Here is a 60,864-nt window from a genome sequence, read left to right as displayed (position 1 = left end):
ATTAAAATGAGATAGGAGAATATTTATTGACATAATAAAACGTTTTTATTAAATGAGAAAGTTACAAAGAGGAACATACAACATAATCACAGTATTTGTTTTGAAAAAAGATTATTCTATACATACGGAAAAGAAGCTGTATGAAAACACACCAAAATGTAAATCCAGATTATTCTGAGAGTAGAGGGAATTTTTTTTTTATTTTTATTTTTTAGAGAGATTGAGAACTTGGGATCAGGGGCAGGCACAAAGGAAGAGGGAGAGAGAGAATCTTAAGCAGGTTGCACACCCAGGGCTCGATCTCACAACCCTGAGATCATGACCTGAGCCAAAATCAAGAGTCAAATGCCTTAACTGACTGAGCCACTCAAGCACCCCAAGAGTAGAGGGGGTTTTTATCTTCTTTGTGGTCTTCTGTATTTTGCAAAATTTTTACAATGAACACTTAAACTTTAGCAAGATTTATACTTTCTTTTAATCAGAAGAAAGTCTAACAAATGTTATTTTAAACTTCTATATTAATGTTGATTGGATTATTGTTAATAATAAAAGTGGCCAGATTAGATTGGATTATATCACAGCTGGAAACAGGGCAGGGACCTTTGGAAAGCTTTAGAAAGCCAGCTAAAACAGACTGCATATAGGGTATGAAGGAGTGGAAAAGCCAAAGGAGAATACTGGCAAAACAGTGGAGGCGCTGATACAAGTGAAGATTTGCTGTGTTGGCTTGGGAAAGGATGGGGGAAGAGGTAAGTGAGAGGGGTGTGTGTCGCGTGTGTGTAAGACAGTCAGTGTACACTTAGAGGTGGCGAGAACAGTTGTCTAGCTGCAGAAGGTACAGATGTGGAGACACTGGTTTGGGATTCTTCATCAGGAAGGTGAGGCTGGAGTCTGGAGGGAATGAAAGTCCCCTCCTTGTTCTTCCTCTATGAGTTTATGATCTCTATCTATCTATCTATCTATCTATCTATCTATCTTTCTGTCTTTTTGGGACCATCATTGAGCCAGAGTTTACATTGATATAACTATGGAATATTTTTACAGTTGAGCTGTATTACTTTCACTTTTTGGACAACCTTTTTCTCCTAGAGTCAAAAATTGCCTTTTTAAAAAATTCACTTAATTATGCATATATTGTTAATTCTTCCCCCAAATTCTCTATCTGGACTATACAATACCTCTTGATCTGGTCACCTGAATCTGGTGATCTTTCAGCGTCTTTTTTTTTTTTTTTTTCCTTGGAGACATCCTTCCTTGGGCCCATCCTCCTCTCTCCAAATTGCGATCTTGGCCTCTTGGCCTCACTGTCCAACTATTGTCCTAGGATTTCCCCTAACCACATTCTGGGGATTCCCATCTCTACTCTCCAGTGCCAAATCCCCTGATCTTCCATTTGTGGTTTATTCTCTCATTTTAGAAGAGCACATTCTCCAGTAACCTCCCCAGAAGGGGTTTATGGGAGGTAAATTTTTGAATTTGCTTATGTAAAAATGGCTTTGTTTTACTCTCACACTTGACAGTTTGGCAGGGTACAGATTTCCAGATTGGAAATCATATTCTCTCAGAATTTTAAAGGCATCGATCCATTGTCCTTTAGCTTCTCATGTGGCTAGATCCTGGAGAAGTCTGATTTATCTGATTTCCATCATATCCCATGAAATTTTTTGTTTGTGAGTTTGTTTTCTGGAATTTTTAAAGGATATATATTTTTCCTTCGTCCTTGGTGCTCTGAAACTTCATAATGTGTTGTGGTAAGTCTTTTTCATTCATTATGCTAGGCACTCAGGAAATGTGTGGGCTTTGGGGAGACTTTGTGATAGATTTCCTTGTTTTTAAAATCTTTCTCATTTCCCATCTCTCGGTTTTGCTTATTCTGCTTTATAAGAGATTTTCCTGAACTTTATCCTCTAGTTCTTCCGTTGAATGTTTTAAGATTTTATTTATTTATTTGAAAGAGAGAAAATGCGAGAAAGAGAGCATGAGAGGGGGGAGGGTCAGAGGGAGAAGCAGACTCCCTGTTCAGCAGGGAACCCGATGCGGGACTAGATTCTGGGATTCCAGGATCGTGACCCAAGCCTAAGCCGGAGGCAGTTGCTTAACCAACTGAGCCACCCAGGTGCCCCTCTGTTGAATGTTTTAGTCTCTGCTATAAAATTTTAATTTCCAGGAGTCTTTCCTGGTTCCCTGGCTTTCCTTCTGGTGACCTCTTGCTTTGTGCTGTGGATTCAGGGTCTTCTGTTATTTCATATTTCTGAGGACCTCCTTTGTGATTTTCTGCCGTTTTCTTTTACTTCCTTGATTGTCTTTGTTGTTTATTTTGGTCTCTGGCGTTGGCTCTGAAGTCGGAGGCTTTCCTCAAGTAATGATAAGAGCTGCCATATATTGGGTGTCAAGCACTGTTCTGAATATTTTACATGTTTTAACTAACTTAATCCCTAGGCCATCCCAATGAGGCAGTTACCATTCTTACTGGCAAGGAAACTGTGACACAGGAAGGTTAGGCTCTCACCCAGGTCACAGAGCTTAGAAGTGAACCAGAATCAAACCTCTAGCTCTCCAATTCACAGGAAATAGGAGGGATAGAGAAATAAATTAAATGATACCACTCGAAAGCAATCAGCCAAATCCAGAATGTAGGGCATTGTACAAGACAAATTTCTAAGTTTTACCAACAATCAAGAGTATAAAGAAAAAATTTAAAAGAAGGGCAGAGGGATCATTATAGAATAAAGACCCTTTAGAAACTTAACCACAAAATGTAATATGTGTATCTTACTTAGACCCAGATTTGAACAAACCACCTGTAAAAAGACATGTTTGACACCACTGAAAATGTGTGAATGTAGACTGCATATCAAATCATATCAAGGGATTATTGCCAGTTCTGATAGGTGCAGTGATCGCATGATGTATGTAGTTGTGGGTGTGTTTATGTGTACCTTAAAAATTACTGAGGACCCTAAGAGGTTCAGCTTATATGGGTTATATTTTTTTGAAATTTGCCATAGTAGAAATTAAAGTAAGAAGTTTTAAACATAATTATTACTTCATTAAAGACAATAATAGGGGGTAGGGGGATGGGATAACGGGGTGATAGGCATTAAGGAGGGTACATGATGTAATGAGCACTGGGTGTTATATAAGACTGATGAATCACTGACCTCTACCCCTGAAACTAATAATACACTCTATGTTAATTAACTGAATTTAAATAAAAACTTTTTTTTAAAAGATTTTATTTATTTATTTGACAGAGATAGAGACAGCCGGTGAGGGAGGGAACACAAGCAGGGGGAATGGGAGAGGAAGAAGCAGGCTCACAGCGGAGGAGCCTGATGTGGGGCTCGATCCCATAACACTGAGATCATGCGCTGAGCCGAAGGCAGTCGCTTAACCGCTGTGCCACCCAGGCGCCCCTAAATAAAAACATTTTTAAAAGACAATACACGTTAACATAAACACTTATATTACCGTAAACATATGTTAACATAAACATGACCTAAACATAGCAAATACACATGTTAACATAACACGTTTTATGAAAAACAACTATTTTCTGAAACAAAAAAAAATTAGAGGGAAGAGTGGCACCGTTTTACACATCTATACATCTCTTAAGTGTCTGGCTGGATAGGGGACAGCTGCAATCTCACATAGCCTCTTGCTTTGATCTGTGGCAGGAGGCTGTGAGGTTGAAATGGATGTAACTGGAAAAGGGGCATTTCAGTCGCCTTCTCAGATAATTGTGGATATTCTTCTTTGATACTATAGCAGACTTGGCAAGTGGTAGTTTCTGAAAGGTTACTGCAGGATAGGATCTAAAATCATACCAGTAAACTCTTCTTGTCTTTTTTCCCCGCGGCCTTATTGAGATGCAATTGGCAGGTGTACAACTTGTAGACTCGATACACTTACATATTGGGAAGTGATGACCACCATAAAGTTAGCCGGCACCTCTCCATTCTGTCACATACTTACCATTTCTTTGTTGTGGTGGGAACGTTTAAGATGGGCCTTCTTCGCAACTTTCAAATGTATAATACACCAACAAACTTCTCATACTCTGTTACAGTTAAACGCACTGGTGTATCTTGCATATTGAATAGGTCTTTTACCTTTACATGATTTTGTCAAGACATACATTAGCCATATGGAAGTTATTGGTTCACGGAGTTATGCAGATCTTTCAAATGTTAACACATTTCATTACACAACATCAAAAAATCACTAATCATTAATGTCACTGCCAATCTCATGAGAATGATCTTTTTTTATTGGGAAGCTCTCAAGCCCACAGGAGCAGATGAAATGTCAACACAGTGAAAAAATAAATAACAGCTTATTATTATGAACATAAGAATACTGTGTGACCTCATGAAAGGGTCTCAGGGGCTCCCGGAGTTCATAGACCCCACAGACCCTACACATGGCTGTCCTAAAGAAACTCTTGCACATGTGAACCACGAAAGACTGTCCCTGGCAGCACTGTTTGTAAAAGCAAAAGCCCAGACACAAGCCACCTGTTTATCAATGAAGGACTGGACGGAACATTGGTATATTCGTACAGTGTCTACCACACACTGGGGAATGAATGGACTAGAGCTCTGTGAATCCATCTGGATGAATTTCGGTATCTTAATCTGTACTCCACCAAAAAGCAGAGTGTGAACTGAGTCCCTCAGTGCAAGAGTTTACTTAGGAGGTGATCCCAGGAATCAGAAATGGTGAGTGAGAAGACAAGGAAGAAAAAGCACTAAAATGTGCATTATTGAACTAGTGATGTCTTTTGGGCTACTGTGCTCATTCCCTCTGGGAACTCTCTGAGGTATCGTATAGAATACAGCGCAGAATTGTCCCTCAAAGGTGTGAGGCTGGAGCATTTTCCACTGACGCCGTCCCTGCTCAGCTGATCCCTGGGGTATTAAGTAAGGTTCCTGAACCCCTGGGCTGCGTACAGGTTGAAGAGCCTTCCCAGCCTTTGCAGAGGCCAGATTCAGATAAGAGACACTGTGGCCTTTGAGTGGCTTGCTGGCAGCTTGCCTGCAAGTTTCACTACCCCAGAATCGGGCAAGGGTTGCGGGGGAGAGGGGGTTGAGGGCATATGGTGTGAGCCACCACAGGTGTCTGCTAGACTCAGAAACTAAGGTTGAGCGAAAAAAGGAAATCACAGAGAATTATGTACAATGTGCTCCATTTGTATAAAATTCAGAAATACATAATGCATTGTTAAGGATACAATCGTGGATATTATGAATGTAGAGTTATGGACATTATGAAAGCAAGACAGGCAGGAAAGGGTTTATCACATGTTGGGAGACAGTAAGCAAGTCCGTTTGTCAGAAAGCACACGTCGGGGTGCAGCTGGAGGTAAAGGTAGTGGGTTAATGAAGGGAGCTAATTGGAGGGTGTCTGTGAGACCAATCTTCAATTTCACTGTAATATGGAAAGTAAAGGGGAGCGAGCTTGTCAGAGGGAGTGTGACAGGATCGAAACATAGTGAAGGGAGTCACTACTCAGCGTGGAGGGAAAGGGGCCAAGGGGCAAAGGTCCCTTACAGGGGTAGCCCTGGGACGTTCCCTCACTCTTAGGGAGCCTCCTCTTTGCTCTGTTTCTTTATCAGGAGCAGACAGGCAGGGTGTGGCTTGTTGGTGTATAGGACACGGCTAGAGGGAAGTGGGTGGGACAGGGGGAGCCCCTGGCTTCAGGCTTCTTTGGGCTTCGAATAAAAAGGTGAACTCTTCCCAGGCTCGCCTCTGTAGCCCTGCCTGATGTCCCTGCCTGAGGCCTCATCTCCCTGAATGGCCGGAGGGAGCGTTCCCAGCTCGGAGACTCCAGCTCTGCTGGTGAGGGACAGAGGGCCCTCGATTCCAAAGGTGGTGAGTCCTTCTCCCTCTCTCTTTTTTTCAATCTTTTTAGTCCTTTGACTTTCTCAGGATCCTCACATTTGTTGGAGAAACTATCCCCTTTCTCGTCACTCACATTTTAGAGGATGAAATGGGGGGAGGGGAAGTGAGCACAAAAGGATGAGTGACAACGGGGCTGGATAGGTTTTGACGAAAGACTCTCATTGAAGTATTATTGTTATCATTATTCATTATAACAACCACCTTTTATTTAGCCCTTATTATTAGCCAGGTCCTGTGCTGGGTGCATTTAGACTGAGCATTTGTAGATTTCCAGGTTCGTCTTAGCCTCCTTGAAGTTGTCAAGGGAACTTCCATTGTGTGTTTTTTTCTGACTTAAAAGTTTTGAAATTAAGCTCTTTAAAACCTAAATGTAAATGAAAACCTGGGGACAACACGTTCCCAACATGTGTAGTAGAAAAAAATTGTTACTATATGAAGAATTTTGTAAACCATTGAAGAGAAAAAGGCCCACATAAAAAAATGGACAAAGTATTTAGACAGGTAATTGACAAAGCCCAAATGACAAATAAGTAATCAAAAAATATAAATTAAAATAAAACACCATTAATTCTTTTAAAAGAGATACATTTTTTTTACTCATTAAAATGACAAAGATTTTTTAAAAACATAAAACCCTGTGATGGGAAGACTGTGGGAATTTCCTAACTTTGGTAAATGGATCTGACCTTTCTAGAAGGCAATTTGGTAGTGTACATTAAAAGTCTATTTTAAAGATGGGAAACTCAAAGCCTGAGAGTTTAAGTGACTTGCTTAAAGTTACAGAGTCAACAGTTAGTTAGGGACTAAGCCAAGATTAGGGCTAAGACTTCTAACTCTGGCCCTCAATGCATTATCAATTGTAGCAATGCTTATAATAGCAATGTGTCGGAAAACCTAAATATCCTACAATATAGAATTATTTTTAAAATTCTCTGATATCCATGATGGAAGACTTAAGTCATTAAAAGAGTATTTGATGGTATGGGAAATTGTACATAATGTGGTGCTTAGGGAAAATGTCAGATGTCAACAGTATATATGCTCTGGTCCAAGTTTTAAAAAAAGTTACACATATGCACAGAAAAAATATTTGAAGAAACATAGCACTGGGTGGAGGGATTACAAATGATTAAAAACAATTTAGCCATTTTTGGGGGGTAATTTCCAGATTTTCTACGATAAGTAGGATAGAAAAAGCAATGCATTTTATTTAATAAAAACCTTTTTTAAAAAGATGTATTTATTTATTTATTTGAGAGAGAGAGCGTGCACAAGCAGGGGGAGGGGCAGTGGGAGAGAGAGAAGCAGACTCCGTGCTGAGAAGGGAGCCCTATGTGGGGCTTGATCCTGGGACCCTGAGATCATGATCTGAGCCAAAGTCAGACGCTTAACCGACTGAGCCACCTAGGCGTCCCTAAAAACCTTTTTTAAATGGCTGAAATGCTATGGGGCTATCCCGGAGGTGGGTTGGAGCTGGCTGACTGGTGGGTACCTGTTAGGGCAGGAAACGTCTATCCCAGAGGGCAATGTGAGGGGCTCACAGAGTCTGAGGGAATTTGAGGCCACAACCAGGGGACAGAGTGAGGAAAGAGGGCTTTTAGTTCCTTGAAGTTGGATGAGTACAAAGAAACGAATAAGAATTCTGATAAAGCAATGAAAAAATACGTATTTACATATAGCAGTGTTCTCAGGGGACGTGCTGACTATGGGGACTTACACCAGAGGTGGCATCCGGACAGCCAGTGACCGACCACTCCCACACACTATCTGTTCACCCTTTTCTATTTTCAGTCTTTTTCTTCTATCCTGTCTCCTCTCTACCATCTTTTAGTTTCCTTCCCTGTTCTTAGGTTTCTTCTTCCCATCAGACGTGAAAATGCATGTTGAATACCATGGTTCTTCTTCCCCACTGCTGTGTCCTCTGAAGGCTCTCAAAATTAGAATCTGACTAATCCTCCTCCTAACTCAACAATTTTGTAAACTGAAGCATCAAGTTTCCAAATTATTTCTAGCAAAGAACTGAAAGACAAGCACTCTAGATGTATAATTTTTCCTTTTTATGAAGCACAATTACAGTATATTAGAGCTGGAAAGGAATTTGGTACTCCATCAAAATTCCTTCACTAAATGAATTTACTTTTTGCTAAATTTAGTTTTGTGTTACATATTTTATTGTTATATTATGCTTTATTAATAAGTTAGGAAATAGAGATGAGAAAAAATTGTCCATATTTCCAACACCTTAATTATTAACTGTTCCTATTTTATGGGACTTCCTCTCAACTTCATCCTTAAACACTCTTTAGTATAATCATTGTAAATAGGTCATTCTGTATTTTGATTTTAACACATCATTATTAGTTTTCACTTGAAACTTAGGCTTGATGAACCATAATTTACTTAGTCATTTTCCTCACTGATGTGTTTGTCGGTAGTCCAGTTTTTCACTATTATAATAATACTGCTGAGATCATGTAACCTTCTATCTTTCAGATTCCTTTCTTAGAGTAGAGTTCCAGAATATTTCTTACTGGATCAAAAGGCAAATACATTTCTTTACTTCTCGGTTCTTCCCAATTTACAATGAACTCAACAAATGTAAGTGAATCTCCCATTTTAAAGATGGGAAACCCAGGGCTTAAGAGCTTACGTGATTTGCTGAAAGTTACAAAGTCACATAGTAAGTTAGGGACCAAGACAAGACTAAAACCAAGCCATTTGACTGTAGCCTTCCATTCACTAGGGATACCAGCTTTTCCTTTACCATTTGGTTTTATTTAGCCTTAGATTCTTGAGAATTTTCCCACTGGCTTACTCTTTGCTCTTTTCAGATGAGATTATGAATGAAATTCACATCTTTAATAAAAAAGCTAAGATCTTACATCACGCTAGTTACACTCTACCCAACAACAGAATACACATTTTTAAAAAAGGCACATGAAACATTTACCAAAATAGACCATATGCTAGCACGTGAAACAAGTCAGTAAGTTTAAAAGGATTCAGATCATACAGTGTATGTTTTTTGCCCACAATGGAATTAAGTTAGAAATTAATAACAGAGGGACACCTGGGTGGCTCGGTTGGTTGAGTGCCCGACTCTTGGTTTCAACTCAGGTCATGATCTCATGGGTTGTGGGATTGAGCCCCGGGTCTGGCTCCGTGCTCAGCGGGGAGTCTGCTTGAAGATTCTCTTCCTCTAGTCCCCCCCACCCCACTCGTGCTTGTGTGAGCACACGTGCTCTCTCTCTCTAAAATAAATAATCCTTAAGAAAAAGAAATTAATAATAGAAAGGTATCTTTAAAGTTCCCAAATATTTAGAAACTAGATAATACACTTCTGAATAACCCATAGGTCAGAGAAGAAATCAAAAGGGAAATTAGAAAGTATTTTGAACATAATGAGAATAAAAACCACCACATATCAAAATTTGTGAGATGTCACTAAGCAATAGCAGGAAGAAATTTATAGTACTACATGACTATGTCAGAAAAGATCTCAAATCAGTGACCTAAGCCGCAAGAAAAAGACAAACCCAAAGGAAGCAGAAGAAAGGAAGTACTAACAAGCGGAGCAGAAACTGATACAGTAGGAACCAGAAAAACATTAGAGAAAATCAGTGAAACCAAGAGCTGGTTCTTCGAGAAGATCGATACAAATGATAAAGCTCTAGCCAGACTCATCCTGAAAAAAGAGACACAAATTACCAGTGTCAGGAGTGAGAGAGGTGACATCACTACATTAATTAATTAATGAAGCAAATTCTTAAAAGACCCGAAGTACCAAACTCACTCAGGAAGAAGCGGATAGGTGGGGTGCCTGGGTGGCTCAGTCGTTAAGTGTCTTGCCTTCGGCTCAGGACATGATCCCGGCATTCTGGGATCGAGCCCCCCATCCGGCTCCCTGCTCTGCTGGGAGCCTGCTTCTTCCTCTCCCACTCCCCCTGCTTGTGTTCCCTCTCTCACTGGCTGTCTCTCTCTGTCAAATAAATACATAAAATCTTTAAAAAGAAGAAGAAGAAGAAGAAGAAGAAGAAGAAGAAGAAGAAGAAGAAGACGACGACGAAGTGGATAGGGACACCTGGGGTGGCTTAGTTGGTTAAGTATCTGTCTTCAGCTCAGGTCATGATCCCAGGGTGCTGGGATCGAGCCCTACATCGGGCTCTCTGCTCAGCAGGGAGTCTGCTTCTCCTTCTACCCTTCCCCCTGCTCGTGATCTATCTACCCATTTCTCTCTGTCTCACACACACACTCTCTCTCTCAAATAAATAAATAAAATCTCAAAAAAAAAAGTGGATAATCTGAGTTACCCCATGTTTATTAAAGAAATTGAATGTGTAGTTATAAACCTTCTTGTAAAGAAAACTCCAGGCCCAGATGGCTTCACTGGGTGATTTCCATCAAACATTTGAGGAAGAAATAATAACAGTGCTGCATAAACTCTTTTAGAAAATTGAAGAGGAGAGAATACTTCTCATCTCATTCTATGTTGACAGCATTACTCTTAATTACCAAAATCAGAAAAAGGTATTACAAGAGAAATACTGACCCTGTCTTTCAGTGGACATAGAGGCAAAATTCTTAGCATTTTAAAAAATTTTATCCAAATGTATAGAAAAAGGATAGTACTTCATGATTGACTGGGGTTTATCCCCAGCATGCAAGATGGGTTAATATTTTAAAAATCAGGGGCGCCTGGGTGGCACAGCAGTTAAGCGTCTACCTTCGGCTCAGGGCGTGATCCCAGCGTTATGGGATCGAGCCCCACATCAGGCTCTTCTGCTATGAGCCTGCTTCTTCCTCTCCCACTCCCCCTGCTTGTGTTCCCTCTCTCGCTGGCTGTCTCTATCTCTGTCGAATAAAATAAAATAAAATCTTTAAAAATATATTTTAAAAATCAACCGATGTAATTTACTATATTAACAAACTAAAAATTAAAAGTTATCTGAGGGTTACTGAAGGGAGGCGGTGGGTGGTGGGGTAACTGGGTGATGGGTATTAAGGAGGGTGCGTGTTGTGACGAGCACAGGCTGTTATACACAGCTAATGAATCGTCGGACACTACATCAAAAACTAGTGATGTACTATATTTTGGCTAATTGAGCATAATAAAAATAAATAAATAAAAGTTATAATCTCAGTAGATACAAAAATATCATTGGACAAAACTTAACATCCATTCCTGATAAAAACTCTCGGTAAACTAGGAATGGAAGGGAATTTGCTTGACTTGATAAAGGGCATCTATGAAAAGCTTATGGCTAATATTACACCCAATGGTGAAGAAGGAATGTGTTCTGCTAGGAACAAGGCAAGGAACCAGTGTAATAAGGCAAGATAAGGAAATAAAAGCCCTCCAGATTACAGAGGAAGAAGGAAGACTTTCTTTATTCACAGATGATGTCATCACCTATGTAGAAAATCCTATGGAAGCTACAGAAAAACTCCTAGAACTAACAAGTGAACTTAGCAAGAGCATGGATATAAGACCAATATACAAAAATCAGCTGTGTTTTTACATGCTAGTAATGAAAAATCAGAAATTAATACCATTTACAATAGCATCAAATATTAAATATTTAGGAACGAAGCTGACAAAAGATTTTATACACTGAGAGCTATAAAATAGTGCTGAGAGAAATGAAAGGTGTGAATAAGTGGGGAGATAAGCCATATTCATTGGCCAAAACATTCAATGTTGTTAAGATGTCAATGGTCCTCGAGTTGTGTATGTATATTGAACTTTAGGAAGTGAGATCATATATTTATTAGGGGGACATTCTTCATAAAGGAATTCCATGATAATCACTCTGAAAAGTGAGGAAGTCATTTGCCTACTTTGTGTCTCATGCTACAGGTGAATGCCTCCTTCATTCTTTCATCTACTGATCCATGTTTTATATTCTACTTACTTCCAGAAAGAATCCTGTCAGTGTGCTTGCATAATACCCTGGTGTGTGCATGATCGCCTTTCCTATTCCAGGTGTAAAACGAGGAAAATAATACCGACTTTTCAGGGTTATCGTCAGTACCAAAGACGATATATGTAGAGTACCCACAGGCATAGTAAATGGGAGCTATGTTAATCTAGAACAATATTAGCAATTCAAAAATATATTCATGGTTTAGTGTTAATCCGAACCTACATTAATATAGTGTTGATTATTATACTATGGATATATGTTAACTGAAGAAGGGGCCATCCTGGCCAACCGGATCAGAAGGATGAATCCTGGAGATGAGTATGGTGACCCGATGGTTATCACATCCAAATAAGAAAATCTGAAATAAAAGACCTAGCAGCACTTGTTAGTTTCCATTCCAAGCTCTGAGAAGAGGGCCCGCTGAGCAGCTGTGGCTGCGGCTTCTGGCTGTGGACCCCGGGAGCGGAGGGGTGGGGGGTGGGGGTCACTTTCAACTGTGCTTCTTTGCCTCCTGGGCTGTGTGTGCCTTTGCTCAAAGTTTACTCTGTTTCTCTTCCTTCTCCTTCCTTCCTGGTCATCTTCCTCCTCCTTCTTTTAATATGCACTGTATTTGTTTTCTGATCATCAACGTTATATGTATTCAAGTAGAAAATTTTGAAAATGTAGAGGAGTATAAGGCCACCTTTAATCCCCACTGCCTTCTTTTTTCTAAGCACCTTCTCCCTAAATGGTATCATACTATGTATATTGTACTCAAAGTTACTGGTTTGGATTATAGTAAAAATGTCCCAGTGCTATTAAAGATTGTCCTATGACATGATTATGAAATGCTGCATAGTATTTCACTGCAAGAATGTATCATAAATAGTTCACTCTTTTCATTTTAATGAACTTCTGGGTTTCTTTCAGTTTTTCCTTTTCAAAAATAACTTTGTGATGAGCGTTCTCACCAGCAAATCCTTACACACATCCTTACTGATTCCTATGGGATTCTTTTCTGGAAGTGAAATTACTGGGTTAAAACTTCTGCATATTTATAAATCGCTTAATACTTATGGCTAAATTATCCTTGTGACAGTCGTTTAGCAATGAACAAGGGAGTTGGTTTGCCCGCATGTGTGATAATTCTGGAGATTAAAAAAATATTAGATAATTTGAAAGGAAGACAAAACATATCTAACCGTGGTCTTAATTTGCGTTTCTCTTTTTGACTAGAGAGTGAATGTCCTACTTCTGATGTCATCCTCCCCGGGGTTAGTCTGCTCCCACAGCTGCTTTCTGTTCATCAGGAACGTGGTAATGTGCTTCAGGGAGACTCCCCTCCTCAAGCCACCTCAGCTGCCTTCTGACAGAGTGACAGTGTGATGGAAGGACTTCATTTGCTTTTTTTATTTTTAGAATCTGGCGCTAATGAGTTCACATGTATTTTCTGTGAATCCTCACTATAGCCCTAGCTATGAGATAGGTACTATTATTAGTTTCATTTCATGTGTGAATTGAGAGGAGACTTGGAGAAACTAACTAACCAACTAACTAACTAATTAACTAACTAACCTGTCTAACGTCACACAGCCAGGTAATGGCAGAGCCAGGGCTGGAACCCAAGCTGACTCTAGAGCCCAGCCTCTTAATCACTTAATAATCTATCTGAATCTCGGAAGATGGGGCTGTGGGGGTCTCCTCTTACTTGACTTCAAGCAGCCGTGGTTCAGCGTGGAGCTCTGTGTCACTATGGGCATGTCTACCCAAGGGGTGTTACAAAAGCACCTTCTAGTTGAGGGGTTTGGGGATTGGGGTAACTCCCAGGGATCCTGGGCCCTGCCTACTTCCACCTTGGATGATAATTTTTTTAAAGATTTTATTTATTTATTTATTTGAGAGAGAGAGTGATAGAGAGCACGAGTAGGGGAGGAGAGGGAGAAGCAGGCTCCCCACCGAGCAGGGAGCCTTATGCGGGGCTCGATCCCAGAACCCTGGGATCATAACCTGAGCGGAAGGCAGACACTTAACCGACTGAGCCACCTGGACGCCCCACCTTGGGTGATAATTGCTAAGGCAGAGAGCTTTTCTCCTTGACCTAACTTCTGTTGTTCAATTTCTGAGTAGCTGGTAACTGCGGGAAAATGGGTGGGAGAGAGGGGGAAAAAAGTCCTAACTGTAATCCTGACCACGCTGTGTCCTGGTGCTGCGCTGCCAGCTGCAGCCCCAGGGGATTAGAGATGGATGTTACATACATCATGACTGAAAAACATCAGCGACACCACCTTAAAGCAGTGTGCTGTTTGCCATGAGAGAAACCGAACTGGAAATTTGTTCAAAGCTTAAGTCCCTCTTCAGGTTCCCACCCTCCCTTTGACGGCCCACTTCCTCCGAGTCCCATTCTGCCCTGTTCCAAGACCTTCAGGGGCCTGGCCTGATGACTTCTACAAAAACCTTCCTCTTTGAAAAGGATTTGAAATCTTGGGGAGAATTTAAGAGACATTATCTCTTCTGGAAGTTTTTTGTTTATTTGTTTGTTCTTCTAGAGAGAGAGAGAGAGCAACTGGGGCTTGGGGGGGCAGATAGAGAGAGAATCTCAAGCAGGCTCCATGCCCAGCATAGGGCTGGAGGAGGGGCTTGATCTCACAACCCTGAGATCATGACCTGAAGAGTCTGATGCTTAACTGGCTGAGCCATCCAGCTGCCCCACTTCCTCGAGTATCTTTACATTTAAACTTCATCCCGAGTTGTGGCATGAAAGATTTGTTTCCTACTAAAGGAATTTCTGGCAGTAGCAAGTAGGTGGGGAGAGAGTTTTCTAGTAGGGAACCCTCTGGGGTGTGCTTGTGGTTCCTGCGCTCGGTGATTTAGTAATAACCACTACAGCACATTCACTGAGCACTTCTGCCAGGCATTTGTGGCAAGAGCTTTCCATGCACTGTCTCCTTGAACCTGGGAAGAAGGTTCCACCTTTATAGATTAAGCCGTGGAGGCCCACAGACATTAAACAATGTTCCCAGGAACACGGAGCTGGTACCTGAGTGGAGCCAAGACTTGAATCCCCTGTGGGTGGAAGAGTGGCCAGCAACAGGCCCTTTCCAAGTCTGGTTTCGGACACTGAATGCTAGAAGAAGCCTGTATTCTGGTGTGTACCTGTTTAGTCCTAGGTGTAAGTCCCCGTTCTTCCAGACTCCTCCCTAAGCCTTCCAAGTCTCACTCAGTGTCTCACTCTCCGTGTCTCCATGGCCCTCACTCACGGCATTTATAGACACCCATGACACCAGCCTCCGCGTTGAGCACTTCCCTCCTTCAATCCTCACAATACTCCTGCCAGGAGGCACAGTTATTATACCCATTTTAAAGACAGAGAAACAGAGTCTCAGTCGCAAGGTTGCCCAGAGAAGCTAAGTTATAAGTTGACGTGGAGGTAAGTAGCAGGGCTGGGATTCCACCTGTGGGCTGTGTGGTTCTGGAGCCTTGGCTGTGCAGCCTGCCTCAGCACCCCACCTGCTTACCTCGCGCCCAGGCCCACGTCAAGCTCACCAGCCCTTTCTTGTGTCTCCCTGCATCTGTCCTAGTTCGGTCGGAGATGGCAAGTTCCTCTGGCTTCTGGCTCTCCGGCGGCCTCGCGGCACTCGTGTTCCTCCGGCTGCCCGCGCCCTTGTCAGGTAGGAGTTGGTGAAGCTCTTTCCCTGCCTGGGACGTCTGCCGAACGACTCCCAGGAACAAGGGAGCCTTATTTCTAACCGCCTTCCGTCCTTTCCAGTGTCCTTCCCTGGCCCTGCTCTTCGCCAAGACACCCCTTTCATCCTACGCCCAGCTCCCTTCTCTGGTCCCTCCCTGACGCCCTTGTCCCCTTTCTGTCCGCACCGCACAGGGGACGCCGACGACTACCACCTGGCCCCGCTAGGAGGCACAGCCCAGCTGCTCTGCCCGCTCGCCCTGTGGCCGGTCACTGTGCCCACCGTGGTGACCTGGCTGCGGTCCCCACGCCCGGACGGCTCCCAGGTCGTGCACGTGTTCCGGGACGGGAGAGACCGCGAGGAAGGCGTGATGCCGCAATACAAGGGGCGGACGGCGCTGCTGAGGGACCCCCGAGAGGGGAGCGTGTCCCTGGAGATCCGCCACGTCCGGCTGGAGGACCGAGGGCCGTACCGATGCGAGGTCCAGATCGGAAACGTGACTCGACAGGGCACCGTGACCCTGCAGGTGGCAGGTTAGTCATTTTCAAAGGGGGGACGGAGGTGCCCCCAAGACCTGAATCGGGGGATGCCGTTACCCTAGGGGCGGATTCGCGAAGGTGTGAGGATGAAGCCAGAGACTGTCTCGCAAGGTTGGGAGGAGCCTGGGGGTGGGGAGAGGGCAGGCGCGCAAGTGCCCCGAACAGCCCGCCTCCCCGGGAAGCTGCGGGGAGGGGGCAGGGCTCCGGCGGGACCGCGCCCCCACTGCCAGGCGTCTTTGCCCCCGTCCCCCTCCAGTTCTAGGCTCCGACCCTTACATCCACGTGAAGGGCTACGACGCTGGATGGATCCAGCTGGTGTGCAGGTCCGCGGGATGGTTTCCACAGCCTTTGGCCGAGTGGAGAGACCCTCAAGGCAGGGTGCTTCGTCCCCTGTCGGATGGCCATGTCCTGGAAGCTGGGCTCTTCCGGATAGCGGTGTCCAGCAGAGTCAGGGACAGCACGCTGGGAAATGTGTCCTGCACCGTCCGCAATTTGGCCCTCGGCCAAGAGAAGACCACGGCCATGCTCATAGCAGGTAAAAGCCGGGGCAGTAAACGGGCTTGAAGCCCCTGGCGAGAACTCCTACCTTAGTGGAAACTTTATAAAGAATTTTCAAATTTTTTAAATTCTAAGAGTAACACACGTTTGTGGTAGAAAACTTGAAAAAAGGATGAACATTATAAAGAAACCAAAAATGGCCTATTAGGTCATAAATTAGAACTGCTGCTAACCTTTTGGGGCATTTCTTTCAAGACGTTCTCATATGTCTGCGTCTCTGAGTGTGCGTGTGTTTGCAGGTATGGATTCTGGGTATCTTCCCTTCAGTTACAACGTCACGAGCATTTTCTGCCCATGTCCTTAAGTAGTTCTTTGCAACATGATTTTTAAGGGCTACATAGTAGTTCGTTGTGTGGTTATAGCATAATAAAACTAATCAAAGCCCCGTTTCTGGACATCTGGACGGTTTCCAATTTTTCCTCCTATTATAATGAATGGTGCAGTGAACATCTTTGCGCAAAGTTTGGGAAGTGATTCTGATTATTTTCTTAGAATGCATTTCTGGAAGTAGGATTAAGGGGTCCAAGGGGTATGAATCTTTTAAAGACCCTTGAAACACAGAGTCGTGGGGCAGAGCAGAGTGGTTTTGAAGCCAAGACAGACTGTGGCCTGGGGTCCCAGATGAGAAGGGGTCATGACTTCTGTGAATCCTTTCTTTTTTCCCCTCTCTGTCCCCCTCCCTTCCCTGACTACTGTCACTGAGTGCTAGGTGCTGTACTTGCCTGACCTCTTTAAATCTCCCAGCAACCCAATGGGACAGGGATTATATTGTCTCTATTTTGTAGACGGTCAACCAGGCTTGGGGAGGCCCAGTCCCTCGCCCCGGGTCGCACAGTGTTGAGTGACGCGTCGCATCCAGCTGAGGCTCTTCCCACTGGTCACAGAGCTGCTTCTGCTCTTTTTTTCTTTTTTCCTTTCTCCTTTCTTCCTGCCTGGGCTTTAGGTCTGCTCCTGTAGCGCCGCAGAAATTGTTCTGCCCCTGCTGGTAGGGCTCAGGGCCAAGATGTCACTCACTGACTGTTGTTTCACAGCAGAGTGAGGACTTGATGGGGAGACAGGTGGGTGCTCATGAGAAGACTAGAGAGGATCCTGGAGGAAGCCCCTCCTATCCTCCAAAGTCCCTGGAAAATGGCTCCATATTGGGCAGGCCAAGGTTGCAGTTGAAAAGTGGAGTTGAACCCGTTGTCTTCAGGCAGGACCATCAAAACTACCCCTAAGAAATGAACATCTCACTTTAAAGTCATCCCTGGGTCATCCAGGGTGGGGGTTACTGAGAGAAGCAAAGACCCTCACCAGTCTTGGCTGGAGGTCTCTCCCTAGACCCGATGGAGACGGTTGGGTGTGCTTGAGTCATCTGCACTCTGAAGTGGGGTCCTTGGCATGGGAGAAGCTGTCAGATGTCTCTTTGAGGGTGGCCATTGGTGGTTTCTATTTTAGCCCCGTCTCCAGGGAGGATCTCCTCCTCTGCAGTGGCTCTGGCTGTGGTCCTGCCTGTCCTGGGGGTTCTCATCATCGTGGGCATTTTCCTCATCTGGAAGCAAAGAAGATCAAAAGGTAACCAAGTGGTGAGGGAGTCCTGGCTGGCCAGAAGTGGGACGGGCTTCTCGAGGACATGGCCGGGAAGAAGTAGACGTGGCCATGAATCATCCATAGGTTGGAGACCCTGTAACATGGCTGAGAGAGAACTGGGAGAGCCCTGCTTGGGGACTCCCAGTGCAGAGAGGGTCAGAGAAACTGCAGAAAACTCCTGGGCAGAGCTGTGAATCCTTATCTTTTGATAAATCAGAAAATAACTGATCATGCCAGCCTTCTAGTTAGTTAAGAAATTCAACTCTATCCATTAGATAGAACCCCATAAATATGGTTGAATTTCACAGGATCACAGGGTGACAAATGACCCTGGAAGTCACAGAATCCAGTACTCCTTCCCCCATCTGATGGTTTGAAGACCCTCTAATCCTTTCAAATAGTCTCACGCCCACAGTGACAAGGAGCAAAGTCCTACTCAGGCAGCTTGGGCCATCTTTGGACAACCCTGCCTCCTAGAAAAAGCCCTTCCTTACACTGAGCTGACACCTCTCTCTGTCTTCCAGAGAAGCTTCTCTATGAGCAGGTGATGGAGGTAGGTAAGTGTCCTGAGCTGGGTGGGGATGTTACTGTGTTTTGTTCATTTCGTGCTCCCAGTGCCCATGAATCTAAATTGTATACCTGAAAATGTCAGTCCCTGCTGTGCTTGCTGGCAGGGTGGTGGGGCGGCTTTACTTGTCCAGTTTTCGCAAACTCTTACTTGTCAGAGCTGCTTCTGGTATGTTTGGTGATTTTCGTTTGTGAACTCACTGCTTGGTCTCATTCTGTGGGAGTCGTGTAGCTGTAACGTGAGGGTAGCTTTTATTCACTCGACAAACAATCAGTAACGTCTACTAAGCACCGCGGACTATACTAGACGCTGGGGCCCCCATGCCGTGTAAAAGCAGACCCAGTCTGTGCCTTCTTGCAGTTTTCAGTCTAGTCAGGGAAGCATACATGAGTGAAGTAACTACACAAATAAATATGCATCAACGCCACAAAAGGATGTTCTAAGGGCTGCAAAGACTAGAACCAGGAGGAGCCAACCAACCAAACTTGAGGGACAGGAGCGGAGTCCCCAGAGGAAGCGATGTTTGATCTGGAAGACATGCAGGGTTGGAGAAAGAGGGAACAGAAAACCTTCCACAGCAGAAAGAACGACATGCGAAAGACACACAGTGCAGAAGTGAGGGGAAAGGTGGCGGGATGAGGCCGTGGACTTTGCAGGGGTCAGGCCAGGGGAGGCCTTGCAGAGCACGTGAAGGGTTTTTGGTTTTCCTTCTCGGAGCGGTGGTAAAGCAGTGAACGGGGCAATCCTGACCAGAATTGTGCTTTGAGAAGCGCTCTCTGGCTGCGGTGTTGAGAAAGGGCCAGAGGGGGTAAGACAGGATGTGGGGGGTGCTTGGGGGGGGGCACCATTTCTGTCATCCAGATGAGAGATGGTGAGAGCCTGGGTCAGGGAGGTGGAGATAGGGAGGTTCAAGAGCGGGTGAACTCAGTAGGAGTCGGGGACCCTCAAAGTAATGGCACGGAATCTCATTTACTTTTCTTCCTCTAGAAAATCTTCTCTCAGACCACGCAAAAGAAAAAGGTAATTATATGTATAGAATAAAGAGTAGGGAACAAATAACAAAGAACATATTCTTTCTACTTCTACATGAATGCTGACAGTCTATCATACATACATGATACACACACACACACACACACACACACACACACACCTTCCACTGATATTATTGGAATCTACTTTCCCATATCAAGGGGCTATAGGGCAGCCATGGTGAGGGGACGCCCTTGGTCAACAGTCACAGGTCTGACTGTCCTGAGCTCCTTCATCAGCCTTTCCACCAAGTACTTGAAAAGAAGGTCTAGTTACTATTTAAAAAGGTATTATTATGGTCACATGGGGTGTATGAACATCTCAAAAATCCATACGACTTTTGCATTGAGAAAGGCACCCTGATATGATGGGAGGGTCACAGGCTCTACAGAAAATGACTGGCTCAGTGACATCTGGCTCAGATCACCGGTCTGCCACTTACTGACCTTGGACAAGGCACTTTACTGCTCTGAGCTTTGGTTTCCCCATCTGTAAAATGGGAACACGAAGTCCCCTCACCTGATTGTTTTCAGGATTAAAATAGACAACCTAGAAATTTCTTATTACGAAGTCTGGTACCCTTTTCCCTTCCCATCTTTCATCTTCATTAATTGAGCGTTTGCCCTGGGCCACTGTGAGTAAAAGACACACCCAGGGTGCAAAAAAACAGGGGCTCTGCCCTTGGAAGGTCTTGCTGGGAAGACAAGTCCCCGGCTCAGAAATGGCTCCGTCTGCACTGATTTCCGCATCTCCTCTCCTCCCAGGTGGTGAAAGTGTGGGCGCGCACACCCCAGGGGCGCTATGGCCATTCTGTCCAAGGGCGGAAGGCACAGTGTGGGGTAGTGAGGCTGGCCTCCGACTGGGAGGCAGACAGACGTGGGTTGGAATCCCGCCTCCTTGGCCACTTATTAGCTGGAGGACCCGGGCTAATCTCCCTGTCCCTCTGAGCCTCAGCCCGGCACTCTATAAACTGGGGCCACTAATTATGGGCACCTCACATTGTGGAGGATTATAACAGGACACAACAGATGGAGGCTATTAATAATGGGAAGAGTAAAAAGAAACCCTAAGTTCCTTAGGGGCCGTATCATATGCAGTTTCACTGCCCGAGTGTGCGAGGCCTAACCCATGCCCAGCCCTTAGCACAGGGCCTTGCAGTGGACCCTGATGTGTAACTTTAATTCTCGGGCAGAGCCAGCGCTGGGAGACAATGTGGGCTGATGGCCTTCCCGGAAAAGCCACAAGTTCAGTACTCCCCAGAAGCCTACAGCTTATGTCCCCAAACCTGGGATCTCCAAATGTATCAGTCTCTCCGTAGTACTTCGAGGGCGGCACCGTCGAGAATCACAGAGCCCCGGCGACGCGCCAAGGCTAGGCCTACAGCTAGTCTTTAGGCACAGCTGTCCCCGGCAGCAGGTTGTTAAAGGGCAGTAAGGCACTCATGAGCACGCAGTTACACACACACAGACACTCATGGGGACCGCAGAAAGGGAGCCGGACAGAAAGGGGGGGCAGAGAAAGGAGAACCCAAAGTTCCGGGCAGCCCGGGTCATCGGGAAAGTGGCACCAGCACCACCGGGCTCTGCAGTCCGAGCTTTGAGGGATGCGACTGATTCCAGGGCCCACGGGCTGGTCATGGCCCCTTCCACCAGGGGGGATGGAGTGATGAGCCTTCCTGCGTCCCGGGGATAAAGCAGCCCCATCTATTCACTCGTGCCTTTTTCTGTTTTTTTAGGAAGACTCCATAAAGCCCTCAGTAAGTTCCACTCCTCATCCGTGCCGCAAACCTCCTTCTGCTGACGTCTTTGCTTTAGGATGAGTTGTCTGGGTTTCACTTCTTGGGGTAGAAGAGGGGGGCAGGGGTACTTGAGGCCATGGGGGTTGCAGATGTACTGGTTCTCAAAGTCCTCTCTGCTCAAATATTCCCTGTTCCTCTTTCCCATAGAACTGTTTTCTGCTCTCTCCCTGGGAAAGGTTTTACCAGGAAGCCTTCACCTCCCATAGGTGAAGCCGCCTGGGAGACCCTTTTCATTCCCTAGGCGTGACATTCCCTTCGGAGGGATCCGAAGCACATGAATCCTCGTTAAAGTGAATGTGCGGAGCAGTGTTTTTCCACCGCTTCACATATGAGAACCTCCTTATAACCAAAACATCTTCAGACATTGACAACATGTCTGTTTTGTTTTATGCCGCGAAAACATACCTAAGGAAAAGGGAACGGGTGATGGTGTTAAATGAACTCACACTTTATTCTTCTCCCACAACATCCTACAAATGACGTTGTCATGGCTTATATGCAGGAGATGTGTTATTGACTCGGTCTGTTGGGAAGTTCTGGTGGACCCAGGAATTGGTTGACCCCCGCCGTGTGGCTGGGGAGCCCTGGCCCGCGGCTGGGAGCCCCTGCTGCTGCAAGCCCCGTCGCGGGGAAGCGCAGCGCACTGAGATCCCACCTGGGAAGGTGGTTGGGATGGGACTGCAGCGCTCTGGGCACGCAGAAGCCCTTGTTCTGATTGATGCCACTGTTTTTATTCTTCAGAGAAGCTCCGGAGTGAACTGAGTAAGTGTCCCGTGTTCTTCTAACGCCCGTACCACCAGATCTCCCGTTGAGTCTGTATTTCCAGCGATAGCTCACCCCCTTCTTTCTTCTTTTATAGAGTTGAAAAGAGCTGCAGCGAACTCAGGTGAGGCACACCTTCCCTGCCCTTGGCCCCCACGCCCCAAGAGTTCTCCGTTTTTCTGTCTTTTAATTCAAGCATCCCCTTTACGTCTTTCAGGCTGGAGGAGGGCGAGGCTGCACTTCGGTAAGTTACACCAGTCAGGGCATCCACATGTTGGAGCCCCTGGCTCCGGTCCTGTGGAATGCAGACTGTCATTTAAAGCTTTTTAAAATCACATCTGTTTATCTGCATATCAAATTTTTAAAAATCTTTGTGATTTTTGGGGTCACATTTAGATTTAGATTAGATTAGATTAGATTAGAAAGTCTCCCCTCTTTTAGAACACTGATAAATATAGATGTTGATCTTCTTATGGGTTCTCTATGATTTTTGAGATTTATCGTAAGTGTATTGGTTATTTGTATGTTATCTTCGTGACTTGTCTGCTCCTGTCCTGTCCTGGCTACTTTTTGATTTGTGAGGGTTCTTTCTGTATAAAGTATACTAGTCCTTTGTCTTATTTTTCACAACTTATTTTTCCACTTTTTCATTTTCATTTAACTTTCCTTATGATATTTTTTTGATGTGTGAGTGTTTTGTTTTTACGTAGTCAAATTTATTCTACTTTTCCTGTAGTCCCTTCCATGCTTTCAAGTCTGGGAAGTCCTTCCTATCCACAGCTGGACCAACAGCCAGTACTCCTGTTTCTTTCCACACACCTGCTACGTCCTTCTTCAAAGATCAGTTTTCTTGGGGGGCAGTGACTGAGATTCTCAGAGAAGAGAATGGGTGAGGCTCGTGCTCTCACAATGCAGACCCAAAAAAGGTTTTGTAGTTTTATTCTAAAAGATTTGCACATCTCTTTTCATTTTATTCTTAAGTAGTTGGCTTTTTTTTTTTTTTTGCTGCTATTTTAATGAGACCTGTTATTTTCACTGCTTTGCAGTCCTTGTCAATTTTCCGGCTGCTCATCCCCCTTCTGTTCACACGGCTTCCTTCAGGCAGGTCCAATAGAGTTGATGAGTTGGCACTTGAGAGAACACCAGATCACCTTGGTTGGCATTCGACCCTTCCGACACTCATGGTCCGGCTCACCCCCACCACCTTGACTGAGTACGGGTTTCACGGGTTCACTCTCCAAGAAGAGCCTGTCTTCTGTACTTGGGGAAGGGGGGAGACTCACTGTGACCCTCGTAATCCACAATTTTAAAGAAGAATCCTTCTCTCTATATTACCATTTAAAAATAATGAGTGTAAGCAATGATTTTAACTACCAAAATGGGCATCACACAGTCACTGTGTGAACTAGGCACCATCTCACGCATTAGCTCATCAAATTTGTACAAATTTGCCCCCACTCCCATTTTACAGAGGAAGGAACTGAAGCTGGGAGATAAATAACAAGCCGAAGGTCACATAAGCAGCAAGCGGCAGAGCTGGGACTCACACAGCCGAGCTGGCTACTGGGTCTAACATCAAAGCCTGTGTTTATTGTCATACATTAGATTCCTTGGGACCATCAGAGACAAAGGCAGTGTCTCCTAAGGATTAAGGCAGCTTCACAGACAGATGAAATACTTTGTCCTCCTTCAACTTAATACACTGCTAGCAGATCTAGGAGATTGGAAGACAGTTTTCTTTGGCTCCCTTGCATACAGGGGAGGGGGAACCATGAACTCAAATAGGCCAACAACAGTGGTCACAGACCTAGAGATTATCTTTCCCTCCAAATTTACCCAAAGATCCCCTAAGACCTTGCCTTCCCCAGCCTCACCTGTCCGTGACTCTCTGCAGTGGCAGTGACCCTGGACCCGGACACAGCACATCCCAAACTCATCCTGTCTGAGGACCGGAGATGTGTGAAGCTTGGAGACAGAAGGCAGCCTGTGCCCGATGGCCCCCAGAGATTTGACTTCGTCGTCAGCGTCCTGGGCGCTGAGTACTTCACGGCGGGCTGTCACTACTGGGAGGTGGACGTGGGAAACAAGACCAAATGGGCCCTGGGGGTGTGTAGTGAGTCTGTGAGCAGGAAGGGGAAGGTCACCGCCACGCCCGCCAACGGACACTGGCTTGTCCGCCAGAGTAGCGAGAAGGAGTACGAAGCTCTCACATCCCCGCAGACCACCCTGCGCCTCAAGGAGCCCCCGCGGTGTGTGGGGATTTTCCTGGACTATGAAGCAGGCATCATTTCCTTCTACAATGTGGCCAGCAGAACCCACATCTTTACTTTCACCCATACTTTCTCTGGCCCCCTTCGCCCTTTCTTTGAGCCTTGCCTTCATGATGGAGGGAAAAATACAGCGCCTCTAATCATCTGCTCGGAACTCCAGAAATCAGAGCCGTCACCTGGCCGGGAGCCAGAAGAAAAAGGCCACGCAAACGGAGACGTGGCCATGAACGTGGACCCTTCCTTATTCCCACCTCAGGCATCAGAGCTTTTTCCACCCGGGGATATGATCCTGCCCTGGCCCTCTGACCTTGCCCCAGCCCTTCAGGGGCTCAAGGTTCCTTCTTTTTAGGGCCGTTCTTCATTACCTGCTCCCCTGATGGCCCAGCGCCCTGCCCTGGATTTCAGTCTGCTGGCCCAATGCCCGACTCCGAAACATGCCATCTCCTTTCTCCAGATCTAGACATTGTGATTTTGATTCAAACCACCTTTCACCCAGGACTCAGTTCTAAACTCTGTCATCCTTCTGGGGACTTTAAAGTTCCCATTGCTCAGGAAGAATTCTTGAAAACCAAACGAACCGTCAGATTAGGTTCAGGTGATGACGGTGAATGTGTGTCACCGAGATACAGGGGTTCTCTGCTCGAGGAGCTATTTAGAGGAACTTCACCCTGCCTCATCCTGCACTTGACCTTTTAGTCCTGAAGTTATGGTGCCTAGTCCCTGACTTCTCTCTTGTCCCCTCCAGAATGGCTTTTTTCCCTTCTCTGAGTGCAGACTTCTAGCTCCCAAAGCCAGCTTTTTAAAAGTAAACATGTTTTGGGTCACATGCTCTTCCTTCTTTCTCCTGGAACACGGGGCGGGAAAGCTGGAGGGGTAAACATGCCATCCCTTTCTGTGTCCTCGATGCTCGTTTACAGCGTAGTTTCCTGACGTCTAGAGCTAACGTACAGTCTTCAAAGCTAGCTTACCTCCTGATGCTCACCAGGTGCGGGGATCTCAAACGTGGTAGCCACAGTCCCGAAAAGCCTCAAGAGCGCAGTCAGGGAGCTGGGACTCCCAGCTGCAGACGCGCAGCCCATCTGGGCATGGCCTTGGACAGACAGCCGTGGATGGGTCTGTCTGTCCCCCCGGCCCTTTCGAATCTCCTCCTGGGATTTAGAGAAGTCCAGCCAGAAAAGCGGCAGTTTTAACCAACAGCGCAGAGGCTTTTTTTTGTTTGTTTGTTTTCCATAAGACCATTACCCTAGAGGACTTGACTATTTGTGTAGCAAACAGCCTCCTACGTCAGAGTACTGATTTCGAGCAGGAAGTTGGTAGCTCACGTCTGAGGTTAAAATCATGAACCTCATTTTTTGGCGTGGATTGCAGAAAGAAGCCTACTCACTTTCAAGTCATTCCACATATGTGATCGGGCCTCTGCGGAGATACTGGCTGATACCAGTTTGTACATGAGAACACAGTTCTACCCAACAGAAACGGGATCTTTCTGTCAGAAGTTCTGTTAGTGCCTGTAATAGTTAGGGTCCTCCGGGCCAGTATATATTTGTTATATTTATATGTATAAAGAGATTTGTTATAAGGAATTGGCTCACATGACTTTGGAGGCTGGCATGTCCCAAGATCTGCAGGGTTAGTCAGCAAGCTGCAGACGCAGGGGAGCCAATGGCGTAGTTCCAGGCTTGAGACCCAGGAAGAATCAGTATTTCCATTGGAGTCTGAAGATAGGGGGAAAAAAAAAGTCGATGTCCCAGGCTGAAGACTGTCAGGCAGGAAGAATTCTCTCCTACTAGGGGGAGGGTTGCTTTTTGGTTCTATTCAGGCCTTCAACCGATTGGATGGGGCCCACCCATAATAGGGAGAGCAATCTACTTTATTCATTCTACCAATTTAAATGTTAATCTCATCTCAAAACACCCTCACAGGAACGGAATAATGTTTGACCAAATGTCTGGGCACCCTGTAGCCTCGTCAAGTTGATATATAAATTTAACTGTCACAATTAATGGGTGAAATTTTTTGTTTGCTTTTGTACAGTTCTTAAATAAAAGTTTGATATTTGTTGTGTGGCATGATGAATGAGCAGTTGTGGGGAGAGGCTTTGCACTGGTAATAGGAAAACACCTTATGGGACTGGTTTTTGAACAGCCTTGAACCTACCCAAGCAAGCTTTAACCACAGTTAGAAATAAAGCCACAGTTTTATTTCTGATCTGCCTTCTCGGTATTTCATTTATATCAATTCATAAGCAATAGTGTATGTGGGGGTGTATTTATATTTTACTCATTCATACTCCGTTTCAAACATACTTTCCTGAGTGTCTTAATCTTAAAACGAATTCCCATTGTTCGCACTGGCTGCACCCAAGAGAATTTACCAGCAGGAAAGAGAACTGGTATTTGTGGAAGCAGAAGCTTTAACTCATTTAATCCTTTAAACAATTCTGCCAGGGATTTTAAGGCGAAGGAAAATGGTGCTCCAAATGGCTAGGCGGTAGAACTGGGATTATAAATCTAGTTTATCTAGCTCTGAAGATAATATTCTTTGCTCTTTGCACTGAAATACTGTGCAGATATGAGAATATTCTATTAGACTTCTTCTTCTTCTTTTGTTTTAAGTAAAACTTGAAAAAAAAAAAACCCCTCATCCTGGCTATACCTTGGAAGTCTTATTGTGCCGGCTTGATGAAAGGACGGTCAGGTTTATCCGGGTAGGACCCGGAAAATCCCTGTGCAGGAGCGTTGGGAGACCCAGGGGCAGCTCCTCATACAGGGAACGTTTAGATTCTCTGGCAAACGGATTGGGTTGGTTGATCTTTAATCTCCCTTCTAGTTCTACAATCCTTTAACTTTAAATTACAAACCTCGAGTAAAGCGCGGGACTCAAGACTTCACGGGATATCTACAGGACCGTCAAATGCCACCAACTCAAAGCAAAGAAGAAACTGAGTTTACGATCCCTTGGAGGTCGTGCAGGTTAGCTCTACGTATTCTACTACTGGCCACACCGGTGGCCCCCGCACGTTGGGCTTTTAATGCGTGAACGTGGAAGGAAATCCGAGGACCTTGGAAGGGAACTCAGTCTCCGCCGCTCAGTTCTAAACTTCGCAAATTCCTTCTCGGACTCTATGCGCTTCCTCAGGACTACAACTCCCAGCAGGCCTTGCACGAGGCCAAAGCTTATTGGCGAACCAGCCTGGGTTTCTTGCGTTGTGGCAGCCAGTACAGCCAGTGGGAAGGAAGGGTCTCCCTTAGGAACCAATCCTGGAGAGGTAGGGCGGGTCCTCTCTGGGTTCCGGCTCCGGCTCCTCCCGCGGCCCACCGAGGCGGTGCTGTCCCTGACGGAGCGGCGGGAGCGAGGTGGGTCCGGGTTGGGCCCGAGGTCGCGGGGGGAGGCGGACGCGGCTTCGCGGGTAACTCTGAGCACGGCCCCCTCCCTTCCTCCGGGGAGTTAGAGGCCGTGGCTTTGCTCCTTGGACCCGGTGGGGAGCAAATGAGACCCGGTGGTCCCCTCGCCCCGACCCCTGGCCCGCGCGGCCGGGCGGCTGCCCCAGCCCCTCCCCACAGGCCCTCCTGTTGGCCTTTCAGTCCAGCACCCCCAGCGCCGACCACACTTTGGGGGCCAGCCCCTCCCCCTCTCCCACCCCGCCCTCACAAGCCGTCCGGCTTCTCAAAACCCAGACCTATGCTCTAGGACGCGCGTATCCTCGACTTCGCCATAGGCTTCTCCCCGCTGCTCACAACCCAGCCTCTCGGGCCCCGGTCTCCTGACACCTTTGATTGCAGCCTGTGCCTCCTCTCCCCTGCCCCTCTCCCCCGGACCCTCTGACCCCTTTGGCCCCCCTCTTGTCTGACCCGTTATGCAGCCACCCGGTAGAGTTCCCTGTTCTTCAACACCTTGTCCCTGGTCTTTTTAAGCTCCTCTCTCCGCATCAGCCCCCACCCCTACCCCTTGACTTGACCCTAAAGACCCCGAACTTTGGCTCTTCATACGACTTTTCAGGTTGGCCTCTTCACTTTAACCCAGGCCCTTGACCTTCAGCATCCGTGATCACCAGCCCTATCTTCTTGGCTCTTCCTTCTTAGCCCTGGCCGCTTCTCCATGCCCCAGTTCCTTCCACCCTGGGTCCTGTACCTCTGAGCCTCATGGGAAGGCAAGCCGGATGGGCCCTTCTCTCCCAAATCTTTCCAATGTGCATCTGTACTTGACCTGCCACTGTGTTCTAGGTACATAGTAGGCTCCCCATCTCTCCAAGTTCCAATCTTGCTCACCCATCTTGCAAGTCCTAACTCAGATACCGCCTTTTCCATGCTCCCTGATCTCTTCAGGGAGACAGGCCTGTGTCATCTGAACTCCCTTGGGCACTGTTCTTATGCCTTCGTCCTTCCCTTCCCGCTGCCCCTGCCCCCCAGGCTCCCATCTCCCTTCCCCCCTCCTTCCCTCTTTTCCTCCCTCCTTCTCTCCAGTACTAGTGTCGTGCCTGAAAGCACTGGCTTTGGAGTGGAGGGCATAGGTCCCAGCTCTGCCACTCACTTGCTGTGTGCCCTGGGGCAAGTTACAGTTTCTCTGAGCCTCAGTTTCCTCATCTCTAAAACAAGCTGTGAAAATGAAATGACATGATTTGCATATAGTGTTCAGTCCAGGGCTTAGCACTTAGTATGAGCTTCAGAAATGTTTATGATTGTCAGTTCCTGTATGGTATGCCAGCTGCTGTGCGAGGCATTGAGGAGTGGATACACAGGTGACTATGGCACAGTTCCTGACCCCCCAGAACTGAACCCTCTGCACTGCATGCCAGTTTCTGGAGTTCATGGCCTATTTCCCTGTGCTGTGCCATCAACCGAGGGTAGTAACCATAGTCCTAAATCTTTTTGCTCTTATTTTGATCCAGCCTTCAGTCCTGAGTAGAAGCACAGCCTGGTCTATTGCAGGTTCTTAGAATAGAGGATTGGATGTGCGTGGGGGCCAGGTAGCCCCCTGCATGGAGGGAGGAACTGGAGTCCTAGGTGGGGTGGGCAGGGCTGGGGACTGAATTCGGATCATATCCATTGACTCATACATTGAGAAAACATTTGAGCAGTGCCTCATGCTGGGGAGAGATTGCCAAAATGACCCAGTCTCTGCCCTCAAATTGCTTATAACCTGCTAGTGGAAACAGATATGTTAAAAGATCATTGCAAATCAGTGTAAAAGCAAGAGTGCACAAGCTTCTATGGGTGTGTGAAGGTGGAAGAGTAGGCAGATTTCTGGGGAACGGTGGGTGAGACAGACACACGTAAGCATGACATGGGTTCTGGACGCAGGCCCGGCCTTCACTCAGCTCCTTCCACGACTTGATTAAGGATCTACGCTATGTGACTGTCACTACTTGAGGAGTTTGGGTTACACTAGAGAACAAAGACCCTGCCCCTCGTGGTACTTAGTTTTAGCAGGGGAGGCAGACACTACGTAAGAGACATAAGAAATAAATAGAATGTTAGCAGGTGAGAAGTGCTGTGGGGTATGGGGACTGGGAGTGTGGGAATGGGGTTGTGATTTTTAAAAGGATTGTCAGGAAACAGTAAGTATCAGGGAATAAATTGTTTCTAATGTTTACTTGCATTTTTGAGAGTGAAACAAGCCTCCTTCACATCTCTTAACTAGATTCTTCAAGAAACACTCTCTAACAGGGATTGGTAAACTGTAGTTCACCTCTCTTTGTCTTAAATAAAGTTTTATTGGAACACAGCCACGCTTGTTCCTTTATGTATTATCTGTGGCTGCTTTTATGATACGAGAGCAGAGTTGAGTGGTTGCAACAGAGATCCTATGGTCCCAAATATTTACTAAATATTTACTGTCTGGCTCTTTCCAGAAAAATTTACTGGCCTCCACTCGAAGATTTGAGGCTCTGTCTGTATCTCACTTTTTAGATTATATAGAACCTCATACCATTTTTTTTCTTGTACTGTTTTTTATTTTTTTATTTTATTTTTTTTTAAAGATATTATTTATTTATTTGACACAGAGAGAGACAGCCAGCGAGAGAGGGAACACAAGCAGGGGGAGTGGGAGAGGAAGAAGCAGGCTCATAGCGGAGGAGCCTGATGTGGGGCTCGATCCTATAACGCCAGGATCACACCCTGAGCGGGAGGCAGACGCTTAACCGCTGTGCCACCCAGGCGCCCCCTCTTGTACTGTTTTTTTAATTAAAAATTTTTTTTTCTTTCCTAACAAGATCACATAAGGAATCTTATTTCACTCTTGTAATCTGTGCCGGGCTGGGATACAGTGTCCTCCACCATGGTCGTGGTAGCTGTCATTGCGGCGTCACTCGTGCCCGCCACACAGCACCCTGAGCACACTGGAGGCATCCCCCCGCCGGGGTTCTGCAGTATAGGCGGGTGTCATGGTGTTAGCGATGTGGAAGTTGAGGCTCAGAGGGCTTGAATAATTTGCACAGTTCTGCAGTGTGTGTCACCGTCGGGATCCAGCCCTAAATGGAGTCAGTGTCCCTTCCATGACTGCTGTTGTGTGTTCAGAGACACTTGCTGACTTGAAGGAATTCTGTCATTTTCTCCCCCCGCTGTCCTGTCACAGCCTGTGCTTCTGCCCCTCGTCCCTTGCTCGTGTCACTGCACGGTGTCTGCACCAGCCCGCTGGGCCTTCCGAAGTGCCACTAGTGCTTTAGGGCCCAGAGGAAGCACCACACTCGGCAGAAGTACTTGTCCCCTCGTTGCCTGTCCCGGGCTGTAGGAATTCAGAGTCTGTGTAGCCCAGCGAGCATTTGTCGATGTTTGCCTAAGTTGGCAGTGTGTATGTGTAGCTGTGTGCGTGGGAGAGAGTGTGGTTTGTGTCTGTGTGTCTCTGTAGGGGCATGTGAGTGTGTGGGGGCTGTGTATGTGTGTGTGATTTTGTGTGGGGTGCGAATACGGCTGTGTGTGTGATTGTGTAGCTACATACGTGGCTATATGTTTGGGAGGGCCGTGTGTGTGTATGTGGTGTGTGTGGCTGTGTGTAGTTATAGGTGTGTGCGAGTGTGTGTCATGCGTGTCTGTGTCTGTGTGTGGCTATGTATGTGTGACTGTGGTATGTGAGTACAGCTGTGTGTTTGGTGTGAGTGTGTGTGCGTGTGTGTGTGACATGGTGTCTGTGGTATTGGAGAGTGGAAGTGGACATTGACCAGTCACAGAGGCCAGGCCCTGCGGTAGGTCTCGGAGGGCCCCGACGTTCACCCTTAGTCGCTAGGCCAGGCCCTGGTCTGGGGAAGGGAAGGCTGTTGGAACATTTAAGAGAATTCACGGCTGGGCCTTTAAACAACTGGCAGAGCCTCCAGAATGAGAGGTTCTGTTCATTTTGAAAGCAGGCAAATGGATACTTTTAAGGAAGCTTTTTCAAAAGAGATTAAACGCAAAAGGAGTTTCCGTTAGCTTGGAGTTAGGCAGGGAAATGGAATCGTCCCCAACTGGAAGCTCCTTCACCTGCACACGGATTAGGGTCTAGCTGTCATTGCTTAGTGGCATTAAGAAGAGTGACATTATTCACATGGCACAACCAGCTGTTGGGAGTGGACAAGAGTGATGCCTTCTTTTCACTCCCATGGGTACCTTTAAATATCTGTGGCAGTTGGTCACTTGAGAGTTGTTAAGTAAAGGCATTCTCTCTAAGTATTCCCGTTAGTTAAGGTTATTTCTGATGGATGGTTGCATGGGGAAGGTGTACGCCCCTTCGGCCAGAACCAGGGTTCCCTGTGGTCGAGCCTGACCCCAGGAATAAAGATGTTGGCCATTTGTGTCATTCTCAGGGTTCAGAAATGGGCAGTGAGAAGGAGCAGAGTCCAGAGCAGCACCTGCCCGAGGAAGGGGAATGGGGGAAGCCCTGGAGAGCGGATGACTCAGAGGGTTTTCAGATCCCAGATGGGGAGAAAGAGCACGGGCAAGAGAGCCCAAAAGAGGGTCCGCAAGAGATCCATCCCAAAAAGCCATGGCAGAAAGTCACTGTCCCCGCTGGAGAGCCCGGGGGCCCCGTGGCTCACCCGAGGCCCGAGACCGATGAGAAGCCCTTCATCTGTGCCCAGTGTGGGAAAACCTTCAATAACACCTCCAACCTGAGAACACACCAGCGCATCCACACCGGCGAGAAGCCTTACAAGTGCTCGGAATGCGGCAAGAGCTTCTCGAGAAGCTCCAACCGCATCCGGCACGAGCGGATCCACCTGGAAGAGAAGCACTACAAATGTCCCAAGTGTCAGGAGAGCTTTCGGCGGCGCTCGGACCTCACCACGCACCAGCAAGACCACCTGGGCAAGCGGCCGTACCGCTGTGACATCTGTGGCAAGAGCTTCAGCCAGAGCGCCACGCTGGCCGTGCACCGCCGGACCCACCTGGAGCCCGCGCCCTACATCTGCTGTGAGTGCGGGAAGAGCTTCAGCAACAGCTCCAGCTTCGGTGTGCACCACCGCACGCACACAGGCGAGAGGCCCTACGAGTGCGCCGAGTGCGGGCGGACCTTCAGCGACATCTCCAACTTTGGAGCACACCAGAGGACCCACAGAGGGGAGAAGCCCTACTGGTGCACTCTGTGCGGGAAACACTTCTCCCGGAGCTCAAACCTCATCCGCCACCAGAAAACGCACATGGGAGAGCAGGCTGGGAAAGACTCCAGCTGAAGGACAATGAGGGACAGAGGCGGAGAGACCCAGCCTAGCGTAGGAACATCTGTAGGATCTGCTGCCGCCCCCTCGACCTCAAGCCCCTCATCCCACTTGGGAGGATGGTTTCCTGTTGCCTCTGAAGCCAGGATCTCCGGGAAGTCCCGAGAAGGGACTCGAGTAAAAATCCTTGCTGCTTTCCAGGCCAATTTCTTGCCTTGGAAAGTTTGGGGGATCCAGTCTTGGCTTCATGTCCTTGGGATGAAGCAGAAGTAGGGTAGGCTTAGCACATGCTCGTGTCATTAGGGCCACCATCCCCTGGCCTTTGAGGAAGTACCTGTGAGGTGGGCATCACTGTCTGAAGGTCCTCCAAATCGTATATGAACTGCTTAGGGCATACTGTGGGGGCCGTCGGTTCCCATCTGCTGTGCCCTGCCTGTGCTGGGAGGAGCGGCCTTCCCAATGGAAGGGGCCTCCTTGGCCTGGAGAAGAGGTCTGGTCCTGCCTTAGGAACGAAAGGGAAGCCCTCAGGGAGCCACGATCCAGGGACCTTCACAGTCCCCATGTTTGTGACTTGTTCCCCCCCTCCCCCGCATCTGTTCCCAGAGTGATTAGCAGTAAAATCCTTCAATGAAAAGGACCTGTGTACTTATTTGGGGCATCAAGGAAGTGGGAGCTGGGGAGCTGGTCGCCCTGCAGCCTCTCTGGAAGGGGGCTGAATCCCAGGAAGGAGAATGGGTGGCTGCTCTGAAAAGCAGAGGAAAGCAGGCTGAGTCTCTGGGGCCTTTGAGGAGGAAGACAAGAGGAAAGGAAGGGACACTAACCGAGCATCCACATCTGCTCTAGATTCTACAGGTGTCATTGACATCTTTGTCTCCGTGAGCGGGCACAGCAGCCCTCAAGGGAATCAGAGGAGGACACAGTGAGAAGTCAAGTCATGCAGCAGGGGTGTGGTGGAGCCAGAGTTCACACTTGGGCCTCCCTCGATTCTGAGCTGATGCTCTTCCCATTGGTTGCACCCAGTGGCTTCGGAAGGGGGAGCCACTTAGGGGCTGGCCTGGGACCAAGTGAGTCCCTGGAAGTGGGAGCTGGGATGGCCTCTGGATGTGGCCCTGGACCATTTGCTCCGTGGGAAGTCAGTGCCGCGTCTGAGAAGCTTTTCTCCTTTAGATTCCTGATTGACACTTGTGCTTTGGAAAAATGATCGTGTCAGGGAGTAGGGGGTGAGGGCTGGGACGAACCCATAATGGGAGTCTTTGCCTTTAGTGGCAATAATTTAGTGCCCAGGGCTGGGACAGCTTGGCAGGGGTCCTTCCAGCTTCCTGCCCTCCTGGTTTAGGCCTGGCTGCACGTGCAGATTTCAGTGTTTTCCGCCGGGCAGTTTAATGTTCACCCAGATTTCCTCCCTACAAATACAGAAGACCCTTCTCTACATCTCTTGCCAATCAGGTTGTGCTCTTCCAGAGTGAGGGGCCTTCTTCATTGTAGCTAATTGCCAGAATATGATTCTGACACCACCCATAACCTAACCTATCATATGGGATCCTGCCACCCACCCAGGGAGGGATGTGCTAGGAGCTTCATACACATCATGTTGCATTCTCACGTAAGCCGGGAAGTAAGAATTACCCCCATAGGACAGTTGGAGAAACAGGCTGACAGAAAGCGACTTACCCGAGATTACTTGGCAAGTAAATGGCAGGGTCAGGAACTGAACCTATTTCTGCCTAAATCCAAAGCCTGTATTTTTTCCAGCTATCAAAGACTTCCCAAACAATTCCTTGACATATGTAGGACACTGCAGTTTACAAAGCACTTTTTTAAAAAGCTTTTATTTTAATGACCCGGTGCTCATCACAAGTGCACTCCTTAATCTCCTTAACCTGCTTCATCCACCCCCCACCCCGCCACCTCCCCTCCGGTTTGTTGTCTGTAGTTAAGAGTCTCTTTCTTGCTTTGCCTCTCTCTTTTCTTTCCCCTTTGCTCGTCTGTTTTGTTTCTTAAATTCCACATATGAGTGAAATCGTGGTATTTGTCTTTCTCCGACTGACTTATTTCCCTTAGCGTTATACTCTCTAGCTCCATCCATGTTGTTGCATATGGCAAGATTTCGTTCTTTTTTATGGCTGAATAATATTCCATTGTATATATACACCACATCTTTATCCATTCATCAATTGATGGGCACGTGGGCTGTTTCCATAATTTGGCTATTGTAGATAATGCTGCTATAAACATAGGGGTGCCTGTATCCCTTTGAATTAATGTTTCTGGATTCTACAAAGCACTTTTATACATACACATTTTCCTGCTCCTTGAAAAACTGCATACAGATATTTTAAACATATAGTGACCCAAACTTGCCTGTATGAATTGGCACACTCCCTAATAGTTAAAGTTGCCATCAGACACCACTGAGCACCAGTTCTCATGCATCTATTATCTCTGAACTCCATAATTATCCTGTAAGGTGGTAGTGTCCCCATTTTTGAGAGAAGACAAATCTGAGAGGTTCAGTGACCTAACCCAATGGTTAAGCTGGGATTCAAATCGGGTATGTGGGACTCCAAGGCCACAATCTTCATTATACCCAATACCAAGTTAGGCCTACTAGTCCCCTCTCTGGGGAGCTTGATATTATCCTTCCAGACCTGGAGCCTTAGTGACAATTGCTGTGACTTTCTGGGAGTCTCTGCTGCCAGGAAGACCCAGGACCAATGTACTAGGGACTTGTTTGATCTCGGGACATGACTTGCTGGCCCATCTGACTTGCCCCTTTTTGATCCAAGTTCATAGGCTAGGGTTTCTATGTTGGTCCAGACCTTTGAGTCCCGACTAGTCCACTTAGTCACTCTCTGACTTCCTTTTTTGTTAACCTCCCTAATTTCCTCTTTCATTCTCTTCGTCTTCTTAGGGCAGGAGATTGGCACGCAAACCCAGAGGCGCAGTGCAGGATGATAGGTGTCATTACGGTTGTACCCAGGGTGCTCAGGGAGCCCAGGGGAGGGCCCTAAACTGGCCTGTACTGGACACTGGGGTCCAAAACTGAATAAGACAGTCCTTCCTGCAGGACACTCTGAAGAAGACAAACTCCTCAGAACCGGGTGTTGGAAGAACACAGCTGGGAATGGCTAACTCTTTGCAGGGAAGGAGAAGGTGAGACGACGATTGAGCCTGGTCTTGAGTGAGTAGGTGCTTAGTAGGCAAAGAAGAAGAAGATTATTTCAGATGGGAGGGAAGGCTTGGTGTTTTAAGGAACACTGAAACACTTGATGTAATCAGTGTCCTGTGAGGAGGAGATGAAGCTGGTAGGTAGTCAGGGACCAGATTGTGAAGGGTGTTGGATGCCAGGGTAAAGAATTTTGGACTGTAGACAACAGAATTTTCAAGCCGGGGAATGGCATGATCATTCAGGCTAGTGTAGAGGATGAACTAAAGGGGGATTAGGTAAGTTGGAAATACGCCAAGCACTGGTTGGGGCCCTCCTGACCCATAGAGAACTCTGTATGTTTGCCTCAGAGCCTTGCCAGTTCCACAGAATGGAAAAGTCCAAACCTTCCAAACAATTTCTGCAGATCCCCGAGATTCATACTCTCATGGTCTCCTCTTGCCTGAGGTTCCTAGGAGTGTACAAGCCGCTGTTTTGTCCCTGTCAGCCCTGTCACAGAACTAAGCATCTTCATTGGCTTCCCCAAGAAATTCTGCCATACCAAGCATTCTGTAAGTTTAGAATCATTTTGAGAGACTGGAAGTCTTGGGGAGGGGCTCCCATCATGGCATATACCTAGCTTCCTCTCTTCCCTCCTATTGCTGCCCCCATCCTCTCCCAACTGCCCTGGAAACTGCAGATTCTTTTAGTCTATTATAAAGATTTTATTTATTTATTTATTTATTGGAGAGAGAGAGAGAGAGAGCAGGGGAAGGAGCAGAGGGGAAGGGAGACAGGAGGGGAAAGAATCTCAAGCAGACTCCATGCTTTAGACCAACATGGAGCTTGATCTCAGGACGCTGAGATCATGACCTGAGTCGAAACCAAGAGTTGGGCACTTTAATCGACTGAGCCACCCAGGTGCCCCATCTTTTTACTCTATTATAAAAAGCTGTTTGGTTTTCCTCAGCTTCTGATGCCAGTTTGCATACACAAACACATCAAGGAGCTCAGCAGAACAAAGGCCTCACCATTTAACAACATACCTCATAAAGCAGTTGTAAAAATAAACCAATAAATACCTTTGGAGAGTCACGAAGTATGTAAGCGTATTAAAGGTTTAAGACCCTAGTCTGAGCAAAAGTGATTGTTTCCCTTTCCTTCTGAGACTCACTAAAATAACATAAAAGGAATCGAAACATAACAGCAAAGAAAATGGCAGGGAAGAGGGGTGGCAGGTGCGGAGACTCCAGCAATTTCTAAAACTAGATGACACACACTGATGACTCAGCAGAGTGGAGGAGGCCACAGCCCAGAATTCAGGCGATGGAAGTGAGAGCCAGTCTTCCTGGCAAAACCACAGAGAGGCTCCGAGTTCATGGCTGGCAGGTGACAGACTGATGACAGACATGAAAAGTGGGTCTAAAAACTGCAGAATTTGTAGAAGGTCTGTCTGCAGCTGCACCAGTCAGCTTACTCTTGTCTCCAGAGTGGAGAGTAACTGATGCTTACCTCCAGACAAAAATAAAACACAAAACAGCAGGACCCCAGAAGGCTCATTCTATAGAAATTCAATAAATCTCGAGAAATCTGGTATGGTTAGTATAGCATTGATACCCCAGAATAAAACTTTTGTCATCGTGACATTTACAAACCCTCTTCCCACCTCATCCCCCAACAATGACCCGTCCACTCACACTACAGAAAAGCCTTCCAGAAGACTCCACTCAGCTTTCCTGTTCAAGAGGGTGACCTTTCAGGGAAACATACAGCAACAGAGGAAATACACAGCAACAGAGGGAACCAACTCAATTACTGAGATGAATCAACTTGGTCTGTTATTCCATAAACAGTCAATGGGGAACACCAGAGTTAAGAAGACAGCTAGAAGCATGAAAGAGAGAGACAAGGTAAATAGAATAAGTGACTCCAGACAACAGAAAGTTATAATGGAGCAGCAGAATCTTTAAAAATTCTAATTATATCCCCAGGAAGATCTGGGAAGATACTACCTCCATAAAACAAGAAAGGTTGCTAGTGGAAAGGAACAGTTGGAAAATAGGAAGTAGCTTTTGGAAAGTAAACATATGACAGCTAAAATAAGATACTCAAGAGAGCACTCGGAAGAGAACATCAAGAAAAGCCCCTACGATGTAGAGCAAACATACAGATAAGGAAAGAAGAAATAAATCACACAGAAGGTTCTTTTGCTGAGGACCGCTGGTCATCCTCCAAAATCTGTTCTCTGATTTTGTTGCAGCACTGAGCTAACCAACATTTCCCAGCCTCCTTTGCAGTTAGGTATAGTCATATAACGTAAGTTCTTGTCATTGGAAGATGAGCAGAAATGGTATGTGACATTTCTGTGCTTAGCCCTCAGGAAAGCAGACATGTCTTCCCCTCATTTTCTTCCTCCCTTTCACTCGTCGTAACCTGCGGGAACCCAGCTCTGACAGTTGCAGACAATGTAGTGCCCTAGTGTCAATTTGCCAGATAAAACACAGGACACCCAATTAAATTTGAATTTTGTAGGTAAACAATAAACAATTTTTTAGTATAATTATAATTATGTCCTAGTGGGCGGCAGGGCAACGGGATGAAAGGAAGTGTGTTCTTGAACTTGGCATGCAGCAGTGCTGTCCCGCTCACATGCCTGGACGCTTCACAACTATTAATGAGAAACATATTTTTCTGTACTCCAAGCCATTGCTTTGTTGGGTCTCTCTCTCAGTCTCTCTCTCTCTCTTTCTTTCTTTCTTTTTTTACAGCAACTTAACCTTTTACCCTAACACTTAGAGGTGAGTATCTGCCATAACAAGACTGTGGCATATCTTATTACAGATGGTGTCTTACATTGCCATTGGTCATTCCCCACCCCCACATTTCAACATCTCCCAAACTGGAATATGTCCAATATTGATGCTAGTTTAGATTCAGTGAAATACCACATTATAAGGAGATGAGGCAGCGATGTCACCAAGATGGTGGACTAGGAAGTCTCAGCCTTTACTGCCCAACAGAGACAGCGACTTAACAACAAAATATGGGCCAAAATACCTTTATGAGAACTCCAGATACCTATAGCAGAGCTCAGCGCAGGTAGTTCTTCCCGGGGGTGGGGGGTGGGGGGTGGTAAGAAAGGCAGGGGAAGAATGAACCATGTATCCAATTGTCTGGATTTTCTGAAGGCTGCCCAAGGAACTGGTTTTTATCTTACTTGATTTGGGGTACTGGTAGGGAAACAAAATACTTTTGATGCCACTGAGTACAAAGTACTTTGGCTGTCACTGAGCACAACATACACTTTTGGATGTCACTGAGCGGGGTGGCATCATGCTCTACACCAGAGAACCTGCAGTACCACAAATAGGCACCAGAGGGAGCAAGAGAATATGAACGCCTGAAAAAAGAAACTAGCAAACCTCTAATTGGGAAATTAGAGCATAAGCTCAGAGAAACTGCATCCACTAAAAAAGTTTTCAGAAATCCCAGAATCTCTAGCCAGTCTGATTATTAAAGGTTTTCCCCTATGGGAAGCCAGTCTGTACAAAACTCTGAAAAATAATACATGAATAAAATGAGAATATCAAGAAAGAGAAACTACAGAAAAAGAACCAAACAGTGGCTCCTGGGTGGCTTAGTCAGTTAAGTGTCCAACTTGATTTCAGCTCAGGTCATGATCCCAGGGTCGTGAGATCAAGCCCTGCATCAGGCTCTGTGCTGAGTGTGGAGCCTGCTTGGGATTTTCTCTCTCCCTCTACTGCTCCCCACAATTTGTGTTCGCTAGCTCTCTCTCTCAAATAAATTAATTAAGGAAAAAAAGAACCAAACAAATTCCAGAGCTGAAGAATACAATAGCTGAGCTGAAAAATTCATTAGGGGGGGTTGACAACATACTTAACCAAACAGGAAAGAATCAGTGAACTCAAAGACCGGTTATTTGAGATTATTGTGTCAGAGGAACAAAAACTAACAAGAATGAAGAAAAGTGAAGAAAGCCTAAGGGATTTATAGGGTATCACAAAGCCAACCAATGTGTGCATTATCGAAGTTCCAGAAGGAGATGAGAGAGAAAGGGGCAGAGCACTTAAAGAAGTAATGACGAAGGATATACAATCTCAAGACACTCCATAGACTCTAAGTATGATGACTCCAAAGAGGCTCCCATCAAGACAAATTATAATCAAACTGTCAAAAGTCAAAGACAGAGAGTCTTGAAAAGTGGCAAGAGAAAAGCAGCTCACTACAGACAGGGAGCTCCCATGAGATTCCTGCTGTATTCTCAGCAGAAGCCTTACAGGCCAGACGTGAGCAAGATAACATATTCAAGGTGCTGAGAGAAAAAACCTGCCAGCCAAGAATATTATATCTGGAAAAATCATCCTTCAAAAACGGAGAAATAAACACTTTCCAGATAAACAAAAGCTGAAGGATTTCATCCACTAGACCTGCCTACCAAGAAATGCTAATGGGAGTTCACAAGTTGGAACAAAAGGGTGCTAGACAGAAACATGAAAGCATATAAAAATATACAGCTTGTTAGTAAATGTAAAAAAAAAAAGACAAATAGAGAATACTTTAATATTGTAATGGTATTGCAAAAAACACTTTTAGTTCTGATATAGAATTTAAAAGACAAAAGCATAAAAACAACTATGACTATAAAACTATGTTAATGGATATAATAAATTATATAAAGATGTAATTTGTGACATTAGTAACAATGCTGGGGGTGGAGAGATGAAAAGAGTTGCGTTTTGCATATGGTTAAAGTTGTTACCAGCTTAAAACAGATTATCATAAGATGTTTTGTGTAAGCCCTATGGTAACCACACACACACAAATACCTAGAGAAGATACACAAAAGAAAATGAGAAAGGATTCAAAGCATGTGAATACAAAAAGTCAACAATATACAAGGAAGGCAGAAAGAGGAAACCAGGGACAAAATAGCTACAAGACAGACAGAAAGCAATGAACAAAATGCCAATTGTCTTTCCCTTTTAATTACTCTAAATATAAATGGATAAGCTCCTCAAAGACACAGAGTGTCTGAATGGATTAAAAAAAAAAAACCCAATTATACCCAACTATATACTGTCTATAGGAGATCCACTTTACATATAAAGATACACATAGGGTGAAAACGAAAAGAAGGAAAAAGATTCCATGCAATTAGTAACCAAGAGAGCAGAAATGGCCATATTTATATCAGATAAAACAGACTTTAAGTAAAAAACTGTCACAAGAGACAAAGAGGCACATTATATAATAATAAAAGGGCCAGTTCACCAGAGAGAATATAAGATTTACAAATATGTACTGACTGAACATTATAGCACCCAAACATATGAAACAAACATTGTCAGAACTGAAGAGAAAAATAGACTGTAACACAATAAAAGTAGGATATTTCAATACCCCACTTTCAATAATGGCTAGAACAACCAGACAGAAGATCAATAAGGAAACAGGTCTGAACAACACAAGCCAAATGGACCTAACATGTATATACAGAATATTCCACCTAACATCAGCAGAATGCACATTATTCTCACGTGTACATGGAACATTCCCTAGGATAAATCACATGTTAGGCCACAAAACAAGGCTTAACCAAATTTAAGAAGATGGAAATTATACCAAGTATCTTTTCTTTTTTTTTTTTTTTTAATAAAGATTTTTATTTATTTATTCGACAGAGATAGAGACAGCCAGCGAGAGAGGGAACACAAGCAGGGGGAGTGGGAGAGGAAGAAGCAGGGGGAGTGGGAGAGGAAGAAGCAGGCTCACAGCGGAGGAGCCTGATGTGGGGCTCGATCCCAGAACACCAGGATCACGCCCTGAGCCGAAGGCAGACGCCCAATGACTGAGCCACCCAGGCGCCCCAGAAAAGCAGTATACAGAGGGAATTTGATAGCAGAACATGCCTACATTGAAAAAGAAGAAGGCTCTCAAACCAACAACCTGAGTTTATGCTTCAAGGAACTAGAAAAAGAACAAACTAAACCCAAAGTTATCAGAAGGAAGGAAATAGTAAAAACAAAGGCAGAAATAAATGAAATAGAGATCAAAGAAAAAACAGAAAAATCATCAAAGTACTGAGGTGGTTTTTAAGATCAATAAAATTGACAAACCCTTAGCTAGACTAAGTAGGACAAAAAAGGGAAGGCTCAAATAACAAAAATCAGAAACGAGAGAGGAGACATTGCAATTGATGTCACAGAAGTAAGAGGGATCATGAGACTACTATGAACAATGATATGCCGGCAAAATGGATAACCTAGAAGAAATGAACAATTCCTAGCAATATACAACCTGCACAGACTGACTCAGGAAAACATAGAAAATCTGAACAGATAGTAAGTACTAAGGAGATTGAATCACTAATCAAAATGCTCCCAACGATGAAGAGTCCCAAACCAGACGGCTTCAAGGGGGAGTTCCACCAAATACGTAAAGAATTAACACCAGTACTTCTCACAAAATTGAGAGGAAAGAACCCGTCCAAACTCATTTCCTGAGGCCAGCATTACCCTGACACCAAAGCCAGACAGACACTACAAGAAAAGTACAGACCGATATCCCTGATGAATACGATGCAGAAATCCCCACTAAAATATGAGCAAAGCGAATTCAGTAGCATATCAAAACCATTGGACATCGTGGCCAAATGGGATTTATCCCTAAGATACATGATGGTTCAACATGTGAAAACCAATAAATGTAATATTACTATTACCAGGTGAAGGACAAAAGTCACATGATCATCTTAAGTGATGCATAAAAAGCATCTGACAAAACTCAACACCCTATCTTGATAAAAACACGCAACAAACTATGTACAAAAGGGACGTACCTCAACAAATTAAAGGCCATATATGAAGAGTCCACAGGGAACATTATACTGAATGATGAAAAACTGAAAGTTTTTCCTCTGAGATTAGGAAAAAGGCAAGTATGCCCATTCTCATCACTTTTATTCAAAACAGTACTTGAAATCTACCCAAAGATATTAGATAAATAGACAGATGAATAAATAAAAGGCATCCAAACTGGTAAGGAAGAAGTAAAATTATCTCTTTTCATAGATGACCTGATCTTATATGTAGAAAACCCTGAAGACTCCATAAAAAAACTATTAGAATAAATGAATTCAGTTAAGTTGCAGAATAGAAAATTGACATATAAAAACTAGTTCCATTTCTTTTTTTTTTTAAGATTTTATTTACTTATTTGAGAGAGAGCATGAGAGCAGGGTGAGGGGCAGAAGGAGAGCCAGACTCTCCACGGAGCAGGGAGCCCAAGGTGGGGCTCGATCCCAGGACTCCAGGATCGTGACCTGAACTGAAGGCAGATGCTTAACTGACAGAGCCACCCAGGTGCCCCGCTAGTTGCATTTCTAGACACTAATAATGAACTAACTAGAAAGGAAGTTAAGAAAACAGTCCCATTTATAATGTATCAAAAGAATGAAATACTGGGGTTCCTGGGTGGCATGGTCAGTTAGGCATCCAACTCTCAGCTCAGGTCTTGATCTCAGAGTTGTGCGTTTAAGCCCCACATTGGGCTCCACACTGGACATGGAGCCTACTTAAAAAAAAAAAAAAAGAATGAAATACTTAGAAATAAACTTGAGAAAGGAGGCAGAAGACTTATACACTGAAAACAACAAAACATTGCTGAAAGAAATTAAAGTAGACACAAATAAATGGAAAGACATTTCATCTTCATGGATTGGAAGATAATATTGTTTAGATGTTCACAGTACCCAAAGCAATAGACAGATTCAATGTTACCCCACTGAAATCCTGGCATTTTTTTACAGAAATAGAAAAAGCAATCCTAAAATTGACATGGAACCATAGACGACCCAAATGGCCAAAGTAATCTGTGAGAAATATTGACAAAACTGGAACATTACACTTTCTGATGTCAAAATATATTACAAAATACAATAATCAAAACAGAATGGTATTGGTATAAAGGTAGACATATAGAACAATGGAACAGAATAGAACCCAGAAATAAACCCATGCACATATAGCCAGCTGATCTTCAACAGAGAGCCAAGAATTCACAGTGGGGAAGGATAGTTTCCCAACAAATAGTGTTGGGAAAATTCAGTATCCACATGGAAAGAATGAAATTGGATCCTTATCTTACACCATACATAAAATTCAACTCAAAATGGATTCAAGACTTAAATGTAAGACCCAAAAGCATAAAACTAGAATAAAACATGGGAGAGAGCTTCTTGATGTTAGTCTTGGTAATTTCTTGGATATGACAGCAAAAGCTCAAATAGACAAGTGAGTCAACATCAAATTAAACAATTTCTGAACAGCAAAGGACACTATCAATAAAATGAAAGGTAACCTACAGAATGGGAGAACATATTGCAAATCCTGTATCTGGTAAGAGGCTAATATCTAATATATAAGGAACTCCTACAACTCAATTGCAAAAAAACAACCTGATTAAAAACCAGGTAAGGAATTGAATAGACATTTCTCCAAAGAAGACATACGAGTGGCCCACAGGTATATGAAAAGGTGCCCACCATCACTAATCATCAGGGAAATGCAAATCAAAACCACCATGAGATGTGACTTCACACTTGTTTATCAAAAAAGGAAACAAGTGTTGGTGAAGTTGTGGAGAAACTGGAACCCTTATACACTGTTGATGGAAATATAAAATGGTGCAGCTACTATGGAAAACAGTGTGGAGATGCTGCAAAAAATTAAAAATTGAACTACCATATGATCCAGCAACCCCATTTCTGGGTATATATCTAAAAGAATTGAAAGAAGGGTCTCAAAGAGATATCCACACTCCCATGTTCATTGCAGCATTATTCACAATAGCCAAGAAGTGGAAACCACCTAAATGTACATGAATGTAGAGTAGATAAGGAAAATATGGCATATACGAATCAGCCTTTAAAAACAGGGAAATCCTGCCATATACAACAATATGGATGAAACTTGAGGACACTGTGCTTAGTGAAATAAGCCCATCACAGAAGAATAAATACTACATGATTCCATTTAAATAGCCAAACTCATACAAGCAGGGAGTAGAATGTTGGTTGCCAGATGCAGGAGAAATGGAGAGGTATTGTTCAATGGATATAAACTTTCAGTCATGCAAGATGAATGACTTCAAGAGACAAGACAGCACCTGTAGTAATAATAATACAACACAGTGCCTATAGTAACAGTACTGTTTATAAACTTAAAAATTGTTCAGAGGGTATATCTCATGTGAAGTGTTCCTACCACAATAAAATAAATAAATAAAATGTATGGACACAGAAAAGTTGAAAGTAAAAGGATTTAGAAAGATAGTGTAGGCAATTAATAACCAAAAGAAAGCTACTGTATAGCTTTGTTAATATGAGAAAACATAGACTATAAGGGGAAAAGAATTTCTATGATTAAAGAGGGCCACATAATGATGAGTTATAATTTATCAGAAATATGTAATAATTCTGAAGCCATGAGCACCCGGGAAAACCTCAGCAGTTGGAATGACCCTGCTGCTTCCAGGTGAAAGCTCTAAGAAGCAGTGTGTATTGCTACGTGCTCTCTTTTCCCTCTGCCGTGGCAATCAGGACTGTTCCAGATAGTGCCTTCTCCATCAGCTTGGGTTCCATCTGATAATACTCCCAGCCAATTCATGATGGACATGGAACATGAGCAAGAAATAAATGTTTAATGAGTTGTTTTTGACAGTCTTCTTGAGCTCTAATTGACACACAGTGAACTAAACATATGTAAAATGTACAATTTGATAAATGTTGACATAGGTATACACCTATAAAGTCATCAGAACAATCAAGATAATGAACATATGAGTTCCGGTCCAAGACGGTGACATAGCAAGACTCTGGACTCCCCTCCCCCACAAATACACCAAATCTGCACCTATTTATAGAGCAATACCTCCCAGAGAAGAACAGTGAGTGTCTATACAGCAAAGGGCAAAAAGACCACACTAGGAATGCCAAGAGAGACAGAGACACAGTAACAAAGGGAATCCCCAACTATTAGAATATAACAGATCCAGCCCCAGTCAGATAGTGAGACAGCTGCTGAAACTCTCTCCAGGTTGGGAGATTGGGAGGGTGTTTATAGTGGCACTGTCCATAATAACAAAACAAACAAAAATAACCAAAGTGACTGGTTTTATGACTTTGAGATTTATCTATGTAATTACATGAAGCTGTATTCTTTGATTTTTACTGCTCTAGTGTGTGAACACCACTGTATTAGGGAAATGCCATGATTTACTTATCTAAGCTCTTCTATAAAAGCATTAAAGCCAGACTGTTTTTACTAAATGTTCAAGGGTACAGATAATTCTTATGCATATTATTCCAAATGGGAGAAATTATCCAACTAATTTTTAAGAGGTTAATGTAATATTGATACAGGGCAGTAGAATGGACAACCTCATTTATGAACATGGAGTCAAAAATTCTAATCCAACAGTAAATTTTAAAATAAGGTATTACAACCAAAGTACAGCTTATTCCAGGAATGTAAAGGTTTTTTGAAAATTAGAAACCACCTCTGCTTTTGGCTTCCTATCCCAGTCCCACTACTTCTTCCAGGGTGATAACACAGGCAAGGAGCCCCATCTGGGCAGTCAGCCACCACAGTTACTCTGATGAGGCCGCATTATATAGAGGACCAGGGAGGGAACATCTGGGCTCATTCATACAGAAACGCTAATGATTTCAACACACAGATGAAACAGATATGCAACAGATATGATTTACTAACTTAAACTGACTAGACCGAGGTCACCTGGGGAAATGGTTCTGGAACCCAGAAGCTCTTTTGAGTAAAAAGGCTCAAGACAATATTTTCTTTCAGGACATGAAATGCCTTCTGCACAAATCCCGTGTGCCTCCCCAGATCTCCCCAGGCAGAGCTAATTCCTAATTTCTAATTTCTAATTTCTAATTTCCATTTACTTCATTTGCATGTGGTATTACTACCTCAGAAGATCACTCTTTCACAGTCATCAGTGTAATGGATGGATTCAGGTGAGGGTCATCAATGGATGTTAAAACCACTGGATGAAAGATGGTTGCAGGACAGGATATTTACAGTTTCCAAGTATCACTCCATAGGTTACTTGATTAACCACGAAGAGGAAAAGGTACCCTTAAAATGGAGATCTGATGGACATCACCTGAACCTAGTGATCAAACTTACTATCACCAATAAGAGACAAACTGACATTACGTGCCTCCTGACGTGATGTAATGGGAAGCAAACATCATGCATATAGTATTTTTGCCAAGAATGATGAACCCGAGTCTAACTGTGGGGGAAAGTAACCAAATCTGGACTGTGGGGCATTCAAAGAGACAACTACCCTGGACTCTTCAAAAAATATTATTGTCATGAAGGACTATCTATTTGTATGTGTGTGTTCATGTGCACAACGCGCGTGTGTGTATGATTAAAGATGAAGTTCAAAGGATACTAAAAAAGGCTTGACAACCAAAGGCAATGTGGGATTCTTAAATGGAGCCTAGATCAAATAAGAAAAAAGTTATACAGAAAACAGGGAGGACAGGGGCGCCTGGGGGGCGCAGTCGTTAAGCGTCTGCCTTCGGCTCAGGGCGTGATCCTGGTGTTACGGGATCGAGTCCCACATCAGGCTCCTCTGCTAGGAGCCTGCTTCTTCCTCTCCCACTCCCCCTGCTTGTGTTCCCTCTCTCGCTGGCTGTCTCTGTCAACTAAATAAATAAAATCTTTAAAAAAAAAGAAAACAGGGAAGACAACAGATGATATTTTCATGTTATTGTATATTAGATATCATTATATGAATGTCACATTTCTTAGATGTGATAATGGTATTGCAGATACATAGGATATGCTTATGTTCTTAAAAGAGTTACATGTTGGGGCGCCTGGGTGGCTCAGTCAGGTAAGCATCTGACTCTTGATCTCAGCTCAGGTCTTAATCTCAGGGTCATGATTCTAAGCCCCATGTTGGGCTCCATGCTGGGTGTGGAGCCTACTTAAAAAAAAAAAAAAAAAAAAAAAAAAAAAAAAAGTTACGTGCTGAAATATTCAGGCATAAAATGTCATGATGTCTGGAACTTTCAAATGATTCAGCAAAAAAGAAAAAAGTATATGGATGGATACTTAGATAAATAAAATGTGGCCAAATGGTAATAATTTGTGAGTCTAGGTGTTGGATAAACTATTAACTCGTTATACTATAATTTTACCTTTTCTCAGGATTATTTTTCAAAATAAAAATTTGGGAGGAAAGCAAAACCAAAAACCTAAAAAATGCACCTAATGCAATTGGAAAGAGGCAAGGGCAGTAAGGGATTGAGGAAATCCAGTGCAGCCGTTACTAAGGCCTTAATCCTAACTGGTTAATTACCCACTGTGTTCTTGAAATCCTCACTTTTGTGGTCATAAAAATGGAAACATTCCATAATTTCTGCTTGTTTCTCTTCTCTTTCTTCATATGGCTGACTAATCTGAATAGTTTCTCCTGAATTTACTGATTTAGTTTTATTTTTTCTAGTTAACCTTGGTGTCTCTCTCTCCTCCTGTACGATAAATTTCTGCAGGAGTGCTGACAACACTGACTCCATCTTTGGCCCTCCATCTTGTTCATGCCTGGGAGATGAACTCCCCAGAGCCTACATGTTCCAGGCCCCATGGATGTTAACATATGCCCTGCTCTTCCCTAAAGTGGTCAACCAGAAGGTGCCATGTTAGATAACTAGTAGAGATCTTCAGGCACAGAGATGGCGCCACTTTAGATAACATTACCCTCTGACCTCACTACAATGCCTCTTACTCTCTAGAAGCTGTGGCTTAAGGTCCAGAGTAGGTGGAAAAATAGCTGTGCGGTGTTTGGATTGTCTGTCTGATCCTCTCGTAAGTTACCCTGGATAAAGCAATATAAACGGTAGAGTGCGGTTTGCATTGTTTTTCGGTTTCAAAGGGCCTTCTCAGTTTGGAGAATACTTTACTGACCCTCCTCCACCTTGTAACAATTTCCCTTCTCAATTTCCCCCCCTTTGACCAATGCTGTCCTTTCAAAAATGGAAATCACCCTGATAGATTAAAGGAGGAAAACCATACGATCATCTCCCTTGATGTAAGGAAAACATGCAATAAAATTCAGTGCCCCTGGGGCACCTGGGTGGCTCAGTTAGTTAAGCGTCTGACTTCAGCTCAGGTCATGATCTCAGAGTCCTGAGATCAAGCCCCATGTCAGGCTCCCCACTCAGCGAGGAGTCTGCTTCTCCCTCTGCCCCTCTGCTCGTGCTCTCTTTCTCTCTCAAATAAATAAAAATCTTCTAAAAAAATAATAAATTCAGTGCCCCTTAAAAAATAAGAAAACTTCCTTGAAATGAAAAAGAACATCTATAGCAGTATCTCTATCAAAACTCATACTTTAAAGTATGAGTAAGCTTCTAAACCTTAGAAGCATTTCTTTTAACACTGGTAACTAAGCAGGTCAATAAGATGGGGTACTTCTATCACCATCAATGCTCGGCATGATATTGGAGGTGCTGACCAATACAATAAGACCAGAAAATGAAGGCAGAAGTATAAGGATTGGAAAGGAAGAGATTTATATGCAGGTTATATCACCATTTGCATAAAAAAGAAGAAGAGCTAACATCTACTGAGGACTTAATATGTGTAGGTTCTGTTCAGTAAGCATTACATGTATAATGCCACTTAATTCTACTTTTTAAAAAACCCTAGGAGATAGGTACAATTATTGTCCCCATCTTACAGCTGATGACACTAGAGTAGAGAAGGTAAGAAATTCATTAAAGAGCAACTAAGCAGTCTAATCCTAGGGCCTTAAGTTTTAACCCCATTTTATATTATAATTTAACTGCCATCAGTACAACTTGCAGCAGACAAAGAGAGGAATGAGAAGATCGAATGCAATAAAAGTAACATGTCTTTAGAGCTAGAGGAGAGGGCATAACAGTGGTTCTCAACCTTGGTTGAGTATTAGAATCTTTGAAGAGCTTTGAAAAGCCCTAATGCCCAGGCTGCACCCAGACCACTTACATCAGAATCATGGAAGAAGGCTGAAATGGCCTCAGCTTTTAAAGAACAACAGAATTAAAATACCTTAAGAGCACTCAAGAATTCACTCAAATTGTGATAGAAGATTCCTATCTTGCAACCTGGGTGAGGTTGCAAATTTCAATCAGGTGAATTACAGAAGGGCGTAATTTGAACCCAGGAGAAGGGTACGGACAAGAAGTCCCCTGTTATAGCAACTATAAGAAGGGGTCACTGTATCCACATGTGGCTCAGGTAGAATCATCTTGGAAGCCTGCCAAGCTCAGGTCCTGCTTCCCGGTGTCGAATCTCTAACTGATAATGACCTTACTATGTTAATAAATTGTCAATCCAACAGCCTCTGCTTGTTTAAGATGTCAACCTCAGCCTTCCTAAGAGGGTAACTATATCAGAGCCATGAACTGTTGAGCTGGTCACCTCAAGGTGACCCTCCCAGATGGTAACTCTGTCATGGTTGTGAATTGTTGACCCAGTAATCTGAACTTCCTAGAGATGTTAGACCTTCTTTCTCAGTGATTAAGTGGCTTTCAAACCTAAAAAGGCTTAAAGTTAAAAATAGAGATGATAAATAAGTCAAACCTATCATATTTATACTTTTGTGTTTAAAATATGTTTGTGTCATAATTTTGAAATAATATGGCATATTGAAGAATCCGACAGATTAGTCTATGAGGTGTAAGAAAATGTAATTAAGTTTGGAAATAATATTGGAATATCTGACCACTCGATCTAGATTTATGTTACATATACATATATAAGACAAATTTTTGTCAAGTACTTGGGAAGGATTTGTTCATTAGGGATGGAAACTGGATTGATCAGGCACATGAAGGGTATAAAATGAAAATAGAATATATGAAATTTACTATTTAGTTTAAAATGCTTAATGGGGTTGGGGGACACCTGGCTGGCTCAGTTGATAGAGCACATGATTCTTGATCTCAGGGTTGTGGGTTTGAGCCCTATGTTGAGTGTAGAGATTACTTAAAAATAAGTCTTTTAAAGTCTTTTAAAAAATGCTTAATAGAATTACATATTATAAGTTTAAAAATGGGATTGTTTAAGAGTTTAGATCATGGGGTGTCTGGCTCATGCTTGAGCGTCTGCCTTTGGCTCAGGTCATGATCCCAGGGTCCTGGGATCCAGCCCTACGTCAGGCTCCCTGCTCCACAGGAAGCCTGCTTCTTCCTCCCCCTCTGCCTGCCACTCCCCCTGCTTGTGCTCTCTCTTTCTGTCCAATAAATAAATAAAATCTTAAGAATAAAAGTCTTTAAAAAAAAAAAAAAGAATAAAAGTCTTTAAAAAGAAGAGTTTAGATTGTTCTGCCTGTTACTTGAACAGTATTAAAATATTCCTTTAAATCTAATCAATATATATTTTTAAAGATTTTATTTATTTATTTGAGAGAGAGAGTGAGCAGGGGGAGGGGCAGAGGGAGAGGCAGAGGCAGAGAAGCTAAACTACAACCCTGAGATCATGACTTGAGCCAAAACCAATAGTTGGACACATAACTGACTAAGCCATCCAGGTGCCCCAACCTAATTAACATATATATATATATATTTAAAGACATTTATTAGAGAGCATGAGTATGTGGGGGGGCGGGGACAGAGGGAGAGGAGGACAGAGGGAGAGGCAGACAGAAACTCAAGCAGACTCTGCAGTGAGCATGGACCCAGTGCAGGGCTGGATCCCATGACCCTGAGATCACAACCTGAACCAAAACCAAGAGTCAGATGCTCAACCAACTGCACCACCCACGTGCCCCAGCCTAATTAATATTCTTATATAGCTATAACAAATTTATAAATAGAATAGTGTAGTTGCAAATTAAACTTTTAAGGTTTAAATAAAACCAAAGTTTTAAGTTTGTAGATGAATAAATGTAATATTAATTTAAAACCCAAGGTGCTAGAGTCTTCTCTGTTCACAAAATCTGGCCTCAGACCTGAAAAAAAATCACACCGATGCTATTATTATATATATTTAACCAATGAAGAACTGAAGCTCAGAAAGGTTCAGACAGCAGCAATCAACTCCATGCATGTCTGGCTCTAAATCCTGTGCTCTTAACCAGTGTACATATGGCTTCCCTGACTGACCACCCCCCTAAAAAGTCAGGTGACTTTGGAACTTGAGCCTCTGGGCTCAAGTACAGCAAAAATAATGTCGCTGCCTCTCTCCCAAATGTTCCCCCCAAAGAATCATTGCATCTCATTAACTCTGACTAGCTTAAGGGTCTATTCTGGAACCAATCATTGTGTCTGGGGAAATGTGATGCTTTAATTGGCTGTGCCTGGGACTGACTGCAAGTTTGAGGTAGAGTCAACTCCACCACAAACACTTGGGCCTAGAGTAGAGACTGTGCAGTGTATGTGGGACATCATCAAGTGCACCAATATATGCATTGTGGGTGTCCCAGAAGCGGAAGAGGAAAAGAAAGGGGCAGAGAGAATATCTGAAGAAATAATGGCTGAAAACTTCCCAAATTTGATGAAAGGTATGAATATAAACATCTAAGAAGCTCCATGAACTCCAAGTAAGATGAACTCAAAGAAACCCACATTGAGACACATTAGGATCAAACTTTCAAAAGACAAAGAGAGAATCTTAAAAGCAGCAAGAGAGAAACAAATCATCAAATACAACGGATCCTCAATAAGATCATACGCAGACTTCTCATCAGAAACTTTGGAGGCCAGAAGACAGTGACCTAACATATTCGAAGTGTTCAGAAAAAACAAACAAACAAACAACAAAAAACCTGCCAACCAGGATCTGTATGTGGCAAAAATTTCTTTCAAAAGGGAAGGAGAAATTAAGACATTCTCTGATAAACAAAAACTGAAGGAATTTGTGACCACTAGATCTGAGCTGCAAGAAATGCTCAAGGGAGCCCTACAAGGTGGAATTAAAGGATACCAGACAGTAACTTGAAGCCATATACAGAAATAGAAATCTCAATAAAAGTAAATACATGGTCATTACAAAAGCTAGTATTACTGTAACAGTGGTCTGTAACTGCACTTCATGTTTTCTACATCATGGGCAGTAAGGAGAGCACTTGATGTAATGAGGGTGTTATATGTAACTGATGAATCACTAAATTCTACCCCTAAAAATAATAATACAGTATATGTTACCTAAACTGAATTTAAATAAAACATTTTTAAAAACATAAAATATGCATGTGCCTAGAAGTGCATTCATAAGGCTAAATAAATAAATATTTAAAAAAATAAAGATGGGGCGCCTGGGTGGCTCAGTTGTTAAGCATCTGCCTTCGGCTCAGGGCGTGATCCCGGCGTTCTGGGATCGAGCCCCACATCAGGCTCCTCTGCTATGAGCCTGCTTCTTCCTCTCCCACTCCCCCTGCTTGTGTTCCCTCTCTCGCTGGCTGTCTCTATCTCTGTCGAATAAATAAATAAAATCTTCAAAAAAATTAAAAAATAAAGAGAGTAATACATTTAAAAGAAAACACTAATTATTGGTTTAAAAGCTGGTGTTATTGTAACTTCGGTTTATAACTTCAAATTTTGTTTTTGACATAATTTAAGAGACTAAAGAATTTAAAAGAATTATTAGTTTATGTTTTGGGGCACACAATGTAAAGATGTAATTTTGTGGCATCAACAACCAAAAGGGGTGGGAACAGAATTGAAAAGGAACAGAGTTTTTGTATAGTATTAAACTGTTCAAATTAGAGTGTTCAACTTCAGGATGTTAAATGCAATCCCCATGGTAACCACAAAGAAAATAGCTACAAAACATAAAAGGAAAAGAGAAAGGAATGTAAACATTTTACTACGAACAAAAATCAACTAAACACAAGAGAAGACAGTAATGTAGGAAACAAGAAACAAAAAAAGCTATGGGTCATATAAAAAACAAATAGCTAAATGACCAAAGTAAATCCTTCCTTATTGGTAATTACTTTACATGTAAATGGGTTAAATTCTCCAATCAAAAGACAGTCTGGCAGAATGGATAAAAACACTTGATTCCACTAAGATGCTGTCTACCAAAGACTCACTTTAGATCCAAAGGCACAAATAGATTGAAAGTGAAAAGACAGAAAAGATATTCCACACAAACAGTAGCCAAAGGGAGTAAAGATAGCTCTCCTAATATCAGACAAAATAGACTTTAAAGCAAAAAATATTTACAGACTACTAGGGGTATTAGCAAGTGATAAGGAAGTAAGGAAAATGCAAGCCAGTGACGACAGAGCCTTAAATGACAGGTTAGGTATTCTTTCTGCAGTGAGGACTATCCAGCAGGGACGACTGCTAATCCCAGATGAGAACTGAAACGGGAAGAGTATGGAGGAAGTGGACTTGGTTGAGGAGGTATTTCAGTTTACACTCAGAGAACACGAAATCTTTTCCCATAAATGACTTGACTTGAAATATCCCTTATAGAGCTTGCCTCTGAAGATAAATCTCAAAGAGTTAGACATGATTTTTGAAAGTATAAAATGAAAGGCTTAAGTTTGCCTGAGCTCCAGCACCTATTGTCCAAAGAATAAAAGAACAACTTGATAGATTTTTGTCCCAGTTGCTTTTGATCTAAGTGGTTTTTAAGAAAGCCAGTATAAGTTGGCTATATAATAATAATAATAATAATAATAATAATAGTTATTATTATCATTATTATACTAACCATTTAGTGAGCACTTGCTGTGAGCCAGGTACCATAAGTCTCTTCTCATCCAATACTCAAAACAACCCTGTGGTGATATATGTTCAGTTATTATCCTTTTCTCATAGATTAAAAAAACGGAGTCTAAGAGAGGTCACAGAATTATATGCAGCATTACTTAAAGCTCTGTGCTTCCTGTTTCAAAGTCCCGTTCTCAGCCCCCACACTTCACACACATAAGCAGTTGCACTAGACAGAGAGAATATAGCACTGCCCACCCCCCCTTCCAGGGTGATGGGCTGACAAGAAAGGAACTGCTTGACTTTTTTGTGTCTCAATTTGTTCAGCAATAAATGGAAATAAAAACTGCATCTTTTTTGAGCAGAGTGATGGGAGATAAGACCAGTTTTCCTCCTGATTGGATTTCAAAGGAGGCAGCTCAACCATGATGGAAATGGGAGGCTGGTTAAGAGAGTGTAGTTCTGTTGGCAGCCCAGCTGCAGCTGCCTCATCTAGACAATGGGCATAATCATAATAGTATCTACCCCCTAGGGTGTTTCTAAAGATCTAATGTATAATAGATGTCACAGATTTAGAACAGTGCTTCACAGGGGTGCCTGGGTGGCTCCGATGGTTAAGGGTCTGCCTTCAACTCAGATCATGATTTCCAAGCCCTGGGATGGAGCCCTGCTCAGCAGGCAGCCTGCTTCTCCCTCTGCCTCTGCCCCTCCACCCTGGCTGTGCTCTCTCTTTCGCTGTCTCTCAAATAAATAAATAAAATCTTAAAAAAAAAAAAAAAAAGAACAGTGCTTGACAAATAGTACTCATTATCTAAACACCAGCTGCTATTGGTATTAAAGATAGAAACTAGGCCACCAGGGATCATTGTGGCCATAAATATATGTAACCTCCAAGCAGAGAGAGGAGAGAAGCCCACAATCATCTTGGCTTCCTTTCAGTTGGCATTTGGTTTGGAGGATCAGCTCGCTATAATCTTGGCCAACAGAAAGGAGAATTCAAAGATATGACTCGGATGGAGAAAGAAAATGTTGGGAAATGATAATAGTTCCTATTTTTTATCATTTCCAAGAGTATACCACTTGTTCTTGTCTAACCCTCACAGATCTCTGGGGTAAGTATTCTTTTTTTTTTAAGATTTTCTTTATTTATTTGTCAGAGAGTGAGGGAGAGAGAGAGAGAGCACGAGCAGGGTAAGGGGCAGAGGGAGAAACAGACTCCCCACTAAGCAAGGTGCCGATGTGGGACTCAATCCCAGGACCCTGTGATCACAACCTGAGCCGAAGGTAGACGCCTAACCCACTGAGCCACCCAGGCATCCCTGGGGCAAGTATTCTTACCCGTGTCCCCTGTCTTAGCTTCCACTCCCACCTCTGTAAAAAGACGGTAAAAACTGATGGGGATTTGTGTTTGGGCAATATGCCCCCAGAGCCTGTACTTCTAACCCCTATCCTCATGCTTCTTGAGGACCTGCCACTGAGAACTAGATGTCAAGGTCAGGTGTCCCCAAGGCTATAGTGTGGGGGGGAGGGGACTGAGACACACTATAAATTACATCATGATCTGCACTAAGGTGTGTGGAAATAAATTATAAGCCTCAAATACTTTGATATACCTTGTTTACAATTAGATTTTAAACCCTAGGCCACAAGTATCAGTGATACTTCATGAGAAACTTTGAGTGCAGCCTGTTGGCACAAGCGATTTTGAAACACAAAACACTAAAAAGTCTTCTTTCCTCTGCTTAGAAAGAAAGGAAAGCGGTGAGAGAATATTTACCTGTCAGTTTTTATAAAGTTTACGTTAAACCTATCCTTATCCTTCATACTTCTTTCTATCCAAAAGAGCGATTGAATTCTGAAGACCCCTTATGAGGAAAGGCAATGAAATCTTGTGTTTCATAACTGTCTTTCATGGGTTGTTGAAACCTTACAACTTTATTTTTATTACAGAAAACTATAGATGTTGAAATGTGGAGAGTTGTGTTGGTCCCCTCAAAGTTGTAAAATATGACACAGGAGGTTGGATCTGCTCACCAACCCGTGGTAACTAACCTGCTGACCATAACTACAGATGACAATCAACACGAAATACCAAAACTGTGAAGTCTCATCTCACATTTAAAAACAAACAAAAGTCCTCATGTAATGTACAGGCCCTACATGACCCGGCACTGACCTCATCTACTCGTTCCCCCGGGTCCAGTTGCCTTGGCCTCCTTGCTGGTCCTCCAACGCACCAAACATGGTCCTGCCTTAGCACCTTAGAACTTGCTGTACCTTAACTTAGGTTTTTTTTCCCCAGACATGTATATGATTTGCTCTCTCCCTCACTTGTCTGTGTTCAAGTATCACTACCTCAGAGAGGCCTTCAAATTATCTCATCTAAAACTGACCTATCTGCACCTGCCCTCACAATCCATCGTTCTCTCTCTTTAGATTGCCTTTTCCCCCCATAACACAAACCACCATCTGATACTTTATTATGCACTTGTTGATTGCTTATTCGGTCCTCCCCCTCCTCAGAATGTAAGCTCCATGAAGGCCTATCTTTATTATCCCAGCCCTGGAATAATGCCAGACACCCAGTAATTGGTCAGTAAATGAACGAAGCAAAACAAAAGAAAAGATCTGAGTTCCAAGACAGGAAACAGCTTGCACCGGGAATCCATCACCAGGTGGTTCAGGAGATGCCCACCGTCAGAGCCAGTGAGAATGGAAGAAATCCCTAGGAAATCATAGAAATCTCGGGGGCGAGCACCAGACTTTCCCAATAGGGTTGAAGGGGGAATGTGGACTAACTCCAGCCGATGGTGGCTTTACACATATATTATCTTATTTCATCTTAATATCACCACAGATGAGGAACTGAAGATCAGAAAGGTGATTTCTTCAAGGTTATTCTGCTAAGTAGCACCTTCTTTCCAAGACGCCACGTTGCTTAGGAGAAAGCTTGACAAAGAGCATGTGCCCAGTTAAGTAACAGTTGAAGGAATTAATGGACACTTTGTAGAGACAGTGACAGTTAATTTAATCTACTTGAGATCAAATGGCCTTATACAGAGAGCAAAGGCAGCCAGGAGAAAGAAGGAGCTTGAACAAAGTTTTGAGTTAGTTGCGTTCCAGGAGCTGTTCGGGAAACACTGAGCACATGACTGTGGCTGGATCCTAGAGTGCTGAAGGAGCATATTGGGAGACAAGGTTTCCAAGGACCAGAATGTGAAAGATCTTGACGGCTAGGTTAAGGAATCTGGGCTTTATCATGAGATAGTAGGGAGCATTAAGCCATAGAATGATATGGTCAGACACTGCTTTAGGAAGGTTATTCTGGGATGCCTGGGATAGGGTCACCCAATGGATTTGTTGTAATAGTCCCAGTGAAGGGTTATCTCCCAAAGCAATCCATTCTCTCTGAACCTCTGAGAGGTTGAGGTTATCATCTGCCCTAAGTGTTCACACAACAGCCACTAGTTGGCAGCAGTGTTCCAAGGAGCAGCTTCCCCAGGACGGTGATGGAATTATCTATCACCTGGTGGAAAACAAGTGGCAGGGTGATCTGAGTGGAGGCAACCCAAGGGCCCATAGGGGAAGGAGTATGTGGAAGCCAGAGCCAGAGTGATCAATGCCTAGAGGATGGTTAGGGTGAGGTGGGGGCAGTGGTGACTGCTGAGGCTGCATCTGAGTGCTAGAAACTGATTCTGAATGGCCTTGAATTTCTGGAGTAAGGAAGCTGGGCATTATCCTAAGGGAAATGGGGACCCAAGGAAGGGTTTAAGTAGGAGAGAGACATGACCAGATGTGCATTTTATAAAGATTTGCAGGGGTGCTTGGCTGGCTGTCAGTAGAGCATGAAGCTCTTGATCTTGGGGTTGTGCACTCAAGCCCCACACTGGGTATAGAGATTACTTAAAAAAAAAAAGATTCGCAGCGTGGAGAATAAGGGGAGACAGAAAGCAGAAGGAACAGTGAGGAGGTGCTGCAGTGATCCTGGGCGAGAGACGATGCGTACCCAGCACCAGGGCCAGCAACTGCAATGGACAGAATGGGTCAGATCTGTAGATGATTTAGGAAATAAAAATCGTAGGATGAGGAAGGGGGCATTAAAAATGTTCTGACAGAAGAGAATGAATATGCTTTCCCTATTATTAAATACACATGCTGAATTGTTGGATTTCTGCCTAGAACTGCACTGGAAAAACTCAGATTGTGGATTTAGCACTGAGTCTAAATTCTAGTCCACTCACTCCACAGCCCTGACCGGAGTCTGCGGCGGGATCCTGGGGATAAAGGGATGCCTCAGCAGTGGCCTCCCCTGTCTGGTGGAAGGACACCAACGCCTGCACAGTTGATGGAGGAAAGACAGGGCGCTGTGGGGCCCCGCGGCGTAACCTGACCCAGGTTTTCAGGGAGAGACTTCGGAGCCGAGGATATCAGATGAAGGGTCTCACGAACCATCAGCGAACTGAACCAAGTCCTGGAAAAGAAGGTGGCCGAGGGCAGCGTCGTTACCTATTTACCCCTTTCCGTCAGAAGCTGTACACGTCACCTTGCGGGCGATGAGAATGGCGGGCGAGCTACACTCGCCAGCGGCCGGCGCTAAACCAGCTCAGACGCACGTCCCCGCGCGCAGCCCTACGAGGGGCTCCGGCACCGCGCGCCGAGCAGCCCGGCTGTGATTGGTGGCGGCCTGGGGCCCGCCCCTCGCCAGCTAACAGTGTGGCTGATTGGTGGAGACACCGCGGAGCCCCGCCCTTCCTGCGAGGCGACGAAAGAACCACGACCGAGCGGGTCCCGGAGCACCGCTGCTGGGGTCTGGGGAGGACGATCGATCGTCCCGGCGATGGTGGCCTGCGCCGTCGGCAGAAAAGGCGTCGAGGGAACGGAAGCTGTGCCTCCCGGAGCATTGTGGGTCACGGCTGGGGCGGGTCCGGGCTCTCGGCGCCTGCGCGCACTGCGCGCTTTGGGAAATGGCTGGTGGCGGGCGCGTAGGGGCAATCTCAGTGCGGACAGGGAGCCGGGCAGTGGGTTCTCGGGCCTTTTCACACCCGGGTCTGGAGCCTTGGGGCGGGGCGGGACTGGGGTGCTGTGGGCTCTGCCCAGCTTCGGGGCTTCGGGCTCATGGGCGCCATCGTCTTTGCATCCTTGGTGCGCTCCTCCCTACCCGGACCATCCCTGATGTGTTTCCTTGGATCCGGTGGCAACAGTCGCCAGGAGTGCCGCCATGAGCATTTGAGAGACCGGAGCTCACCCCCCCTCCTCCCCCGGCATTCTGGGTCCCTAACCCTCCTCTTTGCACTGCCCCTCCAGGGGTCCCCTCGAAGCTTACAAAAATAACTGCTTTCAAAGGAACCCTTTTGGGGACACGTAAGGCTTCCTCCGTCACACTTAACCTCTCACCTGGCCCCAAACCTTCGGGCCTACTTAAGCCTTCCGGCTCCAGCGAGGCTAACCCTTTTTCAGAACCACACTCTGCATTTGTGAGATGGATGGATAATGCCGCAGATTTTTTGTACCTAATGATAATGGACATAGGCACTTCCATTTACTAAGTACCTGTTTTCCCTTCTCCCTCCTACAACCACTCTTCGTGCCAAGGAAATTTTATAGCTCCGAGTGCAATTCTGAGGGCTTCTACAGGCAAATTCCACCCCCCCCTTTCAACCCCCCCCCCCCGATTTTCTCAGCAGAAGCTCTAGGAACGAATTTCCTTGGTGCTTTATTTCACCAACTATTTTCCAAGTG

At 44.5% G+C, this 60,864-nt stretch overlaps 2 protein-coding genes across 4 annotated transcripts; both read left to right on the top strand.

Moving 5' to 3' along the window:
• The first annotated feature begins 5,634 nt into the window (after window positions 1–5,634).
• On the top strand, window positions 5,635–25,043 carry LOC103670824 (erythroblast membrane associated protein (Scianna blood group)). 3 transcript variants are annotated; one of them, XM_040627428.1, is made up of 13 exons: window positions 5,635–5,873; window positions 13,046–13,126; window positions 15,388–15,477; window positions 15,687–16,025; window positions 16,288–16,566; window positions 18,027–18,143; window positions 18,683–18,715; window positions 19,714–19,746; window positions 21,494–21,514; window positions 22,298–22,318; window positions 22,416–22,442; window positions 22,536–22,562; window positions 24,213–25,043. In XM_040627428.1, the coding sequence occupies exons 3-13, from the start codon at window positions 15,399–15,401 to the stop codon at window positions 24,935–24,937; spliced, it is 1,701 nt and encodes a 566-aa protein (XP_040483362.1). In that variant the 5' UTR covers window positions 5,635–5,873; window positions 13,046–13,126; window positions 15,388–15,398; the 3' UTR covers window positions 24,938–25,043. The 3 variants fall into 3 exon arrangements, with proteins under 3 accessions (XP_040483362.1, XP_040483361.1, XP_040483363.1); XM_040627427.1 differs by lacking the exon at window positions 13,046–13,126; XM_040627429.1 differs by lacking the exon at window positions 13,046–13,126 and having other exon boundaries at window positions 5,635–5,876.
• A 2,773-nt stretch (window positions 25,044–27,816) lies between these two features.
• On the top strand, window positions 27,817–33,851 carry ZNF691 (zinc finger protein 691). Its single transcript, XM_008699339.2, has 2 exons — window positions 27,817–27,944; window positions 32,369–33,851. The coding sequence occupies exon 2, from the start codon at window positions 32,378–32,380 to the stop codon at window positions 33,230–33,232; it is 855 nt and encodes a 284-aa protein (XP_008697561.2). The 5' UTR covers window positions 27,817–27,944; window positions 32,369–32,377; the 3' UTR covers window positions 33,233–33,851.
• The last annotated feature ends 27,013 nt before the right edge of the window (window positions 33,852–60,864 follow it).

This window comes from Ursus maritimus, unplaced genomic scaffold (genome assembly GCF_017311325.1).
Source record: "Ursus maritimus isolate PB19 unplaced genomic scaffold, ASM1731132v1 scaffold_12, whole genome shotgun sequence".
Classification (NCBI taxonomy): Eukaryota; Metazoa; Chordata; class Mammalia; order Carnivora; family Ursidae; genus Ursus; species Ursus maritimus.
This window is presented reverse-complemented; position numbering and strand designations above follow the sequence as displayed.

Bases quoted from the DNA above. Each gene is read 5' to 3' on its own strand.
- LOC103670824 (XM_040627427.1), top strand. From the start codon at position 15,399: ATGGCAAGTTCCTCTGGCTTCTGGCTCTCCGGCGGCCTCGCGGCACTC. The intron at 18,716-19,713 runs GTAAGTGTCCTG...TTCTTCCTCTAG, and splicing joins TGAGCAGGTGATGGAGGTAG to AAAATCTTCTCTCAGACCAC. The intron at 22,563-24,212 runs GTAAGTTACACC...GACTCTCTGCAG, and splicing joins GAGGGCGAGGCTGCACTTCG to TGGCAGTGACCCTGGACCCG.
- ZNF691 (XM_008699339.2), top strand. From the start codon at position 32,378: ATGGGCAGTGAGAAGGAGCAGAGTCCAGAGCAGCACCTGCCCGAGGAA.